General features: G+C 46.7%; 2 protein-coding genes across 2 annotated transcripts; one reads left to right on the forward strand and one right to left on the reverse strand.

The window, feature by feature from the left end:
* The first annotated feature begins 32,685 nt into the window (after nt 1–32,685).
* ENO3 (enolase 3) lies at nt 32,686–50,566 on the forward strand. Its single transcript, XM_073623056.1, has 12 exons — nt 32,686–32,783; nt 35,931–36,020; nt 39,732–39,827; nt 40,751–40,809; nt 41,683–41,752; nt 42,048–42,181; nt 44,240–44,462; nt 45,434–45,631; nt 45,729–45,930; nt 46,593–46,701; nt 49,575–49,633; nt 49,781–50,566. The coding sequence occupies exons 2-12, from the start codon at nt 35,936–35,938 to the stop codon at nt 49,848–49,850; spliced, it is 1,305 nt and encodes a 434-aa protein (XP_073479157.1). The 5' UTR covers nt 32,686–32,783; nt 35,931–35,935; the 3' UTR covers nt 49,851–50,566.
* Nucleotides 50,567–52,887: 2,321 nt separating this feature from the next.
* SPAG7 (sperm associated antigen 7) lies at nt 52,888–60,634 on the reverse strand. The gene is made up of 7 exons (XM_073623057.1): nt 60,491–60,634; nt 58,578–58,645; nt 58,382–58,470; nt 57,982–58,066; nt 57,817–57,906; nt 55,290–55,446; nt 52,888–53,779 (listed from the first exon to the last, which is right to left on the reverse strand). Exons 1-7 carry the CDS (start codon nt 60,573–60,575, stop codon nt 53,667–53,669), a joined length of 687 nt encoding a protein of 228 aa, XP_073479158.1. The 5' UTR covers nt 60,576–60,634; the 3' UTR covers nt 52,888–53,666.
* Nucleotides 60,635–70,000: the final 9,366 nt, after the last annotated feature.

The following is a 70,000-nucleotide window of genomic DNA, read 5'->3' on the forward strand; positions in this document are numbered from 1 at the left end:
GCAGGGTTGTCATCCTGTGACAGGACTACCTGCACTTTCCGTTCTTCTCATATTCATAACATGATGTGGGGAAGGTGTTGTGTAGATCAGACTGTGCACTGGACCAGGGGTCACAACACTGCTTATGATTTAAGTGCATTGCAGAGTGACTAGGGGACCACTAGGTGGTGCTAGATATCCTGGAGAAGTTCTGTGAGCTCCATCTAGTGGCCAAATGTGGTATTTTCGGCTTTAAATCAATGAAAATCATTCAACCCATAAAGTAAAGCGCCTAATAACATACGTTTTTGTCCGTATCAACACAGGATGAAGGTACGGGCACTTTCACTGTGTGAATTGCTGTACAATCATTTTATTGTATTTCCCTAATAGTGAGTTTTCATCAGAAAGCAGCCTGAGTAGAAAAGCCTGCCCACCGCCAGCATGCTGCAGAGAAAGGTCCTTGCTCTCTATGTGGAAGCAGTGGTCTCTCTGCGAGGTCCGACGCACAATGTGCAAGAAGTAACTGAAAACATGCGCCTGCCATCCCCAGATTAGACTGTACATTTATGTAGATATTCTCCTAGATCTACAGTATAATTCCCTGCAGGGGGCAGTGTGGTGCCTCAACTGACACAGGCCTCAGATACTAAGAATATAGTTGTACCACACCGCCCTCTGCTGGAGTGTTACAGTTATAACTGATTACAACCTTCTATTTACTTTCCTCTCTTCCAGCTCCATCCCCGTCATCGGTAATCCACCGAATCCTTTCTCTGTCTCCACCCAACTATGATGTCATCTAGTCTGAGGTCACTACACTCCTCTGACCCCTACTGGAAGAAATCTCCCACTTCCTGTCCCAGTGACAACAAGACCAGAAATGAGCAGCTCAAACTGGGGCAGGTGGGATGGTGGGAACCCCTCATAATGGGAACATCGGGTGTACAGACCCGGGAACTCAGCACAGGGATGGTGGGAACCCCTCATAATGAGCACAGTGGGTGTACAGACCCGGGAACTCAGCACAGGGATGGTGGGAACCCCTCATAATGAGCACAGTGGGTGTACAGACCCGGGAACTCAGCACAGGGATGGTGGGAACCCCTCATAATGAGCACAGTGGGTGTACAGACCCAGGAACTCAGCACAGGGATGGTGGGAACCCCTCATAATGAGCACAGCAGGTGTACAGACCCGGGAACTCAGCACAGGGATGGTGGGAACCCCTCATAATGGGTACAGCGGGTGTACAGACCTGGGAACTCAGCACAGGGATGGTGGGAACCCCTCATAATGGGTACAGCGGGTGTACAGACCCAGGAACTCAGCACAGGGATGGTGGGAACCCCTCATAATGGGTACAGCGGGTGTACAGACCTGGGAACTCAGCACAGGGATGGTGGGAACCCCTCATAATGAGCACAGTGGGTGTACAGACCCGGGAACTCAGCACAGGGATGGTGGGAACCCCTCATAATGAGCACAGTGGGTGTACAGACCTGGGAACTCAGCACAGGGATGGTGGGAACCCCTCATAATGAGCACAGCAGGTGTACAGACCCGGGAACTCAGCACAGGGATGGTGGGAACCCCTCATAATGAGCACAGTGGGTGTACAGACCTGGTAAAATATTAGTAATTAGTAAATCTCCCCCATTGTCTTCTTACCCTTCAAAAGACTGGGGGAAACATCCTCTGTACTGCAATTATCTGAAGTTAGAATTAAATTGGGTCCAACGTTTGTGTCTTATTGAACTGTATCTGGTTATTATTGTTCTGTGGTAGGCTGACATCTAGTGGTGTTTTAGGGTCACTACAACTTGTTTATTTATGTAAATTGGTATCTCCCTCTGTCCTCCCCTCCTGTTCAGTGCTATTTATAATCATTATCATTATTATTATTATACAGGATTTATATGGCGCCAACAGTTTTTGCGCAGAGCTTTACAACTTGAGGGCAGACAGTACAATTACAATACAGATCAATACAGGAGGAATATTTCGTTCATTGCTAGCTAGACCTGTTTCTTTCCTTGTCCCTCAGTCAGTGTTAGTTCTTCGCAGAGGCGGGGCTCAGGATAGTCATTGTCTTCTTACACTTCAAAAGACCGGGGGAAACGTCCTCCAGCTATGACTAAGCACTGTTGAGAGTGTGAAATGCGTCAGTTTTTTTATCCTGTACCCTGCTGTGGTTCGTACTTTTGTTATTTTGCACAATAAGGGCGTTTTTATTGGACTGTGGCTGTCCAGACCTTCCCTCTTATAATGGAAACCTCCTCTGTACCACAATTATCTGAATTTAAAACTGAATTGGATCCAACTTTTGCGTCCTTTTGAACTGTATCTGGTTATTATTGTTCTGTAGTATGCTGACATCTAGTGGTGTTTTAGAGTCACTACCGCTTGCTTACTGTGTTCCCCTCTGTTCTCCCCTCCTTGTTTAGTGCTAGTTAGTTCAGTCCTAGCTAGACCCTGTTTTTTTTTTTCCTTGTTCCCTCAGTCAGTGTTAGTACTTTGCAGAGACCAGGCCTATGGAACTTATTGTCTTCTTACACTTCAAAAGACTGGAAAAAACATCCCTTGTGCTGCAGTTATCTGAACTGGATTCAACTTCTGTGTATTGTGGAAGAGATAAAGTCATTGTAAACAATCACCTTCTAAAACAACTCATTCAGTGTAAAATAGAAATGAAAGGCAAAACATTTGTGCTTTTTTTTTTTTTTTTATAAGGGAGCACATTCCCTCTGTTCTCAGCTGCATAAGAGCTGGGGAGAAGCAGCAGCAGCACACTGATCTTCCCAGTGAATGACTGTGAAGCAGGGGGGGGGGGGGGTGTCAGGAAAAGTCTCCGAGTGTTTCCGAGTGTCTCTGGCGCCCCCCCATCTGTGGCCACATGCGGTACTGCATACACTAACAGTGACACTGGAATGAATCGGTCAGTTCGGAGGAAAATCCAATCACATGACCAACACAATCTTGTTGCCTCAAACAATTCTGGAAGAAAATAGAACATTTTTTTTTTTTTAATCTTTACATGTATGGCTAGTATTGGGTCGGGTACATGGAGCCGCCCAGCAAATGTCAGGAGCCATTTATACCTGTTGGTTGGGGCTCATTTACATATACACATGTTAAAAATGAAATTTAATCTGCTTATATTTTGTCTTCCCTGGTTTCCCTAACCCCCTAAACTAAATTTTTCATTATATACCGTATTTTGGATCCAGTGATGTCATCACTGGGTCTCTGTGCTTCTCTATTCAATGCAGGCAGATCATGGCTGGTGGGAGGGGCCAGCAGGGAGGCTGTACATAGCTTCCTGAAAACATCACAGCACCTTGCATCAGTACTCCTCAACAGCCCTCGATGCAAGCAGGCTCTTGGGAGGAGTTATGCAAATATCAAAATGCCTTGATGGGTGGGCGTCAGTCTGGACGAGTGGGTGTCCCTAGGCAGTTTTTTTAAATCTTTGTTGCGTCTCCATGTTGCTGATCTCCTGTCGCCTTTTTTACAGCCACTTCCTATGTCAGGAATCGCCTGCTGGTGGCGCTGTTCTTCCCAGAGCACAAAAGTTGTAGTTCCAGCGTCCACCAGCGGGTGTTGATTGAGGTCTAACATTAGAAGTGGCTGTAATGAGGCCAAAATAAATCAGCAACACGGATACAACGAAGGATTAAAAAAATAAAAATAAATAAAAGGTGAAAACGGTTATTTTATATTAAGATATTGTCCTTTGGATACCAGGACAAAGGAAAAAGTTTGGGTTTACGTCCACCCTTTACCCTATCAGATTGTTTTGGGGGGTCATCTCCTATCTCTGGTACATTCAAATTCTGAGACCTCCTGTTGTGTCTCTGCCCCTCCCACAAACCCCCAACAAGGTGTCCCCCCCGGCTCTCACAAACCCCCAACAAGGTGTCCCCCATCTCACAAACCCCCAACAAGTTGTCCCACCTCCCACAAAGCCCCAACAAGGTGTCCTCCCTCTCACAAAGCCCCAACAAGGTGTCCTCCCTCTCACAAAGACCCAGCAAGTTGTCCCTCATCTCACAAAGCCAAAACAAGGTGTCCCCCCCCCCCCTCACAAAGCCCCAACAAGTTATCCCCCTCCCACAAAGCCCCAACAAGGTGTCCCCCATCTCACAAAGCCCCAACAAGGTGTCCCCCCTCTCACAAAGCCCCCAACAAGGTGTCCCCCCTCTCACAAAGCCCCAACAAGGTGTCCCCCCTCTCACAAACCCCCAACTAGGTGTCCCCCCTCTCACAAACCCCCAACAAGGTGCCTCCCTCTCACAAAGCCCCCAACAAGGTGTCCCCCATCTCACAAACCCCCAACAAGGTTTCCCCCCTCCCACAAAGCCCCAACAAGGTGCTCCCCCTCCCACAAAGCCCCAACAAGGTGCTCCCCCTCCCACAAACCCCCAACAAGATGTCCCCCCTCCCACAAAGCCCCAACAAGGTGCTCCCCCTCCCACAAACCCCCAACAAGGTGTCCCCCCTCTCACAAAGCCCCAACAAGGTGTTCCCCCTCTCACAAAGCCCCAACAAGGTGTCCCCCATCTCACAAACCCCCAACAAGTTGTCCCACCTCCCACAAAGCCCCAACAAGGTGTCCCCCATCTCACAAAGCCCCAACAAGGTGTCCCCCCTCTCACAAAGCCCCCAACAAGGTGTCCCCCATCTCACAAAGCCCCAACAAAGTGTCCCCTCTCTCACAAAGCCCCAACAAGGTGTCCCCCTCTCACAAAGCCCCAACAAGGTGCTCCCCCTCTCACAAAGCCCCAACCAGGTGTCCCCCCTCCCACAAAGCCCCAACAAGGTGCTCCCCCTCTCACAAAGCCCCAACCAGGTGTCCCCCATCCCACAAAGCCCCAACAAGGTGCTCCCCCTCTCACAAAGCTCCAACAAGGTGCTCCCCCTCTCACAAAGCCCCAACAAGGTGTTTCCCCTCTCACAAAGCCTCAACAAGGTGCTCCCCCTCTCACAAAGCCCCAACAAGGTGTTTCCCCTCTCACAAACCCCCAACAAGGTGTCCCCCCGGCTCTCACAAAGCCCCAACAAGGTGTCCCCCCTCTCACAAAGCCCCAACAAGATGTCCCCCCTCTCACAAACCCCCAACAAGGGGTGCCCCCCTCTCACAAAGCCCCAACAAGGTGTCCCCACTTTCACAGACCCCCAACAAGGTGTCCCACCTCTCACAAACCCCCAACAAGGTGTCCTCTCTCTCACAAAGCCCCAACAAGGTGACCCCCTCTCTCACAAAGCCCCAACAAGGTGTCCCCCCTCTCACAAACCCCCAACAAGGTGCCCCCCTCTCACAAACACCCAACAAGGTGCCCCCCTCTCACAAACCCCCAACAAGGTGTCCCCCTCTCACAAACCCCCAACAAGGTGACCCCCTCTCTCACAAAGCCTCAACAAGGTGACCCCCTCTCTCACAAAGCCCCAACAAGGTGTCCCCCCTCCCACAAAGACCCCAACAAGGTGACCCCCTCTCTCACAAACCCCCAACAAGGTGACCCCCTCTCTCACAAAGCCCCAACAAGGTGAGCCCCTCTCTCACAAAGCCCCAACAAGGTGACCCCCTCTCTCACAAAGCCCCAACAAGGTGTCCCCCCTCTCACAAACCCCCAACAAGGTGACCCCCTCTCTCACAAACCCCCAACAAGGTGACCCCCTCTCTCACAAACCCCCAACAAGGTGACCCCCTCTCTCACAAAGACCCCAACAAGGTGTCCCCCATCCCACAAAGCCCCAACAAGGTGTCTCCCCACTCACAAAGCCCCAACAAGGTGTCCCCCCCCCCACAAAGCCCCAACAAGATGTCCCCCATCTCACAAAGCCCCAACAAGGTGCTCTCCCCCTCACAAAGCCCCAACAAGGTGTCCCCCCCCCCACAGCTGAGATCTTCTCCATTTTCCAATGCTATATTGTGTATGTGGAGCCCCCCCCCCATCGGATGGAAGGGGTCAACCTATCCTTGTGCTCACCAGGGGCGAAACACATAAAACTGAAATATCAGTTATGACTGGAGCCGCCCTTTAAATGACCCAACCGCCCCTCCCCCATCCTAACTTGATACGTCGAGAATAAGAGACTGTCTGTGATTGCAGGAGGCCGGGATGGATATAGACAGAGGGGACGTGGATGGGGGGCTGGGCGGGGGGCAGGTGCAGGGTGTTATATATATATATATATCTGGTGATAAGGTCAAGGAGTAGAGCGCCCCCCCTCCCACTCTACATTCCTCAGCCCTCCTAAAGGACAGGGGTAATAAGAAACCCCGCTGACCTCCCAACAAGGTCACCCTGAGCCACCGAGACGTCCCCAGGAGGGTGGAGAGGGGCTCCGTACACACAACCCACCCATCTATCGATCGATGGAAAAAAAAAATCATCATCGGCCCAACCCCAGGAGCCAATCAGAAATGATCACATTATAAGCGCCAAGGATCTAGGAAAGCACTTTATTGTACAATAATCTCCTTCATTGATACTAAATTCTAAACTGTTGATACAATTTGTACCCAATCAGGTGGGATCACTCTACATAGTTACCGGTAGATCTGGATGAGATTGTATGATGAAACCGTTTTCTTCGATCGTGTCCTGTACAAGGAGAACCAGCCTACAGATTGAGAATCTAAGGCGGAACTCCGTCTGTAAAACACACCCTCTCTCTTGGGGGGTGCCATAGATTATTATTATTTATACAGGATTTATATGGCGCCAACAGTTTGCGCAGCGCTTTACAACATGAGGACAGACAGTACAGCTACAATCCAAATCAATACATGTTACAATGGGGCCATGCAATCTTTAACTTCACCCCCAGAAGATTTTAACCCCCCCCCTCCTCCTCCTGACCAGAGCATTTGTTTTGCGATACGGCACTGCGTCGCTTTAACTGACAAAGACGCACACTCACCAGCTGCATGATTAAATCCTCGCGACGAAACATGTCGGGGCGTGGCTGTACGGCAATCATTGACTTGTGACGTGACGCGTTGCACCATCAACCTCCGTATACCTTGGGTCCGGCGCGACCGCGATAGATCGCTCAATTCGTGCACGGAATTTCTTGCCGTGGTTATCGTTTTGGCTTGCTGTGAATTTTGTGAGTACAATGGTGATGGATTACTAAACTTTTAATAAATTGTTTATATTATATCCCACTATTGGATGATTAGAAGAATCGCACCTTGAAGCACGTTGGATTGTTCGGGTTTTTTTTAACACTTTATGGACTTTTTTCTTATATTATAAATGTTTTTTTTAGTAGAAACTACATGTATGTGCACTTGTCACAGGGTGATAACAGCATTGTTATGTGTATGTCGACTGTGTCAACTTTTGCAGTTTGATAGATTTACATAGTTACATAGTTACATAGTTACATAGTTACATAGTTACATAGTAGGTGAGGTTGAAAAAAGACACAAGTCCATCAAGTCCAACCTATGTGTGTGATTATGTGTCAGTATTGCATTGTATATCCCTGTATGTTGTGGTCATTCAGGTGCTTATCTAATAGTTTCTTGAAGCTATCAATGCTCCCCGCTGAGACCACCGCCTGTGGAAGGGAATTCCACATCCTTGCCGCTCTTACAGTAAAGAACCATCTACGTAGTTTAAGATTAAACCTCTTTTCTTCTAATTTTAATGAGTGGCCACGAGTCTTGGTAAACTCTCTTCTGCAAAAAAGTTTTATCCCTATTGAGGGGTCACCAGTCCGGTATTTGTAAATTGAAATCATATCCCCTCTCAAGCGTCTCTTCTCCAGAGAGAATATCAGTTTCACTTTATATCAGTCACAGGGCGATATCCATAATTCATCGTTTGTTCACTTTTCATTTTAAACATACTGGTTGTTTTATTTTTACTTTGAGCGCCACTATTCTTTCCACTATCGTTTTTGCTCCAGTGGTTTGAATCCCGTTCACATTTTTATCTTATTTTAGGTGGTGTCTGTAGGAGCCGTTTTTTTCACTTGTCCAGGAGCGCAGTGGTGGTAACACAGGTGGGGGGCGGGTTTGCACTTGTGGACCATCAGTTTGGAATCAACCATTTTAATAAGGAATGGCACCACACATTATACAACTTTCCTTTTTAGATTTACCAAACCATGTAGTATAAGGTCACACCTAAACACTTCCCAATTTATATCCAATCAGGTAGGCCATTGCACTACATAGTTAAAGGTAAATCTAAAGAAAATTGTATAATGTATGGCCAGCTTAAGGGGTCTGTAATTGTGCAGGAAAGCGTTCATTTTCGTAACGCGTTCATTGTACACGCAAAAAATTAAAAAAAGAAAGTTTTGGTGCCGCACCAATCCTTGTTAATGGCACTCCAAATGTGGCAAGTCTGCGCACGTTTTTTATGTGCGTTGAAAGATACCCCAAAAAGTTACTGAAGCTCCTTTTGGCGCATTTGTTCATTGAAATGAATGGTGCTGCCCTATGCGTGCCGCGTGAGCAGTGGCGTTGCTAGGGTGTGGCTTTTGGGGCCCATAGTCTCTAGCAGGGGTCCCCAAGGGGAGGGGAGGCTCTCTGGGGACCCTGATGTAAGTGGGGGGGCCCTCTGGGGACCCTCATTTTAAGGGGGAGGCTCTCTGGGGATCCTCATTTTAAGGGGGAGGCTCTCTGGGGAACCTGATTTAAGGGGTAGGCTCTCTGGGGACCCTGATGTAAGTGGGGGCCCTCTGGGGACTCTAATTTTAAGGGGGAGGCTCTCTGGGGAACCTGATTTAAGGGGTAGGCTCTCTGGGGACCCTGATGTAAGTGGGGGCCCTCTGGGGACTCTAATTTTAAGGGGTAGGCTCTCTGGGGACCCTGATGTAAGGGGGGGCCCTCTGGGGACTCTAATTTTAAGTGGGAGGCTCTCTGGGGACCCTGATTTAAGGGGGAGGCTCTCTGGTGACCCTGATGTATGGGGGGGCTCTCTGGGAACTCTGATTTAAGGGGGGCTCTCTGGGGACCCTGATGTAGGGGGGGGGCTCTCTGGGGAACCTGATGTAAGGGGGGGGCTCTCTGGGGAACCTGATGTAGGAGGGCTCTCTGGGGAACCTGATGTAGGGGGGGCTCTCTGGGGAACCTGATGTAGGGGGGGCTCTCTGGGGAACCTGATGTAGGGGGGGCTCTCTGGGTAACCTGATGTAAGGGGGGGCTCTCTGGGGAACCTGATGTAGGGGGGCTCTCTGGGGAACCTGATGTAAGGGGGGGCTCTCTGGGGAACCTGATGTAGGGGGGGCTCTCTGGGGACCCTGATATAGGGGGGCTCTCTGGGGAACCTGATGTAGGGGGGGCTCTCTGGGGACCCTGATATAGGGGGGGGGCTCTCTGGGGAACCTGATGTAGGGGGGCTCTCTGGGGAACCTGATGTAGGGGGGGCTCTCTGGGGAACCTGATGTAAGGGGGGGCTCTCTGGGGAACCTGATGTAAGGGGGGGCTCTCTGGGGAACCTGATGTAAGGGGGGGCTCTCTGGGGAACCTGATGTAGGGGGGGCTCTCTGGGGAACCTGATGTAGGGGGGGGCTCTCTGGGGAACCTGATGTAGGGGGGGGGCTCTCTGGGGAACCTGATGTAGGGGGGGGCTCTCTGGGGAACCTGATGTAGGGGGGCTCTCTGGGGAACCTGATGTAGGGGGGACTCTCTGGGGAACCTGATGTAGGGGGGGGTCTCTGGGGAACCTGATGTAAGGGGAGGCTCTCTGGGGAACCTGATGTAAGGGGGGGCTCTCTGGGGAACCTGATGTAGGGGGGGCTCTCTGGGGAACCTGATGTAGGGGGGGGCTCTCTGGGGAACCTGATGTAGGGGGGGGGCTCTCTGGGGACCCTGATGTAGGGGGGACTCTCTGGGGAACCTGATGTAGGGGGGGGTCTCTGGGGAACCTGATGTAAGGGGAGGCTCTCTGGGGAACCTGATGTAGGGGGGACTCTCTGGGGAACCTGATGTAGGGGGGGCTCTCTGGGGAACCTGATGTAGGGGGGACTCTCTGGGGAACCTGATGTAGGGGGGGGGGTCTCTGGGGAACCTGATGTAAGGGGGGGGCTCTCTGGGGAACCTGATGTAGGGGGGACTCTCTGGGGAACCTGATGTAGGGGGGGCTCTCTGGGGAACCTGATGTAGGGGGGACTCTCTGGGGAACCTGATGTAGGGGGGGGTCTCTGGGGAACCTGATGTAAGGGGGGGGCTCTCTGGGGAACCTGATGTAGGAGGGCTCTCTGGGGAACCTGATGTAAGGGGGGCTCTCTGGGGAACCTGATGTAAGGGGGGGGCTCTCTGGGGAACCTGATGTAGGGGGGGCTCTCTGGGGAACCTGATGTAGGGGGGGGCTCTCTGGGGACCCTGATGTAGGGGGGACTCTCTGGGGACCCTGAAGGTGTGCAAAAAACACACAGTCCGGAGACACTAGGTGCAAAGCTAGCCTACAGGAGATTGTACAATCGGCTTGTATCGTGTGTGGTGAGTTTTAACCTCTTGCTGCCCACGTAACGGACGGGCCTGAGCGCTCACAGGCCGTGCCTGTGCATCTATGGGCGGCAGAGGTGGAGGGGGGCACACCCAGCACAGAGATGACTCCATGTCTGTACTAATAATTGGGCACCTGATCATGTGACCACTGCTACAGCCAATCACAGAGCTCAGATGACTGGGCACACCTTCTCCCCCCCAGTTAAAGGGACGCTGGGTCGGATGGGAAGGGGCTAAACAATCGGGCGTTGTTGCCTTTTTATATGAAAGGTCTGCTGACTTTTTTTCTTTTTTGCTCTGCTCTGCAGCACTTCCTGCTTTATGGCCTAGGCTAGTATGATATTGCGCCCCCTGCTGACTCTTGGCACATCCACGATTGGCAGGCAAGATTCCACAGGTGCTTAGGATCTGGCTGGGGTGCCTTTGGCACATCTGCGCGCGTGCAAAGCCGCTGGCAGAAACGAGCGTGCACGTGCGTACACGGAGATGCACGTACACAGATGTACCAGATCCCAAAGACCTGGCAGGGATCTTCTTCACATCTGCACACACACAAGATAACTAAAGACGGCTTAAAGTATAACTAAAGGCCACAAGCTTTTTTCATCTTGGATGGAGTAAGAGAGAGTTATATCCCCTGTCAGATTATTTGTACCACTGGGGAGACTTCCCTTCACTTCCTGTCCCATAGCTAAAAACAGGAAGTAATGGGAAGTCATTGGTTATTACCAGAACTAGTGTCCCCATTGGAAGATTTTCCTTCTATTCCTGTTCTGGACACAACCCAAAATGTGGGGTTTGCTTTCACTTTCAGTGATAACCATCACCAGGACAAATACAGGGGGTGAATCTCCCTAACGGGGGGCACAGACAGCAATAAAAACATGACAGGGGTTCTGATCCCTCACTACTCCACCCAAAACTAAAGTGTTCCACCTTTAGTTATGCTTTTCTGAACACAAAAAAATATCTTTGCATCTGATGACTTCTTGAAGTAACCTGATCACGGATAGTAGACATCCATGAGTTAGCCCAGAGAGCAGGGCGAAATGCGTTGGCAGGGGGGTGTGGCCTGGCCAGAGCTAGGCAGAGGCTGCATTCACCTGCATGTCTGTTTGTAGTGTGACGATCTGGATTTTTTTTCTCCCAGTCTGATCTTGAATAGGTTGAACATGTGGATGATGCTGGAGGGATTCCACATAGGTTGGGGTGACCAGGCATCCCTGGTTTCTGGGGAAAGTCCCCCGATTTTTTGAGGGGGCACTCCCTGGGAAAAGAAATATTCATGTGGGCCTTAAAGCCCACCATCCTTGCCACCACACATATGTGTTATGTGGTTTAAAATAGTGACCAATCCAAGCTGCTGAGGTGGGGCACCTGGGACTAGGATGCCCTCCATCATGCCAGGGGCAGCATGTTCCCCTTTTAGCACTCAGCTTCTCCCCATCCCTTTCCTGTGCAGGAACAACAGGGCACCCATAGCACCAGAGCTGGCGGGCAATAAGTTCCAAAGTATACCAGAATATACGGTGCAAGCAATTGGGGTTTTATATGGAACCTACAAAACCCACCTCTGGATGGGGCAAGTAGTCTGTCATCTCCCTCCCGGTCCATTATAGCCCTCATATAACCCCTTATTATACTCCCTTATATTACCCTTTTTTTTACACCTTATATGACCACTTAATATACCCCTTGTATAATCCATATATATAACTCCTTATTGTAACCTATATATGAACCCTTATTATACCATTTACTGTATTTAACCAGTTAAATAACCGTCTTACTGTATATGACCCCTTACACGATTCTTTATTGTACCTGTTATATAACCCCTTACTATACTTCCTATGGATCCCCTTTATATGACCCTTTATTATACCCTTTATATAACCCCTTATTATACCCCTCATATGACCCCTTATTATACATCTTATATGACCCCTTATTATACCCCTTATATAACCCCTTATTATTATTATTATTCAGGACTTATATGGCGCCAACAGTGTGGTGTGCATTTGTATTCAGCCCCCCTGAGTCAATATTTTGTAGAACCGCCTTTCACTGCAATTACAGCTGCAAGTCTTTTTGGGGATGTCTCTACCAGCTTTGCACATCTAGAGAGTGACATTTTTGCCCATTATTCTTCTTGGCAAGATATCTCAAGCTCTGTCAGATTGGATGGAGAGTGTCTGTGAACAGCAATTTTCAAGTCTTGCCACAGATTCTCAATTGTATTTAGGTCTGGACTTTGACTGGCCCATTCTAACACATGAATATGCTTTGATCTAAGCCAGTGGTCTCCAAACTATGGCCCTGGGGTCTTTTGCTTCACATTATCCGGCCCTTGATGCCTTATTCCTTCCACTGTCACCAATGATGGGGCATAATTCTTTCAACTGACAACAAAAATGGGGCACTATTCCTCCCACTGACACCAGCTATTTCCCCCAATACCAAGGTTCAGGCATTGTTTACTCCCACCCGGCACAGTCCAGCCCCCCTAAAATTTAAGGACAGTAAACTGGCCATTTCTTTAGAAAGTTTGGAGACCCCAGATCTAAACCATTCCATTGTAGCTCTGGCTGTATGTTTAGGGTCGTTGTCCTGCTGGAAGGTGAACCTCCGCCCCAGTCTCAAGTCTTTTGCAGACTCTAACATGTTTTCTTCTAAGATTGCCCTGTATTTGGCTCCATCTATCTTCCCATCAACTCTGACCAGCTTCCCTGTCCCTGCTGAAGAAAAGTATCCCCACAACATAATGCGGCCACCACCATGTTTCACAGTGGGGATGTTGTGTTCAGGGTGATGTGCAGTGTTAGTTTTCCACCACACATAGCGTTTTGCTTTTAGGCCAAAAAGTTACATTTTGGTCTCATCGGACCAGAGCACCTTCCACATGTTTGCTGTGTCCTCCACATGGCTTCTCACAAACTGCAAACAGGACTTCTTATGGCTTTCTTTCAACAATGGCTTTCTTCTCACCACTCTTCCATAAAGGTCATATTTGTGGAGAACACGACTAATAGTTGAAAATAAAATAAAAGAAGACTGCGCTAAAAAAATACCATATACATTGACAGCACATATAGATGTGTAAATATTAAAAGAATTCAATCTATCAGGTGATCGGAAATATTCTAATGAAAATGAATTTTCAATATAATAATATATGAAACAAGTATAACATGTAATTATAAAACAAGTGTTATAATATCAAATAACAAAAAATATCCAAAAATAAAATGGAAATATTCAAAAGAAAACAGTCCTTGAAGCCAAGGCAGGTTGAATAGGTGATCATAAAGGTTAAACACCCAGCACTCAGTGACAAATCCTCCACCTTAATAGATGTATGCTTACCAGAGGTAAGCTAGAAAACAGCTTATTTATGGACATCCACACAGGGGACACAACTCCTTGGATCTCCTCACAAAGAAGGGGCAAACAGGATCACTCCTTTCGGCGGACCTCAAGCAGCATACCAAGGGGACCCAGAAGAATAAAAAATTTTCTCCATAGTGTGAATCCGTAAACCAATTTATTGAAATAAGGAGTATGTACACTTACATTAAAAATCGTGGTAAAAATTCATAAGAGAACAGCCGGCCGGCTTGCATACACCCGTTCAACGAGATAGGATGGAAACGACGACTAATAGTTGTCCTGTGGACAGATTCTCCCACCTGAGCTGTGGATCTCTGCAGCTCCTCCAGAGTTACCATGGGCCTCTTGGCTGCTTCTCTGATTATTGCTCTCCTTGCCCAGCCGGTCAGTTTAGGTGGACGGCCATGTCTTGGTAGGTTTGCAGTTGTACTATACTCTTTCCATTTTCAGATGATGGACAGTGTTCTGTGAGATGTTCAAAGCTTGGGATATTTTTTTATAACCTAACCCTGCTTTACACTTCTCCACAACTTTATCCCTGACCTGTCTGGTGTGTTCCTTGGCCTTCAAGTACTGTTTGTTCGCTAAGGTTCTCTAACAAACATCTGAGGGCTTCACAGAACAGCTGTATTTATACTTAGATTAAATTACACACAGGTGGACTCTATTTACTAATTAGGTGACTTCTGAAGGCAATTGGTTCCACTAGATTTAGTTAGGGGTATCATAGTAAAGGGGGCTGAATACAAATGTACACCAAACTTTTCAGATATTTTTTTTTTTTTAAATGTTGAAAAACATTCATCATTTTCCTTCCACTTCACAATTATGTGCCACTTTGTGTTGGTCTATCACATAAAATCCCAATAAAACGCATTTACATTTTTGGTTGTAACATGACAAAATGTGGAAAATTTCAAGGGGTATGAATACTTTTTCAAAGCACTGTATAACCATTTATTATACCCCTTATATGACCTCCTATTATACCGTTTACCGTTTATTATACCATTACATAACCCCTTGGACCAGGCACGCTAGGCATTAATCAGGGACATGAACTGACCTTTTTGGCATACTTACATTGGGCCAGCTTGGCTCAATGTCAGTATCCGTATCTGATACCCGGAGAGCCGCTGGGGATGCTGAAAATCACTGCCGTAGCTCGGGCTTCGTACAGCCCTATTCACACTATTCTGAACACACAGAATCCCATTGTTTGTTTCTGTTCACACTGATATGCCCCAAACACACTGAGAGCAAGAGTTTGCATGTACAAAAACACACAGAAGCATGTTTAAAATATGGCGAAGCTCAGAAAGAATTATGAGCTTGTTTTGCCATTTTTGCTTTAGCACAGCTGTTGCAAATAATCACCATCATTTGTGTAATATTTGTATTTCCTATGATCATCAGCTCCATCTAGTGGCCAGAATGCAGTATTTTTTATTTTTTTTTAAATATTTCAATCAGGAAAGTACTGCATAATGGCCACTAGAGGGAGCTGACCCTGTCAGGTTTATCTGGGGCTCCTACAGGATGACTTCCCCTCATTTCTGACCTGGTGACAAGGTGTTGCCCTACAAGAAGTGAGGAGAAATCTCTAACACCAACACATTTTGGCTTGATGTAGACGTGAATACTTACCTCTCCAGTGGGAGTTGTTACTTCAATCTCTTCAAGAGCTACATCCTCTGGCAGAGTCTTCAGCATCCGACACTTCTGGGAGTGTCAAATGCCTGAGTCTTCCCACCACATGACAAGGGCGGAGCCATACGAAAATAAGACACGAGCAACAGAAATAGCACTGCCAGAGAATATTTGACCAGAATGTGCATCTGGAACATTTGTAAAGATTATTTGTAATCCAAACAAAACAACTGAAACACTTTCAGAGTATTAATATTATTCTGATTTATATCATAAAAATAATTTTGTAGTATTATTGTTATTATTATTTGTTTTAATCATTTGTATTATTATTATTATTATTGATATCATTACAATGATTATTTATTATTATTATTATTATTATTTGTTTTAATAATTTTTGTTAGTATTATTATTTATATCATTACAATTGTGATGCCCCAGGACGATGTCAGTGTGTGACGAAACGCACGTCGGGAAGAGTGGCATGCTGGAGTCATTGCGCTGTTTAGCTAAGAGGACGGCTGTTCGCAAGCCGGCCAGCTTTTAACAAACCGTGACATTTTATTTTCTACTTTTAAGATTAAATACATTTTTGTATGAAACGATTTACACTATGGTGAGCTCCTTTCTTTGGGTAATACCTGGTCGCTTACCTTGACCACTGAGTGATCGAGTTCCCTGGTAGTTTTTGCTGTTCTAATCCATCCTATCAATCAAGTTGTTCCGAGTTGGTGGTACATACTCCCTCCCTGCATAAAGGCCCTGGCTGGGTATTAGCTGCAGGCTTATAACAGCTTGCCTTCCGCTAAGCACGCACTTTATACGGTGGTGGTGCACGGATTCATGGTGGTGGTTTGAAGATAACTCAAGAGTTCATTGATGTTTTGCAACTTATGGACAATTTTTTTTTTATTTATATATCGTTTTTACACTTTGGTGTGTTGGAATCAAATTCGGATATATACATTTAGAATCTTGTATGATAGGCTCGTTTATCACAACATCAACCTTTAGCACAGTTTCACTATAATTATTATTTTGTATTACTATTGTTATTATTATTTGTTTTAATAATTTGTATTATTATTATTGATATCATTACAATTATTTTGTATAATTATTGTTATTGTATTATTATTATTTGTTTTAAGAATTTGTATTAGTATTATTGTTATTTATATAATTGTAATAATTTTGTTTTATTATTGTTGTTCTTATTATTAGTTTAAATAATTTGTATTAATGTTTTTATTATTTATATCATTACAATTATTTTGTATTGTTATTATTATTATTGTTTTTGTTATTATTATTATTAGATTACAATTTCCTGTCTGTCATTTCCTTAAAATAAAAAAAGCATTATAAAGAGGCATTTTAAACAGCTCAGTCACACTAAGACCCCTTTCACACTGCCGACGCCCGGGCGTCAGCGGTGAAGCGGCGCTATTTTTACTGACACTTTACCGTCCTTTTAGCGGCGCTATTCGGCTACTAGCGGGGCAGGTTTAACCCCCCCGCTAGTGTCCGAAAAGGGGTTAAATCCTCCCGCAAAACGCTGCTGGCGATGCCGGCGGTATCGCAGCGCTGCCCCATTGATTTCAATGGGGAGGAGCGGTGAGTTCACTGTTCCTTCACCGCTCCAAACAAGCTGCTGGCAGGACTTTTTCTGACACCCTGCCAGTGCACCGCTCCCTTGGTAAATCCCTCGGGCTCATTAAGAGCCCATTCACACAGGGACAACACGACTTCCAGCGGGACTTTGGGAGGCAACTTGGACACGACTTGAGTATGAATCACAGCGTGAATTGGGGCGACTTCAGCGCGACTTGGGGCGACTTACAACATGACTTGAAATCGCCTCCAGGACAGGGAACTTTACAAGTGGGCAATCAGAGCTCTTGTGACATACAGTACTTGCCTGCAAGAATGTGTTTCCAGCGCAATCCCAGTTCTCGGCAACAGGGTACTGTACATCTCGCGCTCGCTGCAATAGGAAAAACACATTTTCCTATTGCAGCTAGCGCGAGAAAGAATTCCCCTCCAAGAACATACCAGGCTCTTAGGTCTGGTATGGATATTAAGGGGAACCCCCTACGCCGAAAAAACGGCGTGGGGTCCCCCCCAAAATCCACACCAGACCCTTATCCGAGCACACAGCTCGGCCGGTCAGGAAAAGGGGTGGGGACGAGCGAGCGCCCCCCCCCCCTCCTGAGCCGTACCAGGCCGCATGCCCTTAAAATGGGGGGTGAGTACTTTGGGGAAGGGGGGCGCCCTGCGGCCCCCCCACCCCAAAGCACCTTGTCCCCATGTGGATGAGGACAAGGGCCTCTGCTCGACAACCCTGGCCGTTGGTTGTCGGGGTCTGCGGGCGGGGGGCTTATCGGAATCCGAGAGCCCCCTTTAATAAGGGGGCACCCAGATCCTGGCCCCCCACCCTATGTGAATGATTATGGGGTACCTTGTACCCCTACCCATTCACCGGGGGGGGAAAAGTGTCAATAAAAAAACACACTACACAGGTTTTTAAAGTAATTTATTAAGCAGCTCCGGGGGCCTTCTTCCAACTTCGGGGGTCTCTTCCGACTTCTCTGCTGTCTCCGGCCTCTTCTCCCGGTGTCCGGTTCTTCTCCCGCTCTCCGGTTCTTCTGCCGGGCTCCTCCGCTATCTTCTGCTCTTTTGCCGCTCTCTTGCTAGCATTGGCCCGGTCTTAACCGTCGTCTTGTTCCCTCTTCTCTTCTTCCGATGTTGACACGACGCTCTCTCCCGCTGTAATGCCGTGTACGCATTAGGCAAGTAGGCATGGGGCGTGGTCGCCGGGTGTTGTCACCATGTACAAGCAGATATACTGTATTTTCAGATGGGTAGAAACAAACACCACACGGCCTGACCATCAGACCTACCTATATGGTCAAAACTATGAGTACCCCCTTCAATGGAGTCCAGGTTTCTCCAGTGAAGAGTACTGTTATTACATCATCATACAAAGACATTGTAGACAGTTGTGCTCTTCCTTGTGGTAACAGTTTGGTGAAAGCCCTTTTCTATTTCAGCATGACTGTGCCCCTGTGTACAAAGCCAGCCCCATAGAGACACAGTGTGACCAGTTTGGGGTGGAGGAACTTGAGTGTCCTGCACAGAGCCCTGACCTCAACCCTACCGAACACCTTTGGTAAGAACTGGAAGGTCAATTGTGAGCCCACTGAACACAGGGGGCCGTAGAAGTTTTTTTCTTTCTAAACGGTTGCACAGCGGGAGATTGGCTTATTGATGGACAGGGTTTGGGAGTCCCCCGCCCGCTCTCCCTTCTCTGTCACTGAAACTGGCCCACTGAGCCATCGGCCCACCGGGAAACTCCCGGTAGTCCCAATGGCCAGTACATGCCTGTACTTTGGTGTTAAGTGGGAAGAATGCTTCTTACATTGGTGGTTAGTGGGAAGAATGTCCCTTACATTGGTGTTCATTGGGAAGAATGTTCCTTACATTGGTGTTCATTGGGAAGAATGCTCCTTACATTGGTGGTCAGTGAGAAGAATGTCCCTTACATTGGTGGCCAGTGGGAAGAAGTCCCTTTGCATTGCTTATCAATGGGAAAGAATGTCCCTTACATTGTTTTTTTAGAGGGATGAACTCTCTATATATTGGTGGTCAGTGGGAAGAATGCTCCCTAGAGACAGCTGGAAAGATCATTGTTTTCAGTAGTGCCAACCTCTGGAGGTACCTCTAGGGTACCTAGATCTCCATGGAACTCTGGTTGATAAAGACTGATCTAAATATATAATACATCTCACTGAGCAATCATCAATGTAAACAGAGGTCTTCTGTATTGTCCATGCATTGCTCACACCTGTACGGCTGTTGCACAGGAGTCTGTAATTTGAAAATTCTCTCTGGAATTATTATAATAGCTCAGAATTACCTAGGGGGAGAAAACTTGATGTTAGAGATGTATCTGTTTTCTCTTCTTGTAAGAGTAGTGTTAGCCTGTCTCCGGCCTGACCTCAGTGCTGATAGCAGACACTTCAGATTACTTGAATGAAACGTAAAAGCTTTGTTCAATGTTCATTCTACCCTTCTCCATAAGTCTGGAGTGCTGGTTATGAGCCTGATCTCTCACAGAAGACATGACAGCCTTCACAGGGCCTTACATCCTCATCCAGGGCTGACATTTCTGCTCTGACAGGGGAGAATATAAGTGAATAACAGCACACACAGCCATCACTGAGAGGGGAGGCTGCACTGTAAAAAAAATCTAAGGATAGAAAGTCTGAAGACAATTCCTGAGGGGTTCTCTTTAAAGGCGAACAAAACCCCATACATGTAATTGTCATATAAGTTGACTGTTTGCAGCTGTAAAATCATCAAGGGGTCCTTCTGTCACATGATGTATTGTACATCACCCACAAAGGGTCACCATGTTTATGATTTGCCCGTGTGTGTTAGTGTACCTCAGCCTAGGGTGTGGGGCGATTTCTACAGACTCACCTCTGTCTATTACAGTAAATTCAGTAGCCTGGTTGCAATGCTTATATTACATTTTATACAAATGGATAAGGATCTGCACAATTGGTGGTCAGCACAGGTTTCTACCCTCCTTGAATGGGTTACAGAGATGGACCATATCAAACTCATTGCATCAATTTTGGTACGGGAACTAGGAACATACAATCAATCTTCTCAGAAGGCTTCACACAAGATTTTGGAGTGTCTGTGGGAACTTGTGCCCATTTGTGAGATCAGGTACTGATGCTGGATGAGAGGACCTGGCCAACCATTGGCGTTCCAATTCATCCCAAAGGTGTTCAGTAGGGTTGAGATCAGGGCCACTCCAGTTCCTCTCAACCTTAGCTTCCCTGCTATGTGCAAAAATTGAGCTGTGTCTGAAATTCCCCCCACCCCTTCTCCTGGCAGTGGACTTGAACCAATCAGAGAGAGGATTTACACTACAGCGATGGATTATGGGATATGTTGTCCTTAAAGGTGCACTGATCAATACAAATAAATGGTGACTAATGGCTGCAGAAATACAGGCACACAAGTCCCTGCATACAGAGTAGGAGAGATACACCGTTTTTTCCCCGGGTAAAATTAGCTGAGCTGAGGAAGAAGAGCATGGAGAGTGAACAGAGGCAGACCTGTGCTGGAGTCTGTGCCTGGCCAGAGTCTGCAAGGACTAGAAAGAGTGACTGAGAGCTGCTGTACCTTGAGACCCGAGCTGCCACTACCTCAAAGAGGACCTGATCGCGAGGATCTCACCGTGAGGGGCCAACTGTGTGGACTGAGACTTCTGTGACAACTGTATGCTAAACGGACTGGCTCTGATCTGTTGCATACTGGGAGTGGTGAGCTGGACTATCGAGATAAACCCCTTGTTGCCCATAGTTAATGCTTACTAAGATTTCCCCTATTTAACAGCCCATTGGCCATCTTTTGTGTACAGTTTTAAAAAGACAGCTACATGTGCATCATCATCGGAAGGACCCCAACGAAAGCCAGCCAACATTGACAATTACTACTTAACAGTCACCTCCAGGGGTACCCTTTTGCCAGTGACGCATACACCCACCCGCTATTGGGCCTGTATGTATAGAGTGCACTCAGGAACATTGGTTGAGTATCTATTGCAAAGAAATACTGTGAGGTTTCTTTTTTGCCATTCATGCTTTCACAGTTGATGCTATATTATGGATACTGTGTGGCTTAGTGCCTTATTGCAGCGTTAGTTAATGGCCGTAGGTGAGGTTAACCTGTGCACTGTCATAGAGCGGTAGAATATTAATGCTTAGGCTGCACAGGTGTGGGTAACCTATAACTAAGTGTGTTGGTGGGGACCGAGTGGGTTACAGAGTGGTGGCAGAGAACAGAGGGCCCAATCATACCAAGCGGCCCCTGCGGGGGTAACTCTACACTGGTCAAACCATGTCTTCATGGAGCTTGCTTTGTACACAGGGGTAGTCATGCTGGAACAGAAAAGGGCCTTCACCAAAGTGTTGTCATAAGGTTGGAAGTGCACAGTGACTTAAGGGCTAGCACTCACTGCGGTCTTCTGCTTGAATCTCAACCAGGATACTACCCGCATGGAGTTTGCATGTTCTCCCTGTGTTTGTATGGGTTTTCTCCCACATTCCAAAGGCATGCTGGTAGGTAAAGTCACCCTAGTATGTGTATGTAGGCATGTAAGATAGGGACCTTATATTGTACTCTCCTTCGTGGAGGGGGCTGGTGTGAATGTAAAGTGATGTGTGAAATTGGAAACACCTGAACCCCATCATTTGGAGGGGGGGTCTTCATACTTTCGTCCCATATACTGAATGTTATCCGCTGGAGCTGAACAACCGCGGCTGTTTGAGATGGGAAAGGGGCAGGAATTTTAGGTCCAACATTTTTGGTAAAGATTTAACACTTCCCATGCAAACTCTTTCCTGTATCTTCACACATACAATGGGCATCATCCACAAAATTCTGTAACTTACAATAGGAAAAAAATCACTTTTACACTTGATTGCTTGTTTAAACTGTATATGGCTAAATCCACAGACTACTCCTGCTGTCTGAAAACTGCTCCTTAATCCACCAAAGTGTCCTCCAGCTTGTTTCCTCCATCACTGTACGGTACGTCTCTTACCTTTGCTACCTTGGAGCTGCTTGCACTACAGCCATCACTTGACATTATCAAGTCCTGGGGACTGAATGCACTGTGTATATATATATATATATATATATATATATATATATATATATATATATATATATATTAATACATTGCCTGCACTGTATATATATTCTACACGGACTACACTGTGTGTGTGTATATATATATATATATATATATATATATATATATATATATATATATACACACAGTGTAGTCCGTGTAGAATATATATACAGTGCAGGCAATGTGTGTGTGTATATATATATATATAATATATATATATATATATATATATATATACAGTGCATTCAGTGTAGACTATATATACAGTGAAGGCAGTCTAGTGTGTATATATATATATATAAATATATATATATATATATATATATATATATATATATATATATATATAGTGCATTCAGTGTAGACTATATATACAGTGAAGGCAGTCTAGTGTATGTGTATATATATATATATATATATATATATATACAGTGCATTCAGTGTAGACTATATATACAGTGGAGGCAGTCTAGTATATATATATATATATATATATATATATATATATATATATATATATATATATATATAGCGCTGGGATCTTTGCCATGTTAGGCAATGCTATAATATTGTTAGAATGGTGTTGGCTCCCTCTAGTGGTATACATTGTGAATGGGACTTGTTTATTTTTCACATAAGAACATGAGTAGGAAGTGATTTAATTGTGTTATCAAAAGGACTCACTTACCCACAATGCTCACTCACCTACCCATGAACACTAGGTGACTGAACTGCATGCTGGGTAGGTAATAAAAGGCCCAGCGCAGCCTTTTTCTTTGTCTTCCGTGCTTCTTTCTCTTCGGTCTGGGACGCATGACCTGCCTGCAGGGACCTGTGGGTGTGTGCCTGGAAGAGCCGAGGCCTGCTTGGCCCGGAACGGAACTGTAACCACCGGAGAGACTCTCACTACAGTGTGCTGGAGCAGTGGTGTGATCTACTGGAGTATTCCGGACATTAGACAGAGCCATCCGAGGGTTCCTGGTCATTGTGTGGAGCGGCACGTTGTGGCGGCATGGCCGGAGCAAGACTGAGACTACCGGAGCGGAGAAATCCAACTGTCCAGGCCTGGTGTGGTGAGAGGGCTGATGCACTTAACACACTATAGACTAGTTTTACAGTACTGCTGAGACATGCAGACCCACAAAACAGTTTCTTCCAATTAGACTGTGCTCAATCAGGCCTCAAAGCCTGTACTCCACTAGAAACTGACTGATGGTCGGGGTGCAATCTCACAAAAGGAAGTTTAAAGTGCATTGCAAAACCTGGAGTTGCTGTTATTCACTATTTTACGTTACATTACCATGGAATATAAATACTGCATTATAATGGCTAGATGAAGAAAGAAGTCAAGAGACTATACCATTCACTGTAAGGCCTTGTGTTTCTGCTATGTACAAAGGACTGCATTTCACCACTGGGGGAGCTCTTGAGTAATTATATTGTGTTATATTGTTTTACTAACACTGCATAGTGTGCTACAGGTTTAGAGTGCCTGCACGGCCGTGCTGGAAGTGAGAAGGTGCTCAGTGTCAAGGCATTACCACCCTGAACATTAGTCCCACCTGGAGACACGTCTGCATGCACCATTTATTCAGTGTGGGTCAAAGTGATCTTTTGGTAATACCTTTATTGCAACTGTTTGATTTTGTATAAGTACATTTGAGAGGTGTCTCTCCATTTAACTAAATCTTGTTTCAGTAAACTAATCATATTATTGAATCACAATTGTGTGTGTGACCTTTTACTGAAAGCAACAGATACCCTGGTAATAATAGAGGTACAATAGACGTATATTGCTATTGTTGGGTTGTTTCCTTGTCATTAAGTTTCACACCAACACTGTTACACAGCTGTGTCAAGCGGGTTGAGACAATTTATTGGGGGTGGAAAAGCAGAGTACAGGGCCAATCAATTCCCAGCAGCTCCTTCGGGGGTAAGTGCCCCACGTGGGGGCTCGTCCGGGATTCTGTTACTCTGCAATCAAGCCCTCCCTCTTGGCACCAGTATGGACCCCATCACCGTGGTCCAGTGGTGCAAAGCGGAAGGTGCCCGCTCAGAAGCGAGCGTGGCAATTGAGCTCCCAGGAAAAAATTGGCCAAATATGTGTATGTGTTTGTAAGCGAGTCGAGACCCCAAGGGGTAAAGGACCGCGTTATACCGCAGATGGACACCAGCGGCAAAAAAAAGCGCCCTGAGGCGATTCAGTTCGCATAGGTAGCGCTATACAAGTTACTCATTCATTCATTCAAGAGAAGATTGGGAGGAAGAGCAGGTCCGCCAAGTTGTGAAGGCATTGTCCCCAGATAGGAAGGCCTGGGTGATCGCTCTCAGACCAGATTATGGGACCTCTCACACTTATGCATTATTGGAATGGAGAAAGGGAGTTCCTGAAAACTTCCAAGGCACCAGTGTGAAACTATCTGACAAAACCAAACTTTACCTGACACACCCAGCGAGACCAGGTGAAAGCTGTCCCAGCTCAAGACAAATGGAGCCAACAATGCAGGAAGTCAGTTTTCGGTCAACACCGAAGAAAAGTGACAGAGGGCCCCCTAACAAGAAGAAGAGGGCCATTGTTGAAACACTCAGAGCTCACAGGAGAGGTTCACAGTCAGAACAACAACTGGCTGACCTGAAATAACAGTATAATGATATACAAGAGAGATTCCAGGAAACCTACAGCATGATTGCAGAACACATTAAAGAGCTAAGTGTCACATGCAAGGACCCGAGTAATGGTCAGAAAACACCAAGACCTGTTTCAGTTATACTGATTATACTTATTACTTATTACCACCCTGAACATTAGTCCCACTTGGAGACGCGTCTGCAGGCACCATTTATTCAGTGTGGGTCAAAGTGATCTTTTGGTAATACCTTTATTGCAACTGTTTGATTTTGTTTAAGTACATTTGAGAGGTGTCTCTCCATTTAACTAAATCTCGTTTCAGTAAACTAATCATATTACCGTTATTCAATCACAATTGTGTGTGACCTTTTACTGAAAGCAACGGATACCCAGGTAATAATAGAGGTAAAATATGCATAACAGTGCAGTCAGTGCAGAGTTTAAAATACAGTGCATTGAAGTGGTTAAGGGGAACCCTATGACAGAATTAAGAAAAAAAACGGCATGGGGTCCCCCCCAAAATCTTTTGGGTCTAGTATAGATTTTTAAGGGGAACTCCACGCCAATATTTTTTTTAAAAATTGGCGGGGGGTCCCCCCAAAAGCCATACCAGATCCTTATCTGAGCAAGCAGCCAGGCAGGCAGGAAAGGGGGAGGGACTAGTGAGCCGCCCCCCCCTCCTGAACCATACCAGGCCGCTTGCCCTCAACATGGGGAGGGTGCTTTGGGGTCCAACCCAAAGCACCATGTACCCATGTTGATGGGGACAAGGACCTCTTCCCGACAATCCAGGCCATTGGTTGTCGGGGTCTGCGGGTGGGGGGCTTATCGAAATTTGCAAGCCCCCTTTAACAAGGGGGCCCCCAGATCCCCCCCCTATGTGAATGGGTATTGGGTACATTGTACCCCTACCCATTCACCAAAAAAAGTGTCAAAAAGTTAAAAGCACAATAGACAGTTTTTGACAATTGCTTTTTTAAAAAAGAAAAAAAAAGTGTCCTGCAATGTTCATCCATCTTCAATCCACCGCCCGACGGAACTGAAGGGTCTGGTGTGGACTGGGGGGGGGACCCCACGCCTACTTTTTCCTTGATTTTTCATTTATATTGCTGGGATCCAGCAATACATTACAGCCATGAGCAAGTTTAAATTACATTTTATCCTTTAGAAATGTAATTTTGCTGCGGCACTGTTCTACACATCAGACAGATGCGCCACTTTACATGCAGACTAAGGGGACCCCCCAGGCACAATATTTAAAGGAATATTTAATTTTTATTGTTTCACTTTAACCACTTGACGACCGCCTCACGCCGATGTACGTCGGCAAAGTGGCACGGACAGGCAAAATCACGTACAGGGTACGTGATTTGCCTTCCGCGGGTGGGGGGTCCGATCGGACCCCCCCCCGGTGCCCGAGGCGGTCGTCTTTTGTCCAGCGGCGATCGGTGATGAGGGGGAGACCATCCGTTCGTGGCCCCCCCCTCGCGATCGCCGCCGGCCAATGAAAACACTCCTTTGCTGCTGTATGCTAAACAGCAGCAAAGGAAGTGATGTCATCTCCCCTCGGGTCGGTATTTTCCGTTCCGGCCCGAGGAGAGAAGACATCTATGTGAGTGCACCAACACACACACACACAGTAGAACATGCCAGGCACACAAAACACCCCGATCCCCCCCCCGATCGCCCCCCGATCCCCCCCCAATCACCCCCCCCCCCCTGTCACAAACTGACACCAGCAGTTTTTTTTTTTTTTTTTTTTTTCTGATTACTGCATAGTGTCAGTTTGTGACAGTTACAGTGTTGGGACAGTGAGTATTACCCCCCTTTAGGTCTAGGGTACCCCCCTAACCCCCCCTAATAAAGTTTTAACCCCTTGATCACCCCCTGTCACCAGTGTCGCTAAGCGATCATTTTTCTGATCGCTGTATTAGTGTCGCTGGTGACGCTAGTTAGTGAGGTAAATATTTAGGTTCGCCGTCAGCGTTTTATAGCGTCAGGGACCCCCATATACTACCTAATAAATGTTTTAACCCCTTGATTGCCCCCTAGTTAACCCTTTCACCACTGATCACCGTGTAACCGTTACGGTTGACGCTGGTTAGTTTGTTTATTTTTTATAGTGTCAGGGCACCCGCCGTTTATTACCAAATAAAGGTTTAGCCCCCTGATCGCCCGGCGGTGATATGCGTCGCCCCAGGCAGCGTCAGATTAGCGCCAGTACCGCTAACACCCACGCACGCAGCATACGCCTCCCTTAGTGGTATAGTATCTGATCGGATCAATATCTGATCCGATCAGATCTATACTAGCGTCCCCAGCAGTTTAGGGTTCCCAAAAACGCAGTGTTAGCGGGATCAGCCCAGATACCTGCTAGCACCTGCGTTTTGTGCCTCCGCCCAGCCCACCCAAGTGCAGTATCGATCGATCACTGTCACTTACAAAACACTAAACGCATAACTGCAGCGTTCGCAGAGTCAGGCCTGATCCCTGCGATCGCTAACAGTTTTTTTGGTAGCATTTTGGTGAACTGGCAAGCACCAGCCCCAGGCGTCAGGTTAGCGCCAGTACCGCTAACACCCACGCACGCAGCATACGCCTCCCTTAGTGGTATAGTATCTGAACGGATCAATATCTGATCCGATCAGATCTATACTAGCGTCCCCAGCAGTTTAGGGTTCCCAAAAACGCAGTGTTAGCGGAATCAGCCCAGATACCTGCTAGCACCTGCGTTTTGCCCCTCCGCCCGGCCCAGCCCAGCCCACCCAAGTGCAGTATCGATCGATCACTGACACTTACAAAACACTAAACGCATAACTGCAGCGTTCGCAGAGTCAGGCCTGATCCCTGCGATCGCTAACAGTTTTTTTTGTAGCGTTTTGGTGAACTGGCAAGCACCAGCCCCAGGCAGCGTCAGATTAGCGCCAGTACCGCTAACACCCACGCACGCACCGTACACCTCCCTTAGTGGTATAGTATCTGATCGCATCAATATCTGATCCGATCAGATCTATACTAGCGTCACCAGCAGTTTAGGGTTCCCAAAAACGCAGTGTTAGCGGGATCAGCCCAGATACCTGCTAGCACCTGCGTTTTGCCCCTCCGCCCGGCCCGGCCCAGCCCACCCAAGTGCAGTATCGATCGATCACTGACACTTACAAAACACTAAACGCATAACTGCAGCGTTCGCAGAGTCGGGCCTGATCCCTGCGATCGCTAACGTTTTTTGGTAGCGTTTTGGTGAACTGGCAAGCGCCAGCGGCCTAGTACACCCCGGTCGTAGTCAAACCAGCACTGCAGTAACACGTGGTGACGTGGCGAGTCCCATAAGTGCAGTTCAAGCTGGTGAGGTGGCAAGCACAAGTAGTGTCCCGCTGCCACCAAAAAGACAAACACAGGCCCATCGTGCCTATAGTGCCCTTCCTGCTGCATTCGCCAATCCTAATTGGGAACCCACCGCTTCTGCAGCGCCCGTACTTCCCCCATTCACATCCCCAACCAAATGCAGTCAGCTGCATGAGAGGCATTTTTATGTCCTCCCGAGTACCCCTACCCAACGAACCCCCCCAAAAAAGATGTCGTGTCTGCAGCAAGCGCGGATATAGGCGTGACACCCGCTATTATTGTCCCTCCTGTCCTGACAATCCTGGTCTTTGCATTGGTGAATGTTTTGAACGCTACCATGCACTAGTTGAGTATTAGCGTAGGGTACAGCATTGCACAGACTAGGCACACTTTCACAGGGTCTCCCAAGATGCCATCGCATTTTGAGAGACCCGAACCTGGAACCGGTTACCGTTATAAAAGTTAGTTACAAAAAAAGTGTAAAAAAAAAAAAAAATATGAAATAAAAAAAAATAGTTGTTGTTTTATTGTTCTCTCTCTCTCTATTCTCTCTCTCTATTGTTCTGCTCTTTTTTACTGTATTCTATTCTGCAATGTTTTATTGTTATTGTTATTGTTATTATGTTTTATCATGTTTGTTTTTCAGGTGTGTAATTATTTACACTTTACTGTGCTTTATTGTTAACCATTGTTAACCATTTTTTTGTCTTCAGGTACGCCATTCACGACTTTGAGTGGTTATACCAGAATGATGCCTGCAGGTTTAGGTATCATCTTGGTATCATTCTTTTCAGCCAGCGGTCGGCTTTCATGTAAAAGCAATCCTAGCGGCTAATTAGCCTCTAGACTGCTTTTACAAGCCGTGGGAGGGAATGCCCCCCCCCCCACCGTCTTCCGTGTTTTTCTCTGGCGCTCCTGTCTCAACAGGGAACCTGAGAATGCAGCCGGTGATTCAGCCAGCTGACCATAGAGCTGATCAGAGACCAGAGTGGCTCCAAACATCTCTATGGCCTAAGAAACCGGAAGCTACGAGTATTTCATGACTTAGATTTCGCCGGATGTAAATAGCGCCATTGGGAAATTGGGGAAGCATTTTATCACACCGATCTTGGTGTGGTCAGATGCTTTGAGGGCAGAGGAGAGATCTAGGGTCTAATAGACCACAATTTTTTCAAAAAAGAGTACCTGTCACTACCTATTGCTATCATAGGGGATATTTACATTCCCCGAGATAACAATAAAAATGATTAAAAAAAAAAATATGAAAGGAACAGTTTAAAAGTAAGATTAAAAAAGCAAAAAAATAATAAAGAAAAAAAAAAAAAACACCCCTGTCGCCCCCTGCTCTCGCGCTAAGGCGAACGCAAGCGGCGGTCTGTCGTCAAACATAAACAGCAATTGCACCATGCATGTGAGGTATCACCGCGAAGGCCAGATCGAGGGCAGTAATTTTTCCAGTAGACCTCCTCTGTAAATCTAAAGTGGTAACCTGTAAAGGCTTTTGAAGGCTTTTAAACATGTATTTATTTTGTTGCCACTGCACGTTTGTGCGCAATTTTAAAGCATGTCATGTTTGGTATCCATGTACTCGGCCTAAGATCATCTTTTTTATTTCATCAAACATTTGGGCAATATAGCGTGTTTTAGTGCATTAAAATTAAAAAAAGTGTGTTTTTTCCCCAAAAAATGCGTTTGAAAAATCGCTGCGCAATTACTGTGTGAAAAAAAAAAATGAAACACCCACCATTTTAATCTGTAGGGCATTTGCTTTAAAAAAATATATAATGTTTGGGGGTTCAAAGTAATTTTTTTGCAAAAAAAAAAAACTTTTTCATGTAAACAATAAGTGTCAGAAAGGGCTTTGTCTTCAAGTGGTTAGAAGAGTGGGTGATGTGTGACATAAGCTTCTAAATGTTGTGCATAAAATGCCAGGACAGTTCAAAACCCCCCCAAATGACCCCATTTTGGAAAGTAGACACCCCAAGCTATTTGCTGAGAGGCATGTCGAGTCCATGGAATATTTTATATTGCGACACAAGTTGCGGGAAAGAGACAAATTTTTTTTTTTTTTTTTTTTTTTTGCACAAAGTTGTCACTAAATGATATATTGCTCAAACATGCCATGGAAATATGTGAAATTACACCCCAAAATACATTCTGCTGCTTCTCCTGAGTACGGGGATACCACATGTGTGAGACTTTTTGGGAGCCTAGCCGCGTACGGGACCCCGAAAACCAAGCACCGCCTTCAGGCTTTCTAAGGGCGTGAATTTTTGATTTCACTCTTCACTGCCTATCACAGTTTCGGAGGCCATGGAATGCCCAGGTGGCACAAAACCCCCCCAAATGACCCCATTTTGGAAAGTAGACACCCCAAGCTATTTGCTGAGAGGTATAGTGAGTATTTTGCAGACCTCACTTTTTGTCACAAAGTTTTGAAAATTGAAAAAAGAAAAAAAAAAATGTTTTTTCTTGTCTTTCTTCATTTTCAAAAACAAATGAGAGCTGCAAAATACTCACCATGCCTTTCAGCAAATAGCTTGGGGTGTCTACTTTCCAAAATGGGGTCATTTGGGGGGGTTTTGTGCCACCTGGGCATTCCATGGCCTCCGAAACTGTGATAGGCAGTAAAGAGTGAAATCAAAAATTTTCACCCTTAGAAATCCTGAAGGCAGTGATTGGTTTTCGGGGCCCCGTACGCGGCTAGGCTCCCAAAAAGTCCCACACATGTGGTATCCCCATACTCAGGAGAAGCAGCTAAATGTATTTTGGGGTGCAATTCCACATATGCCCATGGCCTGTGTGAGCAATATATCATTTAGTGACAACTTTATGACAAAAAAAAAAAAAAAAAAAAAAAAAGTGTCACTTTCCCGCAACTTGTGTCAAAATATAAAATATTCCATGGACTCAATATGCCTCTCAGCAAATAGCTTGGGGTGTCTACTTTCCAAAATGGGGTCATTTTGGGGGGTTTTGTGCCACCTGGGCATTCCATGGCCTCCGAAACTGTGATAGGCAGTGAAGAGTGAAAGCAAAAATTTACACCCTTAGAAATCCTGAAGGCGGTGATTGGTTTTCGGGGCCCCGTACACGGCTAGGCTCCCAAAAAGTCCCACACATGTGGTATCCCCATACTCAGGAGAAGCAGCTAAATGTATTTTGGGGTGCAATTCCACATAGGCCCATGGCCTGTGTGAGCAATATATCATTTAGTGACGACTTTTTGTAAATATTTTTTTTTTTTTTTTTTTTTTTGTCATTTTCAATCACTTGGGACAAAAAAAATAAATATTCAATGGGTTCAACATGCCTCTCAGCAATTTCCTTGGGGTGTCTACTTTCCAAAATGGGGTCATTTGGGGGGGTTTTGTACTGCCCTGCCATTTTAGCACCTCAAGAAATGACATAGGCAGTCATAAACTAAAAGCTGTGTAAATTCCAGAAAATGTACCCTAGTTTGTAGACGCTATAACTTTTGCGCAAACCAATAAATATACGCTTATTGACATTTTTTTTACCAAAGACATGTGGCCGAATACATTTTGGCCTAAATGTATGACTAAAATTTAGTTTATTGGATTTTTTTTATAACAAAAAGTAGAAAATATCATTTTTTTTCAAAATTTTCGGTCTTTTTCCGTTTATAGCGCAAAAAATAAAAACCGCAGAGGTGATCAAATACCATCAAAAGAAAGCTCTATTTGTGGGAAGAAAAGGACGCAAATTTCGTTTGGGTACAGCATTGCATGACCGCGCAATTAGCAGTTAAAGCGACGCAGTGCCAAATTGGAAAAAGACCTCTGGTCCTTAGGCAGCATAATGGTCCGGGGCTCAAGTGGTTAAGCATTGATAAAATCACTGCTCCTGAAAAAATGGTTGTTTTAAAAACAGTTTTTTTTGCATTGATACCCAGGTCCCCAAACACTTTTTATGACAATAACTTGCATATAAGCCTTTAAAATTAGCACGTTTGCTCAAACTTCTTGCCTGTTTGCATGTTCTGGTGCGAACCGAACCGGGAGGGCGGGGGGGGGGGGGGGTTGTTCGGCTCATCCCTAATTGTAAGCTCCTTGAGGGCAGGAACTGATATGAATGAGCAATATGTAAATTGTAAATATGTGAAATAAATATAATGATTGAGAGAGCAAAGTTCAATTTTTTTTTAAATAAAATTTGAGATTTTGGTTCTATTTGAAGGTCGCAGGAATGGACAAGGACACAGCTTTTCTGGTAGAATCAACAGGAATTTTTAGTAGCACTTGCAGAAAATGTTCTTAGCCTGAAAAATGAAAACCAATGCAGCCATCACATCTAAGGTTCGTTGAGCTACAATATTTTAATTTTTTTGCTCACAGGTTTAGATTTTCTTTAAACATGCATCCACAATAAAAACATTTTCCTGTGCCTTGTGTCCATGTGTAGACCTTGTGTCCGTGCTGCTGTGTGTTCAGCTGTCACGCTGGTATCACCCCCCCCTCCCCCCAACCCAGCATCGTCCCCTCCTTGTTCTATATAAAGAGAAGCAAAGTCCCAGCTGAGACTTCACTGCACTGTCCATCGCCCAGCCAGGAGCCAGGAGGAGCCAGGTACTGTGCTTTCCCCTAAACACCACACACCATATATACTGTATGTACCCCATATCAGAAGCCTTTCTCAAACTTTTTTCCCCAGAGGAACTCCTAAGATAATTTTTCGGGTCACAGGGCACCCTTACTAAAACAAGTTCATAAGGGTTGTGTTGGAAAAAATGTTCTTTACATTGGTGGTCAGTGAGAATAATGCCCCTTACATTGGTGGTCAATAGCAGGAATTCTCCATACATTGGACGTCAGTTGGAAGAATGTCCTTTACATTGGTTTTCAGTGGGAAGAATGTCCTTTACATTGGAGGTCAGTGGGAAGAATGTCCTTTACATTGATGGGCAGTGGGAAGAATGCTCCTTACATTGGTGGGCAGTGGGAAGAATGTCCCTTACATTGGTGGGCAGTGGGAAGAATGCCCCTTACATTGGTGGTGAGTGGGAGGAAAATGCTTGTTACATTGGCGGTCAGTGGGTAGGATTCTCCTTACATTGGTGATCAGTAGAAAGAATGGTCCTTACATTTGTGATCAGTGGATAGAATTCTCTATACATTGGTGGTCAGCGGAAAAATGCTCCCTACATTAGTGGTCAATGGGAAGAATGCCCCCTACATTGGTCAATGGGAAGAATGCCCATCCCATCCCCCTTTTTTTGGTGGTGGGTGGCTAGAATGCTCCTTACATTGGAGGTCAGTGGGAAGAATGCTCCTTACATTGGAGGTCAGTGGGAAGAATGCTCCTTACATTGGAGGTCAGTGGGAAGAATGCTCCTTACATTGGTGATCAGTGGGAGGAATGCTCCTTACATTGGTGATCAGTGGGTAGAATTCTCCTTACATTGGTGATCAGTGGGTAGAATTCTCCTTACATTGGTGGTCAGTGGGAAGAATGCTCCTTACATTGGTGATCAGTGGGAGGAATGCTCCTTACATTGGTGATCAGTGGGTAGAATTCTCCTTACATTGGTGATCAGTGGGAAGAATGGTCCTTACATTGGTGATCAGTGGGAAGAATGGTCCTTACATTGGTGATCAGTGGGAAGAATGGTCCTTACATTGGTGATCAGTGGGAAGAATGCTCCTTACATTGGTGATCAGTGGGAGGAATGCTCCTTACATTGGTGATCAGTGAAAAGAATGCTCCTTACATTGGTGATCAGTGGGAGGAATGCTCCTTACATTGGTGATCAGTGGGAGGAATGCTCCTTACATTGGTGATCAGTGGGTAGAATTCTCCTTACATTGGTGATCAGTGGGAAGAATGGTCCTTAAATTGGTGATGAAGAATGCTCCTTACATTGGTGATCAGTGGGAAGAATGGTCCTTACATTGGTGATCAGTGGGAAGAATGGTCCTTACATTGGTGATCAGTGAGAAGAATGCTCCTTACATTGGTGATCAGTGGGAGGAATGCTCCTTACATTGGTGATCAGTGGGTAGAATTCTCCTTACATTGGTGATCAGTGGGAAGAATGGTCCTTACATTGGTGATCAGTGGGAAGAATGGTCCTTACATTGGTGATCAGTGGGAAGAATGGTCCTTACATTGGTGATCAGTGGGAAGAATGGTCCTTACATTGGTGATCAGTGGGAAGAATGGTCCTTACATTGGTGATCAGTGGGAAGAATGGTCCTTACATTGGTGATCAGTGGGTAGAATTCTCTATACATTAGTGGTCAGTGGCAAATTGGTGGTTAATGGGAAAAATGCCCCCTACATTGGTCAATGGTCAGAATAACCTCCCCCCCCCCCCCCCCCATTACATTGGTAGTCAGTGGGAAAATCAACCCATTTACTTTGATGGCCAATGGGAAGAATGTTCTTTACATTGGTGGTCAGTGGGCAGAATGCTCCTTACATTGGTGGTTAGTGGGAAGAATAACATCCTTACTTGCTCACAATGCCCCTCACTAAGGACAGCCAAAAAGGTAATTGGTGTCATGCTTCTGGTTTTGCCTAATGGTATTGGCCTTGGAACTATGCAGACACTATCAAATGTACGGTCAATCAGCCACAGCTAAAGGTACCTCTAACAAGGAACCCTGGTTGAGAATGACTGACCCATACTTTATATAGGTCTATACACTTCGATATATGTGGGTTGGGTTGATATCTGTTAGCATGCAGTGCATGGAGATCATGGATTGGGTCAAAATCTGTTAGCATGCAGTGTATGGAGATCATGGATCTTGTATACCTTTAGCAGTGTTTCCTCCTAAGGTTTCCTTCCCAGGATCTGAGGGGGACATTGCTAATGTCAAAGCTCCACTGACCTTTCCCGGATGCTATAACAGTCCTGACCTTTCCCCGTCCTCTCCGACCTTTACAGTGACTATTAATAGGCCGCCTGAGATAATTCCAGACCACAAATTAAATACCACACAGACCCTGCAGAGACTTCACATCCTGCCGGTGTTATCTTACAGTACAGAGTGATTCTTGTTATACAGTACAGTGTGATCCTTACCCGTGTATACTCTGTATTATTATACAGTGCAATGTAACCAGTGTACACCAGGGTGCATTTACAAAAAAAAAAAAAAAAATTCACAAAGTTGTTCATTCTACAATTTTACATCAATTCATTGTGTGCAAATCCTGGCAAAATCGAATGTTACTAGGCTATTTTCTTTCTAGGTCGGATGTTCTTCGTTCATAAGAATAGCATGAATCAGGCAAAATACCACATTATGTCCACCAGGTGGAGCTGATAGGACATAAATACATATTTACCATGATTATCAGCACCATCTAGTGGCCATAATGCAATATTTTCCTGATCCCCTCTATTACGAATGAAGATCATCCAACCGGGAGAGAAAAGAGCCTAGTAACATTCAATTTTGCTGGCAATCACATTAAGTAAATGCACATGCAGTTTCGCAGGATGAATAGCTCTGAATTTTTTTTTTTATTATTAATACACCCCTTAGTGCAGGGATCTCAAACTGGTGGCCCTCCAGCTGTTACGAAACTACAAGGCCCATCATGCTTCTGCCTGTGGGAGTCATGCTTGTAACTGTCAGCCTTGCAATGCCTCATGGGACTTGTAGTTTTGCAGCAGCTGGAGAGCCGCCAGGTTGAGACCCCTGACTTAATGTTTCTGTATAGGGCAATATGACACTGACTCTATATGTGGGTTCACCTTTTAGGCATCATGTCCATTCAGAAGATTCATGCTCGGGAGATCCTTGACTCCCGCGGTAATCCAACCGTGGAAGTAGACCTCTATACTGGCAAAGGTAAGTGATGTGACCTTCACAGATCTGCAGGGATGGCTATGGGTCCAGGTTGGAAAATGTCACAATCTTAAAGGATTTTTTTTTTGAATACTTATAAATAGTTAAGCAAAAATGGTCGGCTTAAGACCTGTTTGATATTGGCATGGGTAGGAAGGAACATGCATTGTTCAAATATTCCACCTCTACATACTGTATGTGATGCTTCCTGCAAAACATACACTGCTGGTCCAATGTAGGGTCAAACCTGGTCAAATATGAGGACAGGTTTGAGAAACAACGGCCCAAACTCTTCCTCCATGTGGTCAGAGAATGGTGGCCGGTGGGACATTTTCATATGGGGGGGACGCTCCATTTCGAGGATCTATTTTTCTTCCCCTTTACACTGAATTAATTCCCCAACTCTAGCACCATTTAGAAGGGGTTGTTCATGCATCAGTTGTTTGGAGGACTCATATTTTAACAACAATACGTTTGATACATGGTAAGAAATTGTTTTTATCACGTGGAACTGCGTACGCATCCTTGAAAAAGTGGTCGTTGTTCCAGGAAACGCATCGGATGAAAATCCGAATATCCAAGATTCTGTGTGATGTATAAAATAATGATGTCATTATGGATTTGATCATGATAGTTCATAAATATTATTATTATTATACAGGATTTATACAGCGCCAACCTTTTGCGTAACATTTTCTAATATAAAGGGAAATAGTACCGTTACAAATTTCCAATACAAGAGGGTTGGGGGTCGTGCTCATGAGGGCTTGCAATCTAATAGGGAGGGGCAAGTGATACAAAAGGTAATAACTGTGGCAGAGGAGTTGATGGAGAAAGTAAAGTTCAGTAGTTCAGTTAGGCGGAGGCAGGATAGGCTTCTCCTAAGAGATGAGTTTTTAGGGATCACCCTGAAGTAGACAGAGTAGAAGATAGTTCCAGAGGATGGGAGAGGCTCTGGAGAAGCCCGGGAGGTGAGAATAGGAGGAGGTGACAAGGGAGCTAGAGAGTAGGAGGTCTTGGGAGGAGAGGACGGTTTGGGTGATATTTTGAGGTGAGGTTGGTGATGTAGCTTGGGGAAGAGTTGTAAATTTGATTAGCTGGACAATTGGATGCCAGTGGAGGGATTAACAGAGAAAGGTGGAGGGCACTGAGCGGCTGGTGAGGTAGATGAGGCCAACGAGGAGGGAGCCGCAATAATCAAGTTATGAAATAACCAGGGGGCAAATTAGTATCTTGGTGGTGCCACTGGTTAAGAAGTGGTAATTTTTTGGAAATGGAGGTGAAGGTGGCAAGATTTGGACAGTGATTGGAAAGGGGAGGTCAGTGTCCAGGATTACACCTAGCCTGATGACCCGTACACACGATCCGAAAATCGGAACGCAAAATACAGCTTTTGACGCGATCGTATGATAATGTCAGAAACCATGAAATCAGGCCGAGGCAGAAGTACAGTTAAATCACACTTGTTTAATAATAAAAGTAAAAAGAACAAACGTAGTCAAAACATAGCTAAAGTTCAGTAACCGGAACGGATAGTCAGCCAAGCCAGAAGTCAGGGATCAATGTAGTGGAACAGCAAGCAGGATCTGGAGCCAGAAGGGATGTCAGCAAAGCAAATCTTGAACAGGACCGCTTTTCTGTGATGTTTGACCAAGGCGAAGGCAGAGAACCTTTGGACTGGCAGGCTTAAGTAGGCAGGACTGATGAGCAGGATATCATCAACAGCTGAGTAACTGTGGAGATATAGGAGCTGGCAATTAGCCGACAGCTGAGCGGCCAGCTCAGAGAAGGAAGGGCTGAGCCCAACCCTGACAGGTAATCGGATCGATAGTACAGAGCTTTCGAGAGCCGATCACGACATCCGATAATATTTTATCGGACATGCACGAAATTTTTCTCGTACGATACCAGATCGTACTATTTTCGTTTAATCAGTATAGTTGTCGTCCGAAAATACAATACAAATACAATACAACACATGACATCACTTCCGATTTTTTATTCTGTCGTATGAGAATTTTCACAACTTTAGTAAACTTTTCAGGTTCGATATACGACTAGCATGCAAAGAAAAACAGACGACATGTCGCCCAATTTTCGGATCGTGTGTACGGAGCATAAACGTAGACAGAGTAGCAGATAGCTGGACAGGGCTGGAAGAGGGAGTTCCAGAGGAGGTGAGAGGGTCTGGAGAAGTTCTGGAGGCAAGTATAGGAGATGGTGACGAAAAAGCTTGAGAGCAGGAGGTCTGAGGGAAGGGATTGATAGTTGTGTTATTGATCTTGATGGAAAAGTTGGGGGAGGGGGGCATGGGTGAGTAGGAGTGTGTATGTTCATTGTGTTAGGTCAAAAGATGGGGTTAAGATGGGAAGTTGAGATGCTGAACAGCTGAGCTATTAACATTTACAGGATTGTTAAAGTCACCAACAATGATAGTGGAGAAGGAAGTGATTTGTCCTCTGGATTTGTCCTCGTGACCATGGTCAACAAGATAGAAAGTCATCCCGGCGACAGCTGCTTAAAGGGGATGTCCCTTCACTTTGTGTCCCTGCTGGGGAAAATCCCTTTCTCGATTTATCCTGCCAACCATTGTCACATAAGAGAAAATCCAAATGTTTGAATTGTCAAAAGAATAGAGGAAACAAAGATGTGCACGACGGAAAAATTTGTTTCGTTAAGTTAATAATTTTGTTTCGTCATTTTCGTTATGTTAAAATGATTAGTTTTCAAAACGTATTTTGAATATTCAGATTGATTTCGTATATTCTAATCTATTCAAGATTTTAATTTCAGAAGGTGGCTATATTCATTCTATTTGATTCCATTTCATTATTTTCTATTCTATTCCTATAGTTTCTATTTTATTTTATATACTATTCTGTTCTATGCTATTCCTTTATTTTCTATTTTATTATTTTCTGTTTTATTCTATTATTTTCTATGATATTATATTTTGTTTTTTTCAATTCTATTATATTTTGTTCTATTCTATTCTATTCTATTTAGCAGCCTAAATAGGAATTAGCATCATATTTCACTTTTATACCTTACTGTATTTAATGCAATATGTTTCCATTTCGAATCTGAATTCAAATCAGGATGATTTTTTTTTTTGTTTTAATAATTTATGTAGGATTCGTTACTATTGTGATTCGGAAATTTGGATACATCCAAATCTCCGAATAACAAAAAATTTGTCAGTTTAAATTTGCAGTGAAATGAATCGCACATGTCTACTTCTAATAGGGGAATCTGGTCTGAGGACAGCTGTCTAAGGACTTTACTCTGGAGCGATTTTTTTTTTCAACTCCTGGTGTGTCCGATGGGACAGGAAGTGAGTTATTCTCCCCAGGGGGACACAAATGGAAGCATAGAGCCTGACAGGGGTTTAACCATTACTGGAAAAATGAAAAAAAGGGCAGTCGCCCGTCCAAGGACTGGTAAGTTGCAAAAAAAAACTTTTTGACCTTGGGTTGGATACATTTTAATTTTACATGCTGCGCTTTGTGGGAGAAGTACATTTCGGTCCAAATGATCCTCCTGCTCATTGATATAGGAAACAAAGTTTTATGGCCAGGAGGGTAAGATGTACAGAAAAATATTCATAGATATTATACAATTTTGATACATATGAATGTTATATTATTATTATTATTATAATATTGTTTCCATGCCTCAAGTCACCCAAGTCATTCAATCTTGTATTTAAACCAGGTCTCTTCCGGGCGGCCGTACCCAGCGGAGCCTCCACAGGAATCTATGAGGCCCTTGAACTGAGGGATGGGGACAAGTCTAGATACCTAGGCAAAGGTGAGCAATGGAGTGAGGTCCCATTCCTTCTACTGGCTGCATGACCCTGCCATCCACCATGCTGGAAATTTAGGTGCATAGACGTAGCAATCACTGGTTGACCAGAGAACTCCTTGACTTCGCCCAAAGACGCCTATCCTAGGAAGTCACCTGAAAATGGAAAACAGGAATCTCCATTCACAGGAAGATCCTTCCTGAACTTCATATGCAATCAGATAATCACTGGATCATCTACAATGTTATTTCCTATGAATATTAGCAATCATTGAGTATTTAGAAACACATTTATCCTTACTGGAGAGGGAAGTCTCACAGATTTTACAGTGAAGATCCCTGTCTGCATGCAGAGGTTAAACTTCTTCCACCAGGTGCAGAAAGTGTCTCCTTGTCCTTTGCAGATATTTATATGGCTCCAACAATTTACGCAGCACTTTACACACCGTACATTCATATCAGTCCCTGCCCTCAAAGAGCTTACAATTTAGGGTCCCTCTCTCACATGCATACACATACTAAGGCCAATTTTAGACAAGATCCGTGTAACCCACCAGGATTTCATTGGAGTGTGGGAGGAAACCCACACAAGCACATGGAGAACATGTAGACTCCATGCAGATAGTGTCTTGACCAGGTTTCGCAGCAAAGACCCTGGTACTGCAAGGCAGAAGTGCTAACAAGCCACTGTGCTGCCCAAATGGAATGAGGAGACTTCTCCATCTTGGTGCTATAATACTTTAGCAACCTCAACCATATCACCTGTAGGAGCTTGCTGGAAAAAGTGTACCAAGATCCTCAATTGCCAGAATTCAGAGCATTTCAAACATTAACATTGGCAACAGATAAGCATCCAATCCAGGTCAGCTTCATAGAAACAAAGAGCTGTATTCCACTACAATCATCATTCCTCCTCCTTCCCTTTCCAGGTGTCCAGAAGGCCGTGGACCATATCAACAAGACCATCGTGCCGGCTCTTCTGGAGAAGGTAGGGTGATATGGAAGGACAGAGGGTGCCATAGTGGCTGATAACTGCAATGGGTGTACAAAGAAAAAGTTTTAAATGTTTTTGGACCATGTTGTACATGAGGCGAAAGCATTTTAAGACCCATTTATTTCCACTTGGCAATGTTCTCAGTGATCTGCTATATTTGAGTTTTACAATAGACCTTGTTGACCAGTTCCAGCCATGGACCAAAACATCTCAAGGGACAAGGGGTGGAAGACCTGCATTCTGGAATAGAGTGTGGGCTCTTCAATGAGGGTCCTTTGTATCCCTTTACCAGTTCCCTCCAGTGGACATATGGCCCTTGAATACACTTTTCAGGGCCAGAGTAGTAGGAGATCACTGATGGAGGGAATATTTAGAATGGTCTTCTTAGAATGGTATACTTAGAATGGTCTACTTGTTCTTGCATATCTACAGTTTATAGGCAATTTTATTGGTAAGAGACATTAGACTGCTGAGTTTGAACTTCCCCAATTGTTCAGTTCAGAGTTCACACCCAACTCCTCTTGGGTAAAATGACTCCCTGAACACTCAAGGGCAATTTGAAGAATTACCTGGATCAGTTTTTTTTTACAAAATACATTCTCTGTAATAATTAAAGGCAAAATTAATTATTAGAAAAACATCCCATCCTTTGTAAAATCCTATTATTGTTCTTGCCATTACTACCTCATGCTTGATAGCCTTTTCAATAGAGAAATCCTTCCTATAATGATGTAAATTTGTCTTGTCTTGACATGCATCACAATCCAACCCCTGGTACTTTTGAACTTCTGGTGGGCCCATGTCTGGACCTGGGACAAGTTTCCTTTCTGTACTCCTTTAGTAATACAGCTCTGCTTTCTCTCCCAGAAATTGAGTGTGGTGGAGCAAGAAAAGATCGACAAACTGATGCTGGAACTTGATGGGACCGAGAACAAATGTGAGTACGGGGAAGTGCAACGGAGCAAAGAGAAGCTTCAGATAGAAGCTGCCATACTGTGACTTGGGAGGGGCTGCATAGTGCTTCTTTACTCTCTACTAAATTTGCCTTGCCCTGTCTATCCCGTCGGAGTCCGGCAGTTTCTATTGAAGGCTTCTCATACAGATATGCTCCATTGCGGGCAAAAAAGAAATGACTACTTTTTTATGGCAGTAATGATGGCAGCTGTACAATTATGTCTGTGTCAGGGCTCCAGTGAGTCTATCTTACCTACTAACTTTTACTTCTTCAACAGCAAAGTTTGGTGCTAATGCCATCCTGGGGGTGTCACTGGCTGTGTGCAAGGCCGGAGCTGCTGAGAAGGGTGTTCCACTCTACCGACACATCGCTGACCTGGCTGGAAATCCTGATGTGATTCTTCCCGTCCCTGTGAGTACACATTCTTCTTTTCTCTGATCTCTCTTCCTTCTTTTCTTCCCATTCTTTTCCCTCCCCTCTTCCTTCCTTCTCTTTCCTTTCCTACCAACCTTTCTTCTTCTCTTCCCTTTGTTCCTTCCTTCTTCTTTTCTTTTTCCTTCTTCTCTTTTCCCTTCCCCTTCCTTCCTCTTCTCTTCTTTCCTTTTTTCTTTCTTTCTCTTTTCTGTTTTTCTCTCCTTCCAACCTACCTTCCTTTCCTCTTCACCTCTCTTCTTTCTTTTTTCCCATTTTTTTCCCTCCCCTATTCCTTCTCTTTCCTTTCCCTTCTCTTCTTACCAACCTTCCTTCTTCTCATCCCTTTTTTCCTTCCTTCCTTCTTTCCTTTCTTCTCTTTTTCCTTCCTCCCTATGTACCTTTCTTTCTATTCCTTCCTCCCTTTCCTTTGATCTTCTCTTATTTTCCTCTTCCCTTTTTCACTCCTTCCAACCTACCTCTCTTCCTTCTTTTCCCTCCCCTCTTCCTTCTTTCTCTTTTCTTTCCTTTCCCTTCCTATCAAACTTCCTTCTTCTCTTCCCTTTGTTCCTTCCTTCTTCCCTTTCTTCTTCTCTTGTTTTTCCTTCTCCTCTTTTCCCTCCTCTCAATCTACCTTCCTTCCTCACTTTCCTCTTCTTTCCTTTTTTCTTTCTCTCTCCTTTCAACCTACCTACCTTCCTTTCCTCTTCTCCTCTTAACTCTCTTTTATTCCCATTTTCCCCTCCCTTCTCTTTTCTTTCCCTTCCTTCTTCTCTTCCCTTTTTTTCCTTCCCTTTTCCCTATCTTCTTCTTCCTTCTTCTCTTTTTCCTTCCCCCCTATCTACCTTTTCTTTCCCTTTCTTCCTCCCTTTCCTCTTCTCTTAATTCCTTTTCCATTCCTTCCAACCTACCTACCCTCCTTTCCTATTCCCTTCTTTCCTTTCCCATGCCTTCCAACCTACCTACCTTCCTTTCGTCTTCTCTTGCTTCTTTTCTTCCTTCTCTTCCCATTCTTTTCCCTCCCCTCTTCCTTCCTTTTTTCTTCCTACCAACATTCCTTCTTCTCTTCCCTTTTTTCCTTCCTATCTACCTTCCTTCCTCACTTTTCCCTTCTCTTCTTTCCCTTCACCCTTTTCTCTCCTTCCAACCTACCCACCTGCCTTCCTTTTTTTCCCTCTTTCCTTCTTTTGCCTTTTTCCTTCCTTACTCCTCCCTACCTACCCAATTTTCGTCCGTTTCCTCTTCTGACTTTTATTCTTCCTTCCTTCTTTTTTCTTACTTCTCTTCCCTCCCCTTCACCTACCTTACTTCCTACCTTCTATGTTATAAAGAAAAATAATTATTATATATTTTATTAATAATTAAGGGCCCATTTACATGTTTGTATTGCAGCAACGCACGCATTACCACAGCATGCATTGCAGTTCATTTTGAATGGCAACCCAACAGACTAAGGAAATGCACGTATTGCAGTGTTATTTAAAACACCATCACAGGTCTGATTTTTAAGGATGTTTAGGTGCCTTGGCTGCCCATTCATTGTAATGGGCTGCCTAAACACAATGCACGCTAACACTCCAAAAAACTAAAAAAAAAAATGTATATAGGACTAATAGACATTATTAAGTGCTTTTGTATGTGCTAATGTTAGGTTTGTTATAGAACTCATTTGCTTGCAAAGACATTGAAACAGTGTTCTTCTCCCATCTAAATGGAATGTCTTGTTGTACGATATGAAGATACAGTTAGTCCCCATGTACTACAATGAGATATTTCAGAGTCTGGTTCAAGGTCAAGCTGATAAGGTGTTTCAAAATAACAGAAATGAATGTATCTTGTTGTTAATGATGTGCTGCTTGTTTAATTTAATTTAACATGTAAAATGTTTATGTCTAAGAGGTCCTACATGGCAATTGTCCCGTTTGACCAAGAGGGCAGATCCTTAGTACAGTTGCCTCTCCATCTGCGGTTATCTACATATGCCCTTTCCATCTGTCCTCTTTCTTCTCCCCCTCTTGCTCTCTGTGGGATATTACACCGATTTCTGTCTTCCCTCAGGCATTTAATGTGATAAATGGAGGCTCTCATGCTGGGAACAAGTTGGCCATGCAGGAATTCATGATCCTGCCCATCGGAGCCTCTACCTTCAGGGAGGCCATGAGGATCGGTGCAGAGGTCTACCACAACCTGAAAGCCGTCATCAAGGCCAAGTATGGCAAGGACGCCACCAATGTTGGTGATGAGGGTGGCTTTGCTCCAAATATCCTGGAGAACAACGAAGGTGAGATGAGTCAGAGTCTACACAGAGACACGGGGTCTCCCGCCAATTATTTGCCAGGGTGGAAGCAGAAGGCTTCTGCTTATCTGTAAATTTACTTTGTCCTCTACAACCCCTTAAAAAGATTCCACATCCTGCAGGATAGAGGTTCTCATGTTGGTACCTATTATGTATCTGAGCCACCTTCTATTCCTTATGTTTTATGGCCCTGTCAGGGACACATCGACTTGAGTTTGAACTTTTGAACCTCCCCAGCAGTCCTCTGTTGCTCTGTGTGTCGGATTCATTGTAGAAGGCTGCAGTTACCCTTCTACCCACTTTTAGACAGTATGTACTTATGTATTTATTTGTTTGTACATTAACGGGCTAATCCTACACTATACATGTGGGGAGGTGCAGCATGGTGTGGCAGAAGTAAACACTCAGAGTCCAGTTGCAGAGACTGAACTTGTAATGAAGTTAAAGTTCAACAATACACATCAAGCCTGGCGGGGAGGCACCCAATCAGGAAAACTCACAGAATACAAATTGTGCAGGCAGCATCTGTCCTAAGGGGCAGAATGTGGCCTGGCTGGCCCATGCCCAAATGGGGATGTCCAGGAAGAATGGCATGTCCCTATCCTTTCCTTACTCTTCTGGAACCTCTCCTGGCCACTAATCACTGTCCTTACCAGACAACTAACCAGTCCCTACACTACCCACATGTGAAATGCGCACAAAGCCTGGGAGCCAGGGCCTTAAATAGACTCTGCCTGACCCAATATGGCTGCCAGAGTCACATGGGGCGACAGCATCCAATCAGATAGCTTCCCCAGTGACCCAGGAAACCATAGAGGAACCATGTTCCTCTTGACTTCTCCAACTGCGATGCCACTGGAGTAAATAAAATAATCTGCACCTGCTTACATACAGGACTGGATTAATATATGCAAATAAATTATGTAAAAATGTGAAACCCTTGTGCATCCCCCCAGCCCTGGAGCTCCTAAAGGCTGCCATTGAAAAGGCCGGATACCCCGATAAGATCGTCATTGGAATGGACGTGGCTGCATCAGAATTCTTCCGTAAAGGGAAATACGATCTGGACTTCAAGTCCCCAGACGACCCAAACCGCTACATCACTGGACAACAGCTTGGTGACCTCTACAAATCCTTCATCAAGAATTACCCAGGTGAGTCTGAGCAACCCTCAGGAGGCCCACAGCGGTAGAGGAGCTACCAATCTGTCCCTTCACCTGCACGGTAACACACTGTCCGCTCTCTCTACAGTGGTCTCCATTGAGGATCCCTTTGACCAAGATGACTGGGATAACTGGAAGAGCTTCCTCTCCACTGTTGATATCCAGATAGTTGGGGATGATTTGACTGTGACCAACCCAAAGAGAATCCAGAAGGCAGTGGAGGTGAAGGCCTGCAACTGTCTTCTTCTGAAAGTCAACCAGATCGGATCAGTCTCAGAGTCCATACAGGCGTGAGTGTCCACCAGTCACTGCAGTATTAACCCGAACAAATGTTTTGGTTGTACTTTACGATCTACCAAATTTTGGATGAGTTGTACAAGTAGGTCAGTGTGAGTGGGTCACATAAGGTCCAATCCCATTCTAAAAACTGCATCAAGTTCTATGGATCAAATATTCAATATCTTGAAGAATTTTCACAAACTCTAGAAATTGTAGCATTTGTAGGCCAACTGTACAATAGATATTGTTCTCTATGGAGGACAATCAGAACCTTTGTGTGCAGGGAGAAGCTTTATAATATGCTTTATACCAGGGATATGCAATTAGCAGACCTCCAGCTGTTGCAGAACTACAAGTCCTATGAGGCATAGCGACTCCGACATCCACAAGCATGACACCCAGAGGCATGATGGGACATGTAGTTTTGCAACAGCTGGATGTCCGCTAATTGCATATCCGTTTTATACCATCCGATTGAACAATTTTTTATTGTTGGAGTCACATTGCATGGATACAATTTATAGTGTGTTGTGTGTGGATGGCTTCAAAGTCTTTAGTACACGGTGAGAACGTGTCCATATCTGCTAGGTACATTTTTCAGATATTTTGATTTTGAAGAAAAAGGGGTTCTTCTATCATTGTTTTAGGATTAATGTGTATCTGGTCCTTGCAGGTGTAAGCTGGCCCAGTCCAATGGCTGGGGTGTGATGGTCAGCCATCGTTCCGGAGAGACAGAAGATACTTTCATTGCTGACCTGGTGGTCGGACTGTGTACAGGACAGGTGAGTGAAGACAAGGGAACTGTGTACAAGATAGGGGAGAACGAGGGAGGGGACTGAATATATGATAGAGGAGAAAAGGAGAGGACTGTGTACAGGACAGGTGAGAGAGCAAGGGGACTTTCTACAGGATAGGGAAATAAGGTGGGTAATGTGTACAGGGCATGGAAGAGAGGGAAGGGTCTGCGTACAGCACAGGTGAGGGAGAGAAGGGGCCGCGTACAGGACAGGCGAGGGAGAGAAGGGGCCGCGTACAGCACAGGTGGGGGAAAGAAGGGGCCGCGTACAGCACAGGTAAGGGAGTTAAGGAACCGCGTACAAAACAGGTGAGAAAGGAAAGGGACCGCGTACAGGACAGGTGAGGGAGTGAAGGGACCGCGTGCAGGACAGGTGAGGGAGTGAAGGGACCGCGTACAGGACAGGTGAGGGAGTGAAGGGACCGCGTGCAGGACAGGTGAGGGAGTGAAGAGACCGCGTACAGGACAGGTGAGGGAGTGAAGGGACCGCGTACAGGACAGGTGAGGTAGGGAAGGGGCCGCGTACAGGACAGGTGAGGGAGTGAAGGGACCGCGTACAGGACAGGTGAGGGAGGGAAGGAACCGCGTACAAAACAGGTGAGAAAGGGAAGGAACTGTGTACAAGACAGGTGGGAAGAGACTGCATACAGGACAGGTAAGAGAGGGGGACAGAGTACAAGACAGGTGATATGGACAGACCATGAACAAGAGGGGGGGGCGCGTACAGGACAGGTGAGAGAGGGAGGGGACCGCGTACAGGAAAGGTGAGAGAGGGAGGGGACCGCATACAGGACAGGTGAGAGAGGGAGAAGACCGAGTACAGGACAGGTGAGAGAGGGAGCGGACCGCGTACAAGACAGGTGAGAGAGGGAGCGGACCGCGTACAGGACAGGTGAGAGAGGGAGGAGACCGCGTACAAGACAGGTGAGAGAGGGAGGAGACCGCGTACAAGACAGGTGAGAGAGGGAGCGGACCGCGTACAGGACAGGTGAGAGAGGGATGAGACCGCGTACAGGACAGGTGAGAGAGGGAGGAGACCGCGTACAGGACAGGTGAGAGAGGGAGGAGACTGCGTACAGGACAGGTGAGAGAGGGAGGTGACCGCGTACAGGACAGGTGAGAGAGGGAGGAGACCGCGTACAGGACAGGTGAGAGAGGGAGGGGAAAGCGTACAGGACAGGTGAGAGAGGGAGGAGACCACGTACAGGACAGGTGAGAGAGGGAGGAGACCGCGTACAGGACAGGTGAGAGAGGGAGGAGACCGCGTACAGGACAGGTGAGAGAGGGAGGAGACCGCGCACAGGACAGGTGAGAGAGGGAGGGGAAAGCGTACAGGACAGGTGAGAGAGGGATGAGACCGCGTACAGGACAGGTGAGAGAGGGAGGAGACCGCGTACAGGACAGGTGAGAGAGGGAGGGGACCGCGTACAGGACAGATGAGAGAGGGAGGGGACCGCGTACAGGACAGGTGAGAGAGGGAGGAGACTGTGTACAGGACAGGTGAGAGAGGGAGGGGACCGCGTACAGGACAGATGAGAGAGGGAGGGGACCGCGTACAAGACAGGTGAGAGAGGGAGGAGACCGCGTACAGGACGGGTGAGAGGGAGGAGACCGCGTACAGGACAGGTGAGAGAGGGAGGGGACCGCATACAGGACAGGTGAGAGAGGGAGGGGCCCGCGTACAGGACAGGTGAGAGATGGAGGAGACCGCATACTGGACAGGAGAGAGGAGGGGACCGCGTACAGGACAGAGAGGGAGGAGACCGTGTACAGGACAGGTGAGAGAGGGAGGGGTCCGCGTACAGGACAGGAGAGAGAGGGAGGGAACCGCGTACAGGACAGGTGAGAGATGGAGGAGACCACATACTGGACAGGAGAGAGGAGGGGACCGCGTACAGGACAGGTGAGAGAGGGAGGGGACCGCGTACAGGACAGGTGAGAGAGGGAGGAGACCGCGCACAGGACAGGTGAGAGAGGGAGGGGAAAGCGTACAGGACAGGTGAGAGAGGGATGAGACCGCGTACAGGACAGGTGAGAGAGGGAGGAGACCGCGTACAGGACAGGTGAGAGAGGGAGGGGACCGCGTACAGGACAGATGAGAGAGGGAGGGGACCGCGTACAGGACAGGTGAGAGAGGGAGGAGACCGTGTACAGGACGGGTGAGAGAGGGAGGGGACCGCGTACAGGACAGGTGAGAGAGGGAGGAGACCGCGTACAGGACGGGTGAGAGGGAGGAGACCGCGTACAGGACAGGTGAGAGAGGGAGGGGACCGCATACAGGACAGGTGAGAGAGGGAGGGGCCCGCGTACAAGACAGGTGAGAGATGGAGGAGACCGCATACTGGACAGGAGAGAGGAGGGGACCGCGTACAGGACAGAGAGGGAGGAGACCGTGTACAGGACAGGTGAGAGAGGGAGGGGTCCGCGTACAGGACAGGAGAGAGAGGGAGGGAACCGCGTACAGGACAGGTGAGAGATGGAGGAGACCACATACTGGACAGGAGAGAGGAGGGGACCGCGTACAGGACAGGTGAGAGAGGGAGGGGACCGCGTACAGGACAGAGAGGGAGGGGACCGCGTACAGGACAGGTGAAAGAGGGAGGGGACCGCGTACACGACAGGTGAGAGAGGGAGGAGACCGTGTACAGGACAGGTGAGAGAGGGAGGGGACCGTGTACAGGACAGGTGAAAGAGGGAGGGGACTGTGTTGGCTCATTAGAATGTAAGCTCCTCTAGTGCAGAGACCGACGTGAATGGCTCAGCGAAAATATCAATGTAATAATAGATTCATTAATAGATTAATAAATAGATTAATAGGTAATAAATTAGAAACACTTTTCTTTTTTTTGTCTATCTCAGATCAAAACTGGCGCCCCCTGCAGGTCTGAGAGATTGGCCAAATACAACCAATTGATGAGGTAAGTGGGAGGGACGATAATCTAAATATAGGGTAACCCCAACAATACAGCACGCTGTATTGTTGGGGTTACCCTATACCTGTGAGATATCGTATATGATGGACAAGCGGCAGTGTTCATTTGCTCATACTTTGGTTTCCTCTGCAGGATTGAGGAGGAGTTGGGAGACAAAGCCAAGTTTGCTGGAAAGAACTTCAGGAACCCCAGAGGAAAGTAAACTGAGAACTTCCCCCTGAACCCATCGCAACACTATGCCACCGTCCCCGGAATCCTCTCAATACAGACCTCCCCAGGGGTCCTCCACAAGCCCCACGTCCACCGCTGTGCCATAAAATGGAATCCCTCAGCGGCGACCCAAATACACACGGAGCCAGTGGAATTCTGATATTTCAGTTTGGTGACCCAAATCACTTGGTGGCTTCTTAAATCTCTCTGAGAGTGAGGTTTGCCAGTTTAGCCCAACTCCCTCTGGTGTCACCCTCTCCTGAAGGGTTCTCCATAATGCCCAGGAAACAAAAAAATAGGGGAGTCCATTAAGAGAGTGACACTTTTTTCATAGCCTTATGGAAAGGACAGAGGCACAAAGAACTGCGGTAAAATGTGATCACTGTGGGAGGTGCAGAGACAAAACCTACTGCACCATGCTCCCTACTGCAGGGTTCCAGAACTAGAAGAAGCCATCCATTGATTGTAGTCACCAGTGCCCATCCAATAGTGAAATATGACTTGACCTGAAAATTTCCTGGCTGGACCTTGCCCATTGCACTTGGCCCCGTCTTCTCAGATTGTAAATATCTCTTCACGCTATGGACCAGCGTGCTTTCCCTTGAATGAAGCACCAGTCTTCAGTCTTCCACGGGCCCCTAATGCATTTTAAGGCTTAGCGGTGAGTTTCCAAATTCAATTGAAATAAAGATGAAAAATAAGATAGAAGAGCGTGTGAATTTTTATTTCCAAAGTCGGCTACAATAGTGCTCTGATCTCTTCCAGACCACTTGTCAACCTAATTTGCTGTGCACAGCTGTGGTGTGTTATGGAAAGATGGCAAGAAAATAGAATAGTCTATGGAAACCTTCCATGAGCATCCAGCCATGATTGATGGAGAAGGAAAATAGCCCATCACGTTATTGGTGTCAGTAGAATAGTGGCCCTCAGGGATAAATAGCTCCTTCAATCATTGTAGTCAGTAGGATAGTAGCCCCCAGGGGAGAACAGCCCTTCAGATCATGGATGTCAGCGGAATAGTGGCCCTAGGGGAGAATAGCCCCTCAAATTATTGGTGTCAGTGAAAAAGTGTGCCCCCCCCCCCCCAGGACAGAATAGTCCCTCAAATCATTGGAGTCAGTGGAATAAGATCTGCTAGGAGAGAATTGCCTCTCAAATCATTAGTGTGAGTGGTCCCCAGGGTAGAATAGCCCCTCAAATCATTGCCATTAGTGGTACCAAAAGGTCCCTCAAATAATTGAAGACAGCAGAATCATGGCCCCAGGGAAGAATAGGTCTCCAAATTGATGAGGTCAGTGGCATAGTAGTCCCAAGAGGAGAATATTGGTGTCAGTGGGATTGTTGCACTTGGGAAGAATAGCCCCAATATCATTGCTGGAAGTGAGATTGTGGCTTCAAAAAGGAGAATAGATCCTCAAATCACTGGTGTCAGTTGGATAGTGATCTCAGGGATGACTAGCTTCTCACGTCATTGGAGTCATGGGGATAGTGGCCACCTGGAAAGAATAACCCCCCAAATCTGTTAGTGGCCCCCCAGGAGAGAATAGCCTCTCAGATCAGTGGTGTCACCAACAGTGGTCCCCAGGGTAGAATAGCCCCTCAAATCATTGCTGTGAGTGGTATAGTGGTCCCCAGAAGAGAATAGGTCCCTCAAATAAGTGGGGACAGCAGGGTCATGGCCCCAGGGAAGAATAGGTCTCTAAAATTGATGAGGTCAGTGGCATAGTAGTCCCAAGAGGAGAATATTGGTGTCAATAGAATTGTTGCCCTTGGGAAGAATAGCCCCAACTTCATTGCTGGCAGTGGGATTGTGGCCTCAAAAGGAGAATAGATCCTCAGATCACTGGTGTTAGTTGGATAGTGATCTCAGGGATGAATAGCTTCTCATATTATTGGAGTCATGAGGATGGTGGCCTCCAGGGGAGAATAGCTCCCCAAATCATTAGTGCTAGTAGCACCCTGGGAAGACTAGCGCCCCCCCCCCCCCCCCAAATCTTTAGGGTTAGTGGCCCCCAGGAGAGAATAGCCTCTCAAATCAGTGTCATCAGTGACACAGTGGTCCCCAGTTTAGAATTGCCCCTCAGATTATTGCTATTAGTGGTATAGTGGCCCCCAGGAGAGAATAGCCCCTCAGATCATTGGAGACAATGGACCCCAGGGAAGACTAGCCCTTAAAAATCATTGCCGTTAGTGGGCTCATTGCCCCAGGGAAAAGTAGGTCCCAAGAAAATAGCCGCAGATCATCTGCATCAGTAGGATTATTGCCCTTGGTAAGAATAGCAACAAAATCATTGATGGCAGTAGAATCATGACCCCAAAAAAGGAGAAAAAGCTCCTCAAAATCAGTGGTTTGGAGACACCAAAAGGAGACTAGACGATCAATTCAGTGGGATGGTGGCCCCTCAGAAGAATAGCCTATCATTGGTATCAGTAGAATAGTGCAATCTAGAGGCAAGCAGCTCCTCAAATCTTTGCTGGCCATGGGATAGATGCCCCATGTGGAAAACAGGTTTTCAACTGACTAGTGTTAGTAGAAAAGTGGGCTAAGGGGGCGGAAGCTGACAATCTGATACAGCCAATCAACAATCCTTCAAAAAAAAAAAAAAAAAAAAAAACCCCACCATTGTGTGTGTGTGTGTGTGTGTGTGATAATATGGATGCATATAATAATACCCAGCACTATACAAACATGGAGGAGGGCGCTTTTTTTTTTTTTATTATTATCTTGTTAAATGTTGGCCCTTTTTGTTTTCTACCATGCATTAAAAGAATGGCGCACCTCATCTATCAGTACAGGCCCCCGGCAGACATGAATAGTACTTCATACTCTATCAGGATTGGTTCACTCTCCAGGGGCCATTGTTGATGGCATTCCATGATTCTTAAAGGAAACCAGGTGTCTGTCTTCTATCTCCTAGCACATGGGTGACACCATCTCTCCAGCTCTATTGTCATCTATAGTCTTTTGCAGTTTGAAAAGCACACATTCATGGAGGAAAAAAAAAAAACACCCACACACAGCAAACAACTTAAAATGAAATTTTTGATCACTTTAATGAAGAGGAAGCTTCAAAAATAAACAGCAGACCAAAGAAAAAAAAATATAATAAAAAAAAATATGGTCACAACAGGCCCCCCCGCACATACAGGATGTAGTGACCCCAAAAGTAGGATGTGGTGGGGGCTATCTAGTCCATGTCCTATCAGCAGTGCTCATACACACACCTCTCAAGGAACAAACATTCATAAAAGTCCAGCAATAAAAACTTAACAGGAAGACGTCCAGACCACACAAAGAAGAAAAAAAAAAAAAAAAAAAAAAAAAAAAGTTTTTAACCTGACATTCTGATCCTTTAAAAACTGACTTGTTACCCAAGTAACTGGGATGAACACCACAGGTGCCAACCAATAAAAATAAGCACAGCGCCTCCCAAAAGCGCTATCCATTGTTGTCCTTCCTTCGCCATATTAAAAACCATATAAAACCCCCTTGAAGCAGCTTAAAATATATTTAAAAAAAAAAGCAGATAAAATAATTCTTAAAAGTGTTTTCATATTTCAGGAGGGGTTTGTTTTACTGACAGATGAATACATCAGGTGCCTTCGAGGGATAGCGGCGAGGACCGTTCTGTACAGAACTCTCCCCTTATGGAGGCTTCCAAGCGTCTTAGACATATATAAAAAAGGAACTGATGTACTGAGAACAAAAAAAAAAAAAAAAAAAAAATTAAATAATCCACGAGTATTAAAACCACTAGCTGGTAAAAACGTTCATCATATCTCAGTCTCGGTAATCCTCAGAGCCGGTTTAGGAGGTGCCAGGTGCAGATTCTCTATCGTCGTGTTTCAAACGCTTCTTGGCACGTATTTCATTCATAGCTTCCTCGATGGAGCGCGTGTCTCGCTTGTTCGCGACGGGAACTGGAGGGAGGAGACAGAATTGCAGTTAAGAAACCAATGATGTGGTGAAGACGCTCTTGTTTATGCCAGGTATTCAGGAAGGCTTGAGTTGCATGGCCCTCCTTGATGAATGTTGTCCTCACACATACAGTATATGACATGGCCCTCCCGGAGCAACACTTATATGCAAGGACAGTATTGATTAGGCGGGGCATGGCATACAAGTGAGGACAGTATTGGGGAGGAATATGGTATGCAGTTGTGACAGTATTGATCAGGGAGGGCCGTGTCATATATGCAAAGACGGTATTGATCAGGCAGGGCATGGCATTCATGACATGGCCCTCCCTGATCAATACTCTCACAACTGCATACCATGTTCCTCCCCAATATTGTCCTCACTTGTATGACATGGCCCTTCCTGATCAATACCGTCCTTAAGCCTGTATACCATGGGCCTCTCTGATCAATATTGGTCACCCCAACTGTATGACAAGGACCTCTGATCAATGCTCTTCTCACATCTGTAAGACATGGTCCTTCCTGATCAATACTGTCCTCAAGCCTGTATGCAATGGGCCTCTCTGAACAATACTCTACTCATACCTGTATGACCATAATGGCTTCATGCCTGTAGGACATGGCCCTCTGATCCATACTGGCCTCCCCAACTGTATTAAAAAGGACCTCTGATCAATTCTAGTCACCCCAAATCTATGACATGGCCCTCTCTGATCAATACCATCCTCACCCCTGTATGCCAAGCCTGATCAATTCTCTTCTCACATCTGTATGACCTGGCCCTCTGACCAATACTGTCATACCACCAACATACCATGGCCCTCTCCGATCAATACCGGTCATCCCAACTGTATGACAGGCCTTCTTGGATCGATCGTAGTAAAAAACGCAATGGGCGTGGTCCTGATGACCAGTATCGTTGGTCAATTCAGGTAACAGGTTACCGGCTCACCTAATAGGGTGGTGTTCCTTATCAGAACAAGAGGAGAAGTAGTCAAATAAAAAGAGGAGTGGGAATTCTTGGATCGATACCATCCTCACCCCTGTATACCATGGCCCTCCCAGATCAATACTGTGCTCACACCTGTAAACCATGTCCCTCTGATCAACAATGGTCACCCCCACCTGTATGACATGATCATCCCTGATCAATACGTTCCTCACACCTGTATGACATGGTCCTCTCCAATCTTTATGGTCCCCACCCCCTATATTAACTGGCTCTCCAGCTTCAAAACTCTGACCCGAAAGTTACATATGCAGGAAAGCAGAACTTCACTTGTTCTGGGTCACCAGCTCAGAGGATTAAAGACCAATGACAGACAGCGAACTAGCATCTGCAGAAACTAAGGTTATTAATGGCAGCCCCACGTTTCGCTCAGCACAGGTCACCTTGGTTCATTCTATAACATTTAGCTGAAGTGCAGCCAAAATAAAAATGCAGAAGTCCATTATTTAGGAAGTCACACTTGTCACAATTCTCCTCCCCACCCCCCCGAACAGTCCTTACCGCAGCCGTAGGCCTTGTTGGCTTCCAGAGTGTGGGCAGCATCCTTGGCCGCTATCTTCCCGATCAGGTGACTGTATTTGTCCTTGTAGTCAGTGTTGGGGTTGACGCAGGATGGACCTCTCATAGCATCAGCTTCTGCCTCCTTCTGGGCTCGTTCCTGCCAGAACAAGATCAGCATCACCAGGGACCGTCAGTTATAGGTGGAGAAGGAGGAGTAAGTATTCTAAAACCCCGAGAGCGGCCCCAGCACCCCCCCCCCCCCAATAAAACCCCGAGAGCGGCCCCAGCAATCCCCCAATAAAACCCCGAGAGCGGCCCCAGCAACCCCCCAATAAAACCCCGAGAGCGGCCCCAGCAGCCCCCAAATAAAACCCCGAGAGCGGCCCCAGCAGCCCCCAAATAAAACCCCGAGAGCTGCCCCAGCAGCCCCCAAATAAAACCCCGAGAGCGGCCCCAGCAGCCCAAAAACCCCGAGAGCGGCCCCAGCAGCCCAAAAACCCCGAGAGCGGCCCCAGCAGCCCAAAAACCCCGAGAGCGGCCCCAGCAGCCCAAAAACCCCGAGAGCGGCCCCAGCAGCCCAAAAACCACGAGAGCGGCCCCAGCAGCCCAAAAACCACGAGAGCGGCCCCAGCAGCCCAAAAACCACGAGAGCGGCCCCAGCAGCCCAAAAACCACGAGAGCGGCCCCAGCAGCCCAAAAACCACGAGAGCGGCCCCAGCAGCCCAAAAACCACGAGAGCGGCCCCAGCAGCCCAAAAACCACGAGAGCGGCCCCAGCAGCCCAAAAACCACGAGAGCGGCCCCAGCAGCCCAAAAACCACGAGAGCGGCCCCAGCAGCCCAAAAACCACGAGAGCGGCCCCAGCAGCCAAAAACCACGAGAGCGGCCCCAGCAGCCCAAAAACCACGAGAGCGGCCCCAGCAGCCCAAAAACCACGAGAGCGGCCCCAGCAGCCCAAAAACCACGAGAGCGGCCCCAGCAGCCCAAAAACCACGAGAGCGGCCCCAGCAGCCCAAAAACCACGAGAGCGGCCCCAGCAGCCCAAAAACTACGAGAGCGGCCCCCCAGCAGCCCAAAAACTACGAGAGCAGCCCTAGCATCCTATTCTTGGGGAGATGGGACACAAAGTATAACCAAAACATTTTGGATAGCGTGGAGAGAGATTAGAACCAGTCTGGTTTTTATTGCCGTCTGTGCCTGTCCCCCCCCCCCACCCCACTTTAGAGGGATGTCCTCTCACTTACTGTGGCTATGGAACAGGAAAAGAAGTGAAAACTCCCAAACGGGACACAGATGGCAAAATGGACAGGAGTTCTAACCCTCCCATTTACTCCACTTAAAAGGGAAAGTTTTGCCTTTAGTTCTACTTCAGCCTTTCACTGACCCCCTCCCCATACTGATGGCATCAAGAAAAGTAGGCTTTGATGCCCAGCCGCCACACGAGTGTTCAGTGAGGTGCTGAGAGTGAGCTCAATATATACACACCCAGCGCACTGACAGCTCTTTGTCACAGCTTCTGATCAGGACCCAGCGGGAGGAGTTCCTGATCATATGACAGTTAGAGAGACAATGATAATGAAGCTGCATGACCACTGCCGGGTATTATAAAGCCCACTTAAAGGGGTGGCAGGAGATTGCATTAAGGGGATAAGCAAGAGGAGTCAGCTCCTGCACATATGGCTGCCCTACAGTGTATACATACATACTAAAAAAACAAAAAAAAAAAAAAAAAAAAAACAAAAAACACACACACCCCCCAAATCCTTGCCACATAACCCCCTTCCTGGCAGCAAGAGTCAGCCCTTTAAACCTTTCGCTGCCAGGTCAGACCCAGTACCAATACACCCTTAATGTACTCCAGGCTGTGCTTGCCCAGCTGCAGGTCCTGAACCAACATGGCAGGTGAAAAAAGGAGGGGGAGGCGAAGAGCAGACACGTCCGCCCTTCTTGCTGCGACTCAGAAAGCAACGTCTATGACGTCACTTCTGGGTCAGCCTCCCAGTGAATGTATCTATTGCAATTCGATCTGCATTACATTTAGTGTATCCCAGAGGAGACACGCAGGGGGTCTTAGACCCTGCGTGTCCCATTAAACAGAACCGGTCACCTAAAAAGAACGGTTGAAAAAAATATATAAATAGATCACTTACCAGCTCATTCCTTTTCTAAATGAACACACTTGCTCACTGTGTCCATTTGTGAAGCATAGTAATCCGTTTACTAGGCTTCAGTTTGTGAATGAACAGGAAGCCGCTCAGAGTGTACTTCCCCATTCATTCACGGCCCCGTGCAGCTGAGGCTGCAGAGAAAAGGCAATGAGTGTTTGAGCTTTGGGGCTGCACACACCTATGATCCTGAAAGAGGGGAGGCAGCCACATGCTCCTCCATACTTCTGATGGATGAGTAGTGGAATAGTATGTAGCGGGGTTTTAGTAAATTAACCCACAATAAAAAAAAAAAAAAAAAACCACACACACACTCTAAGCAATAGCCCCAGACCTCCTTCCAGCAGGGAGACTCCACCATACCTTTAATTTCTTCTTCTCCTCCGCCTTTGCCGGGTCCCACTCCTCCCCTTTCCGATACGCTTCCAGCTCCTCATCACATGGAGCAAACTCCTAGAAAGTGGAAATCTTCATGAGAGGTCGGAGAGAACACAGTCATTACCAGAAGACGCCAAACCAAACACTCACCTTCTTAAAGATCATCACGTATCTGCTCTCCTCATCCTCTCCAAAGGAAAATGAGGTCAGACCGGCCACCTCCACCACGTCATGTCTGTACAGGAAGAACAAGACTCATGAGCGAGGAGGGGAGCAAAAGGGAGCAAGAGAGAGGTGTGGGGGGGCAAAAAGGGAGCAAGAGAAGTGGCGGGGGGGGGGGGGGGGCAAAAAGGGAGCGAGAGGTGTGGGGGGGCAAAAGGAGCGAGAGAGGTGTGGGGGGGAGGGGCAAAAAAAGGGAGTGAGAGAGGTGGGGGGGGCAAAAAGGGAGCGAGAGTGGTGTGGGGGGCAAAAAGGGAGAGTGGGGGGGGGGGGGCAAAAAGGGAGCAGGGGGGGGGGGGCCGCAGGAAAAAAGGGAAAGGGCTATACTAACAGTATGCTGCGCTCAATCTTCCCCATTGGCTGAAGCTTCTTCTTGGTCTGTGTGCTGTCCTGAATGAACTCCGACACCACCTTCTCCATCTAGAAGAGAAATAAAACACCTGTGTCACCAGGAGGACAAACTCGTATCTCCTTCTATATGTGTCACCCTGCGGGACGAGGGTAGGTTGATGTCGGAGGTCACTCACCCGTTTCCTGAACTCCAACTTCTGCCTTTTTTCATGTTCTTGCATCTTCTTGAGGCGGGCAGCTTGCTCTGTAGACAAACATGGTGGTAAATTGCAAGAAGACAATATTCGGTATACAGAATACAAGAAGTCTGATTTCTCATTTTGAAATATAAAAAAGATACACGGCGATCCCCCGCCAACGCCAAGGGCACTTTCACTTTTTTTTTTTTTTTTTTTTTAAATACTCCCACTGGCCATTGTGACACAAAAAAAAAAAAAAAAAAAAAAAAAAAAAAAAAAAAAAAAAAAAAAAAAAAGGTATATAATAATAATAATAATATTATATAATATAATTATTTATAGAACATAAGTTTGGAGACCCCTACTGTAGGGAAAGCGTGCAAGAATGCCTAGTGTAGATCCCCCAAATTAGCCACTAGGTGCCACCATAGTCAAGGTCAGGATCCCTCGCAGTGAGCGTGGGGCATGTAGTTGCCTAGGTAGTTGCTAGAAGTCCCCAGAGTAGGGAGTAATGTGTTACCATAAGTAAGGTGTTGCCTGTCTCAACCTTTTAGGAACCCTTTGGAGTGTGGGAGGAAACCCACGCAGGCACAGGGAGAACATGCAAACTCCAGGCAGGTAGTGTCGTGGTTGGGATTCGAACCAGTGAGCCTTCTTACTGCTAGGTGAGAGTGCTACCCACTACACCACTGTGCCGCCCCAGAAATGAACAGGTGCTGGGTGAGGCTGCTATTGGGGGTCCATCGGTGTAAGGCCTCAGGGTGGTATGGTGGGTCAAATCACTGGTGATGCTGGGTAAGGCCAAGCCAGGGGTGCTAACGCATTGGTGCCCAGGAGGAGGGGGAGGACCCTGCACTCATAGTACCTGGGACATCTAAGAGGACCATCCAGTGGAACAAGATATATATTTAATAATTAAATAAAAAAAAAAAAAAAAAAAAAAGAAAAGTGTCTCCTCCCCCATCATGTGGTTGGTGGTGCACATGAAGAACACACACAGGCCAGGAGACAGTTAGGGCGGGGCACAACTCCAGGACTTAATTTGACGTTGAAAATGCTCATTTGAATTTAAATAAAAATAAATAAATTGCCTTCTTCCCTCCATGTGGTCCTCTGTGTGCATGACCACCACTACCATTAAAACTCCCTCACTGGCCCTTTAACTATACAATGACTGGCAGTTCCAGCAACCAATAAGGAAGCAGCTTGCTTTCTCAGGAGGAGGTGACTTCGGCCTGGCTACTTCCGCCCTCCTCCAGTCCCACGCCGCTGCTTTTTAAAATTCATCAAAACAGTGTCACGGATTTCTAAATACTGTATTTCGTTATATAAGCCGAGTTTACTGGTAAAAAAAAAAAAAGTGTAAAACGCAAGACTTCGGTGGGTGTAAAAAGATGTCCGCTTTGCCGCCTTCAGACTGTAGGCTTAGTGTGGCCGAGGGGCGGGTGTACCAAGATGGCCGCGACGGAGCGTCACTAAAGGTTTCACTTTCTGATGGGTAGCAGCTAGCACGCCTCCTCCAATCCGACTGAAGGACACGGCAATGCTTCAACCAATCACAAACAGAGTGCGCCACGCTTTGGGCAGAGAGCTAGCCAATCAGCCATAAACAGGAAGAAGCGTCTCTCCTGGATTGGCCGGGCTATCGTCCTATAGTAACAGCCAGGGCAAATCCCTCCTAGCGACCAACCAGCCTATGTAAAAGTAACAAACCCCCCTCTGGTTGGCCGAATAATATGACGGACAGGCGCCCCGGCCAATGGAGAGAGGCTCTGGCGCCGGTTCGGCGAGAGAAATAAATAGAATAAAATAAAAAAACAGCGGGCTACAGCGCCACCCTGCGGGCTCAGTGACCCGAATACCCGGGCCCAGCCGAACTCCTCCAACTCCTATCACGCCACCGGGCTCACCTCGGGCCTTCCGCCGACTCTCCTGGTCCCCGACCTGAGGCGGCCGCTCCATGGAGCTGAGAATAGAGCTGAGCAGGTCCGCCATCTTGGATGCTAGAAGCGGCGGCGCGCCCGCCTTATATAGGAGCGCGCGAGGCTTAAAGCGGCAACAGCTGTGGTGGGGCGGGGCTTAAAGGGGCAACACAAAGTGGGTGGGGCCACCACACTGTATAGGAAGGAAACACAGGATGACCCTCTCTGCTAAACCCTTCATTTTTTTCAAAATTTTAGGTCTTTTTTTGTATTTGTTTAGCAAAAAAAACGAAAAAAAAAACCACAGAGGTGATCAAATACCACTAAAACAAAGCTCTATTGGTGGGAACAAAATGATCAAAACTCTGGGTAGAGTGTAGCATGACCGCGCAATTGTCATTTAAACAGCGACAACGCTGAAAATTGTCCTGGGCTGGAAGGGGGTGTAAGGGCCCGGTATGGAAGTAGTTCATCACATGAATTCCAGCACTCCTCTCCTACATGTAAAAATCTTTTTCTTTTTTTCTTTTTTTTTGCTAGAAAATTACTCAGAACCCCCAAACATACATGTTTTTTTTTTTTTTTCTTTTTTGTTTTAGCAAAGACTCTAGAGAATAAAACGATGGTCGTTGCAAATTTTTACGTCACACGGTATTTGCGCAGCAATTTTTCAAATGCATTTTTTTGGGGGGGGGGGGGGGACAGTTTAATAAATAATAATAATAAAAAAAAAACACAGTAAAGTTAGCATCATTTTTTGTGTAATGTGAAAGATGATGTTACGCCGAGTAAATAGATACCCAACATGTCACGCTTTAAAATTGCGCGACAGAGTAACACACAGAGAGGGGGACTGTACCACACATAGAGGACACGGGGAGAGGGGGGGACTGTACCACACAGAGAGGACACATGGAGAGGGGGGACTGTACCAAACAGAGAGGACAAAGGGGGACTGTACCACACAGAGAGGACACGGGGAGAGGGGGGCTGTACCACACAGAGAGGACACGGGGAGAGGGGGGGAACTGTACCACACAGAGAAGACAAGGGGAGAGGGGGGGGACTGTACCACACAGAGAGGACACGGGGAGAGGGGGGGGACTGTACCACACAGAGAGGACACGGGGAGAGGGGGGGGACTGTACCACACAGAGAGGACACGGGGAGAGGGGGGGGACTGTACCACACAGAGAGGACACGGGAGAGGGGGGGACTGTACCACACAGAGAAGACAAGGGGAGAGGGGGGGGACTGTACCATACAGAGAGGACACGGGGAGAGGGGGGGGACTGTACCACACAGAGAGGACACGGGGAGAGGGGGGGACTGTACCATACAGAGAGGACACGGGGAGAGGGGGGGGACTGTACCACACAGAGAGGACACGGGGAGAGGGGGGGACTGTACCACACAGAGAGGACACGGGGAGAGGGGGGCTGTATCACACAGAGAGGACACGGGGAGAGGGGGGGGACTGTACCACACAGAGAGGACACGGGGAGAAGGTGGGACTGTACCACACAGAGAGGACACGGGGAGAGGGGGGGACTGTACCACACAGAGAGGACACGGGGAGAGGGGGGGACTGTACCACACAGAGAGGACACGGGGAGAGGGGGGGACTGTACCACACAGAGAGGACACAGGGGGACTGTACCACACAGAGAGGACACGGGGAGAGGGGGGCTGTATTACACAGAGAGGACACGGGGAGAGGGGGGGACTGTATCACACAGAGAGGACACGGGGAGAAGGGGGGACTGTACCACACAGAGAAGACAAGGGGAGAGGGGGGGGAACTGTACCACACAGAGAGGACACGGGGAGAGGGGGGGACTGTACCACACAGAGAGGACACGGGGAGAGGGGGGGACTGTACCACACAGAGAGGACACATGGAGAGGGGGGACTGTACCAAACAGAGAGGACACAGGGGGACTGTACCACACAGAGAGGACACGGGGAGAGGGGGGCTGTACCACACAGAGAGGACACGGGGAGAGGGGGGCTGTACCACACAGAGAGGACACGGGGAGAGGGGGGGAACTGTACCACACAGAGAAGACAAGGGGAGAGGGGGGGACTGTACCATACAGAGAGGACACGGGGAGAGGGGGGGGACTGTACCACACAGAGAGGACACGGGGAGAGGGGGGACTGTACCACACAGAGAGGACACATGGAGAGGGGGGACTGTACCAAACAGAGAGGACACAGGGGGACTGTACCACACAGAGAGGACACGGGGAGAGGGGGGCTGTACCACACAGAGAGGACACGGGGAGAGGGGGGCTGTACCACACAGAGAGGACACGGGGAGAGGGGGGGAACTGTACCACACAGAGAAGACAAGGGGAGAGGGGGGGACTGTACCATACAGAGAGGACACGGGAGAGGGGGGGGACTGTACCACACAGAGAGGACACGGGGAGAGGGGGGGACTGTACCACACAGAGAGGACACGGGGAGAGGGGGGCTGTATCACACAGAGAGGACACGGGGAGAGGGGGGGACTGTACCACACAGAGAGGACACGGGGAGAAGGTGGGACTGTACCACACAGAGAGGACACGGGGAGAAGGTGGGACTGTACCACACAGAGAGGACACGGGGAGAGGGGGGGACTGTACCACACAGAGAGGACACGGGGAGAGGGGGGGACTGTATCACACAGAGAGGACATGGGGAGAGGGGGGGACTGTACCACACAGAGAGGACACATGGAGAGGGGGGACTGTACCAAACAGAGAGGACACAGGGGGACTGTACCACACAGAGATGACACGGGGAGAGGGGGGCTGTATTACACAGAGAGGACACGGGGAGAGGGGGGCTGTATTACACAGAGAGGACACGGGGAGAGGGGGGGACTGTATCACACAGAGAGGACACGGGGAGAAGGGGGGACTGTACCACACAGAGAAGACAAGGGAGAGGGGGGGGAACTGTACCACACAGAGAGGACACGGGGAGAGGGGGGGACTGTACCACACAGAGAGGACACGGGGAGAGGGGGGGACTGTACCACACAGAGAGGACACGGGGAGAGGGGGGGGACTGTACCACACAGAGAAGACAAGGGGAGAGGGGGGGAACTGTACCACACAGAGAGCACACGGGGAGAGGGGGGCTGTATTACACAGAGAGGACACGGGGAGAGGGGGGGACTGTACCACACAGAGAGGACACGGGGAGAAGGGGGGACTGTACCACACAGAAAGGACACGGGGAGAAGGGGGGACTGTACCACACAGAAAGGACACGGGGAGAGGGGGGGACTGTACCACACAGAGAGGACACGGGGAGAGGGGGGGACTGTACCACACAGAGAGGACACATGGAGAGGGGGGACTGTACCAAACAGAGAGGACACAGGGGGACTGTACCACACAGAGAGGACACGGGGAGAGGGGGGCTGTATTACACAGAGAGGACACGGGGAGAGGGGGGGACTGTATCACACAGAGAGGACACGGGGAGAGGGGGGACTGTATCACACAGAGAGGACACGGGGAGAGGGGGGGACTGTACCACACAGAGAGGACACGGGGAGAGGGGGGGACTGTATCACACAGAGAAGACACGGGGAGAGGGGGGGACTGTACCACACAGAGAGGACACGGGGAGAGGGGGGGACTGTACCACACAGAGAGGACACGGGGAGAGGGGGTGACTGTACCACACAGAGAGGACACGGGGAGAGGGGGGGACTGTACCACACAGAGAGGACACGGGTAGAGGGGGGGACTGTACCACACAGAGAGGACATGGGGAGAGGGGGGGACTGTACCACACAGAGAGGATACGGGGAGAAGGTGGGACTGTACCACACAGAGAGGACACGGGGAGAGGGGGGGACTGTACCACACAGAGAGGACACGGGGGGAGGGGGGGACTGTATCACACAGAGAGGACATGGGGAGAGGGGGGGACTGTATCACACAGAAAGGACACATGGAGAGGGGGGACTGTACCACACAGAGAGGACTTGGGGCCGGGGGGGAGGGGGACGTTTGTAGCACATAGAGAGGACACGGGGAGGGAAGGGACCTCAGTGCCACACCAATGCCAAGAGCTCCAGATATAACTTTATTCTGATAAAAGTCAGAATGAGAATCCAAAAAGTAGCCAATGGGTTTAAGGAGAAGTGAACTGGATCTTTAATTGTATTTTTTCCAGTGTGATCACAAGCACAGCCCTGGTCAGCAGCTGGTTTGGCAGCCAGTCTGAAAAGCGTTGACTACTTTGTGGATTGTCCCCCTGACTTTTACCAGAATAAAGTTGTATCTGGACCACTTAGCAGTGGTGTGGCGCTTCAATTTCAGTTACATCTGCATCACTAGGAGATCCTTTTCATTCTTCTTCTGGTAGTGGTTTGACACAGAGAGGTAGTGTGTCCAAATGTAGGCCTTGGACCAGTTTTTCTCAGCATCTATTCACAAGTACCCCAACAGGCCATGTTTTGGGAATTTCCATTAGATAAAATGGCTGTCTACCATAAATATCTAGCCACCAGTGTCTTAAAAAATGAACACTATTTTAGTCAACGAAAACAACTCAGATGACTAAAATACGACTAAAACTAAAATGGTATTTTAGTCAAAAGACTATGACTAAAATGAAATTTGACTTCAAAATGAACACTTCTAGCCACCGATTTAAAGCAAGGTGAGGGAGATCTAGAAAACATGACCTGTCGGGTGTAATTGAGGGCTGAGGTTGGGATATGGAATCACTACCTTAGATCACTCGCCCTCCAAAAACTGCTTTCTTAGAGCCAGGCCAGGCCAACTCCAGTGGTGGCTTCTCTTTGTAGGCCATCATTGTCAACACAACATAAAGCTTGGAAATTACCCATTGGATTGCTGTTGTAGAGATACTTAAACTTTCAAAATTCGATAAAAGGGACAACTCTGTATTGACCCTTAACAGAGACCTAACATAGTCATAGATAATTGTTGTGCCTGGAACTGGTCTTTCATAGTGGTGTGAGATTGAGGCTTAAGGTGGGGTAGCCGCTCGCTCCAATCTGACCGAAGGATATGATGTACCTGTGAAGAATTCCCTTTATAAAAAAAATAGAGGCCGGAGACATACGGAGAAGGAACTGATGGTTAAAGTGTATTGGAGTCAAAAGAACAGGCCACTCGGGGAAAACTCCAAGGAAGGTAGCATGGAGTCCTATTGTTAGATCATGGAGAGGGAGTCCATTTATAACTCTGAATATAACCTCAAAAACCATACAAAAATGTCCTTTTAACCACTTCAATACCGGGCACTTTCACCCCCCCCCCCCCCCCCCCCCCCCCCCCCCCCCCCCCCTTCCTGCCCAGGCCAATTTTCAGCTTTCAGCACCGTCACACTTTGAATGACTATTTTGCAGCCGTGGAACACTGTACCCAAATTACATTTTTATTTTTTGAGACAGAGCTTTTTTTTGGTGGTATTTATTCACCACTGTTTTTTTTATTTTTTGCCAAACTAAAAATGACCAAAAATTTGGAAAAAAAAAAAAAAAAAAAAAAAAAGTTTTCTTCGTTTTTGTTATACAATTTAGCAAGTAAGTTATTTTTCTTCTTCACTGATGTGCTTTTATGGGCACTGATTATCAGTGCCAGGATTGTCTGTGTAAATGTCCCCCATCACACTTGCTGGTTACCGGCCCCCCTCTCCTCACACTAACAGTGCGCGAGGAAAGGAATGCCAATAATCGGCAAATTTGTTTAGATGTGATGAGCTGTGATTGGACACAGCTCATCACATGGTAAAGGGCCGCTGTCATTGGCCCTTTACTGTGATCACATAACGCACCGGATGCGCATCCCAGGGGGCGTGGTCCTGGAAGGACGCCCTCCTGGAACGAGAGAGCCGCGTTGTAGCAGTGTGCATCACCTTTCACAGACACCTTTTCGAGGATGCTTTATACAGTGCCTTGCAAAAGTATTCACCCCCCTTGGCTTTTTACCTATTTTGTTACATTACAGGCTTTAGTTCAATGTTTTTTTAATCTGAATTATATGCGATGGATCAGAACACAATAGTCTAAGTTGGTGAAGTAAAATTAGAGAAATATATACATAAAACAATTTTTCATAAATAAAAAAACTGACAATTGGCATGTGCATATGTATTCACCCCCTTTGTTAGGAAACCCATAAAAAGCTCTGGTGCAACCAATTACCTTCAGAAGTCACATAATTAGTGAAATGACGTCCACCTGTGTGCAATCTAAGTGTCACATGATCTGTCATTACATATACACACCTTTTTTGAAAGGCCCCAGAGGCTGCAAAACCTAAGCAAGAAGCACCACTAACCAAACACCGCCATGAAGACCAAGGAACTCTCCAAACAAGTAAGGAACAATGTTGTTGAGAAGTACAATTCAGGGTTAGGTTATAAAAAAATATCCAAATCTTTGATGGTCCCTAGGTGCATCATCAAATCTATCATAACCAAATGGAAAGAACATGGCACAACAGCAAAACTGCCAAGAGACGGCCGCAGACCAAAATTCACAGACCGGGCAAGGAGGGCATTAATCAGAGAGGCAGCACAGAGACCTAAGGTAACCCTGGAGGAGCTGCAGAGTTCCACAGCAGAGACTGGAGTATCTGTACATAGGACGACAATAAGCCGTACGCTCCATAGAGTTGGGCTTTATGGCAGAGTGGCCAGAAGAAAGCCATTACTTTCAGCAAAAAACAAAATGTCACGTTTTGAGTTTGCGAAAAGGCATGTGGGAGACTCCCAAAATGTATGGAGGAAGGTGCTCTGGTCTGATGACTAAAATTGAACTTTTTGGCCATCAAAGAAAACGCTTTGTCTGGCACAAACCCAACACATCACATCACCCAAAGAACACCATCCCCACAGTGAAACATGGTGGTGGCAGCATCATGCTGTGGGGATGTTTTTCAGCAGTCGGGACTGGGAAACTGGTCAGAGTTGAGGGAAAGATGGATGGTGCTAAATACAGGGATATTCTTGAGCAAAACCTGTACCACTCTGTGTGTGATTTGAGGCTAGGATGGAGGTTCACCTTCCAGCAGGACAATGACCCCAAACACACTGCTAAAGCAACACTTGAGTGGTTTAAGGGGAAACAGGTAAATGTGTTGGAATGGCCTAGTCAAAGCCCAGACCTCAATCCAATAGAAAATCTGTGGTCAGACTTAAAGATTGCTGTTCACAAGCGCAAACCATCCAACTTGAAGGGGCTGGAGCAGTTTTGCAAGGAGGAATGGGCAAAAATCCCAGTGGTAAGATGTGGCAAGATCATAGAGACTTATCCAAAGCGACTTGGAGCTGTGATAGCCACAAAAGTTGGCTCTACAAAGTATTGATTTTAGGGGGGTAAATAGTTATGCACATTAACTTTTTCTGTTATTTTGTCCTATTTGTTGTTTCCTTCACAATAATTAAAAAAAAAACATCTTCAAAGTTGTGGGCATCTTCTGTAAATTAAATGATGCAAATCCTCAAACACTCCATGTTAATTCCAGGTTGTGAAGCAACAAAACACGAAAAATACCAAGGGGGGTGAATACTTTTGCAAAGCACTGTATATGTGCTCTGGGACTCTGAAGTTAAGATCACTTGATCCTAAAGCCAACTCTGAATTTGAATTGAACATATAGTATGCATGTTATTTAACTGTAAATAAATAAATAAATAAAACCCTTCTGTAGACTTCCAAAAGTTCTGAGACTGCTGCTGGGCTCCACCATCTCAGCTATTATGGCTGCAGACTCAGCTGTCACTCTAGTGACTCCCTATAGTATTCCCCTTCAGTTTGGAAAAGCAGTATTAGCAGTAGATCATAAACATGGAGGGATGGTACCTACGGGTATGTCCCTTAATGAACTCCAAGTCAAGGATTTTACAGAAATTCTGTTTTCTTAATCAAATCATCAATTTCTTAATCATCAAGGCACACAGAATCAGCAGAATTCGGGAACATTGGGATGTCTCTAAGAAGTTCAACTGCAGGGAGGGCAACACAACACTAACAGGCCTGAAAAAAAAAATACAATGAAAAACATTAGAGATGCCGGAAGCCTAAAGAGCTGCATGGAGGATCTCCTGTCCAAAACTTGCATTTGCAGATACCCGAACATCCACCTGGTGAATCTTGGAGAACCTGGGAATAGAAGACCAGGTGGTTGCCTTGCAAAATCTGGGAAACATGCTTGATGCCTAAAAGCCTAAGAAGCACTTAATGATCTTGTGAAGTGTGCTTTGACTATAATGGACGGAACCTTATTCTTCAGCCAGTAGGCTTAAAAAATGACCTTTCTTTATATTTATATGTATACGGTTTGATGCCCCCACTGCGATTATCGATCTGGAGGAGAAGTTCAAATTGATCTGTTTTTGCTACCTACCTTTTGTGTGGGACCTGCTTGCATGACTACCAGTTAGCTCAGGAGTCCATGCTCTGAGGTGAGCGTAGAACTTAGATTGAAGGTGGAGGGTCTGTCACCATTCATTGATATTGCTGATCTTCACGGTTGGAGTAATCTTTTCATCTCGTTGGGACTTGTTGTTCACCAAAATATTGGACTGTGTTTCATTGTTTTATATATTTTTTTTTTATTGCGCTGCACTTACATATTTTTATCATTTGTTATTGATTTTTGTGAAGTCTTTTAGTGTTCAGCTTGCATGTTGTTGGGGGGGGGGGTTTACTTTTTGCGCTGATTGCACCTTCTATTTACTTTAAAAAAATGACCTCTCTGAGGCACTGAGAAATAGTGGAATGCAATGCAGGTTGCCCGATATGGTAACCTTCTGGAATGACAAAGAATGAGTCTGTCTGAGAGAAAAGACGTAGTAGGTAGGTAGACCCAAACAGCTCTAAACACATCTGAGCAATAGAGGGAGAGCTCCTTAGGATAGACAGAGAGACTGAACAACAATGTCCTGGATAAGGTGGAAGGTAGACACCTGTAAAAGTATAAGAGTCAGCAAGTCGAACATCCGTATTCAAGGATTTATTGGCTACATAGCGGTGGGATTCAAATAACAGTCTACGCGTTGTGGCAAATAGCCTAATCATGCAGAGCAGAGCCCTTGGACACTATGTCATTGAACCATGCGTCAGAGATGTTGTTGGCCCAGGTGTTCTCAAAGGCTAATAGAAGTACCCTAACTTTGAAAAGCGGGGGCATCCTTTTACCGTGAGGATTTTGATGGAGGTCTGAAGGACTTGAAGGTCCAGGATTTGTGATTGAACAGAGTTAGAGATTGGGACCCGAGCTAAACTTTTTTGTTTTTTTAATTTAACTTCAGACAACCCGTCAACAACAGTACAATGCAGCAGGCATAACCAGCCTATAACTGAATAGCCAGAAAGAAAGGTTTGGGGTTATTTGGACCACATCCCCAAGGTCTGGCATATTGCCAAAACCGCAATAGCAGGTTCCAGGGCAGGTGTAACTGTCCGCTTGTCACTTTAAAACCCTTGTTCACCACCATAGCAAACAGCCAGGT

This window comes from Aquarana catesbeiana, linkage group LG03 (assembly GCF_042186555.1).
Source record: "Aquarana catesbeiana isolate 2022-GZ linkage group LG03, ASM4218655v1, whole genome shotgun sequence".
Lineage (NCBI taxonomy): Eukaryota > Metazoa > Chordata > Amphibia > Anura > Ranidae > Aquarana > Aquarana catesbeiana.

What these genes read in the sequence shown, in the direction of transcription:
- ENO3 (XM_073623056.1), top strand. Translation starts at nt 35,936, where the DNA reads ATGTCCATTCAGAAGATTCATGCTCGGGAGATCCTTGACTCCCGCGGT. An exon ending in GTCTAGATACCTAGGCAAAG is followed by an intron (nt 39,828 to 40,750) that starts GTGAGCAATGGA and finishes TTCCCTTTCCAG; the next exon opens with GTGTCCAGAAGGCCGTGGAC. An exon ending in TCGGACTGTGTACAGGACAG is followed by an intron (nt 46,702 to 49,574) that starts GTGAGTGAAGAC and finishes TGTCTATCTCAG; the next exon opens with ATCAAAACTGGCGCCCCCTG.
- SPAG7 (XM_073623057.1), bottom strand. Translation starts at nt 60,575, where the DNA reads ATGGCGGACCTGCTCAGCTCTATTCTCAGCTCCATGGAGCGGCCGCCT. An exon ending in GAGTCGGCGGAAGGCCCGAG is followed by an intron (nt 58,646 to 60,490) that starts GTGAGCCCGGTG and finishes GTTTGTCTACAG; the next exon opens with AGCAAGCTGCCCGCCTCAAG. An exon ending in ACGTGATGATCTTTAAGAAG is followed by an intron (nt 57,907 to 57,981) that starts GTGAGTGTTTGG and finishes TCCACTTTCTAG; the next exon opens with GAGTTTGCTCCATGTGATGA.